The sequence below is a fragment of the Geotrypetes seraphini genome, chromosome 5 (assembly GCF_902459505.1).
Source record: "Geotrypetes seraphini chromosome 5, aGeoSer1.1, whole genome shotgun sequence".
Classification (NCBI taxonomy): Eukaryota; Metazoa; Chordata; class Amphibia; order Gymnophiona; family Dermophiidae; genus Geotrypetes; species Geotrypetes seraphini.
In genome coordinates, this window is record NC_047088.1 from 264,283,253 (window position 1) to 264,355,341 (window position 72,089).

Consider the following 72,089-nt stretch of genomic DNA (forward strand, 5'->3'; position numbering starts at 1 on the left):
CCGGTGCTTAAAAAGGCACCTGCATCACGGCTACAAAGGCGCTTTATGATGCCTAAGGCCATTGTAGGCGTGGCGTGGTAAAGCACCTCCGTAGCCGCAGTTCGCATGACAGGTAGGCGCCAGAAACGCAGACTTTGAAAACCCAGGCCTACATTTCCAGCACCTGCCTTTCACAAAGGCGCAGTTCTATAAATGGCAGCATTTTGTTATTGATGCACATAGTAACATACTAACATAGCAGATGACGGCAGATAAAGACCCGAATGGTCCATCCAGTCTGCCCAACCTGATTCAATTTTTTTTTTTTTTTCTTCTTAGCTATTTCTGGGCAAGAATCCAAAGCTTTACCCTGTACTGTGCTTGGGTTCCAACTGCCGAAATCTCAGTTAAGACTTACTCCAGCCCATTTACACCCTCCCAGCCATTGAAGCCCTCCCCCGCCCATCCTCCACCAAACGGCCATACACAGACACAGACCGTGCAAGTCTGCCCAGTAACTGGCCTTAGTTCAATTTTTAATATTATTTTCTGATTCTAGATCCTTTGTGTTCATCCCACGCTTCTTTGAACTCTGTCACCGTTTTCTTCTCCACCACCTCTCTCGGGAGCGCATTCCAGGCATCCACCACCCTCTCCGTAAAGTAGAATTTCCTAACATTGCCCCTGAATCTACCACCCCTCAACCTCAAATTATGTCCTCTGGTTTTACCAGATGCACGATGGCAGCCATTTCTTAGGCAGCCAATGATGACAGCACCATATACAGAATCCAGGCCTTAGCATGCACGAATGCAAATGCCCGAGCTGTTCTCCACCCATAATACATCGCCTCGCCCACAATACAAAAATGAAAGTACAGGATGGAGGCATTATATCATTCCTCTCAGGCCCGGCTAAAGACAGGTGACCCAAAATATTTTTAGGTCAAGAACAGTATAGTAGACCACAGATGGAGCACGGGTCAGGGGTCAAAGCTTTTTTTGGACCCGCCTGTGTCAGGGTCAAAGTGATGTTAACGCACTTCTTGTCTGAGTTCCACAATAACAGTGTTACAAAATCGTTACTCAAGCGAGCATCACGACGATTTGTTATGTCGTTCACTTGAGTGAGAAGGGGGAGAGAGTGGCGCAGGGGTTAAAGCTCCAGCCTCAGCACCCTCAGGTTGTGGGTCCAAACCCACACTGCTCCTTGTGACCCTGGGTAAGTCACTTAATCCCCCCCATTGCTCCAGGTACATTAGATAGATTGGAAGCTTACCTGGACAGACAGGGAAAATGCTTGAGTTTCGTTCTGAGCTCCCCTGGGAGAATGGTATAGAAAATTGAATGCATATGTGAAAAGTTTCAACCTCTGGTAACCAGAGCTGGTATTGTGACATCATAATGACTCATTCCACCAATGAGAGCCAACCTCATCAGTGATGTCACAATGGTTGGATTGCCCTATACGTGGCTCACTTTTTATACATTTTGATTTCTAGAGTGGTGCAGTGTTAAAGCTACAACCTCAGCACCCTGACGTTGTGGGTTCAAACCTATGCTGCTCCTTGTGACCCTGGGCAAGTCACTTAATCCCCCCCCATTGCTCCAGATACATTAGATAGATTGGGAGCTTACCTGGACAGACAGGGAAAAATGTTTGAGTACCTGAATAAATTCATGTAAACCGGTCTGAGCTCCCCTGGGAGAATAGTGTAGAAAATTGAATGAATCAATAAAAAATTTGTACTGGTTCCTGGCTTTTGTAACATTGCTAGTGTTAAACAGGAAGCGCTTGCCTTTGACTTCATATTACTCTGACCCCCTGATGCAGGCACTGGCCGAAACACAGGCTGTGTTGGGTCCAATAAAAGCAGTTTCCTCCCATTTGTGGCTCTGCTTGTTTCTTTCAAATATTCAGTTCTGTTGCCGTTTCCCTCTTGTCTGTTTTCTCTAAACATACTTTTTTTAAATACCTAATGCATTTTCCCTTGCTAACTCCGCCTGTTATCAAGCCACACTGCTGAATAATGTGAGCTAAATGCTGAGTCACCCATAGGAACAGACTGGGAAGCCCAGCATTTAGCTCGTCCTGCTTGATAAAAGAGGTGGGGGAGGGGGCGATTACTGTGCTTTAGGTACTAAAAAGACTCCCTTTGTCTCCCTCATCTTTCCCTTTTTATCTGCCTCTCTGCGCTCTTCTTCTCTATCACAATGCGGTCTGTTCTTTTTTTTTTTTCTCTGCCCTCCCCTCATCCTTACCTTCTTTCCTTGCAATTTTGGGTTCTGTTCATGTAACCCGGAGAGTGTACACAGCACTTTACACAGCCAACATCACATATAGATGAAAATAATTAGCACAAGTCAGACAAGTACAACTAATAAAGGAGGTCTCTGCCCCCACCGAGCGTACATGCTTAACACTTTCCAGTATGGCCACACCCCTCACACCTGTCTGAAGGAATCTGAACATCTGGATAAGGGCCTTTCAACACCTGGATTGTCTTTCGTACGCCTGTAGGTTTTATGATGATTTTGTTTGAGGTGTGATTGGTTTGTTTTTATTTTGTAAGAGCGAACAGCAGATTGTGAGGAATAATTGGAGGGTGTTAAATGATGTCTTGACTTTTCTGCTCTTGTTCCCACTGGGGTCCTGTGATAGGAGCCTATGTCACCAAAGAACGCAGGTGCCCAGGTTCCACTGTAGTATCCGATGTCCATGCTTGTGCCAGTCATATTGCTGGAATAAGTCATTTCCTGTGTGCTGTAATTTGCCCATGTAAGTGGGAATCACACCTAGTCCCGCCCATTCTCCACCCCCGGGTACATCCCCTTTGCAAATATACACTATTAACATGAGTAACGCACAGATCTATGTGAGTGCCTAGATGAGAGAATCACCCTTCACTTTCTCATTTTCATTAACTCCAGTCCTGTTTATGCGCTGAGATGTTAATCTTTACATGTAGCCTCAAGAAACTTTCCAGGAGCTGCTGAGTTTCAGAACTGGCTGGCTGGTCACAGGTGAGAAGCAGAATGACAGGAACCAGAAGGCCAACCAAGAAAGTTGACCCAATGAATCCACAGAAAGATGACAGTCCAAAGCAAAAGGAACAGTGGAGACAGATGTTCCTGATGTGGACTTTATTGATGGTGTAGTCAAATAATCTGCATAGATGACAAATGGGGAGGACCCAACCAAAACCGTCTTCCTCAGGGGGCTCAATAAAATCCTATCTAAACCGTGTGCATTAAAACATAGAAACATAGAATTTGACGGCAGAAAAGGGCCGACGGCCCAACAAGTCTGCCCAATCATGATCCCTTCCACCCTTGAGAAACTATCCTCTACCATACCTCTGTAGCGACCCCACATGTTTATCCCATCGTCTCTTGAAGTCGAGCGTGCTACTAGCCTCGACTACCTGACGTGGAAGACCATCCCATCTATCAATCACCCTCTCCTGGTGTCCCCATGAAATCTTCCTCCCCTAAGTTTTAGCGGATGTCCTCTTGTCACCGTGGGACCCGTAAGAGTGAAGATTTCCTCCTCCTCCTCGATGCGGCCCGTTATGTACTTGAAAGTTTCTATCATATCCCCCCTTTCTGCACTCCTCGAGCGAGTATAAGCGCATTGTATGGCTAAAGTCCTTCCACGCTGGTTGCTCCCTCACAAAAAGTGCTTTTTGTGAGGGAACAATCAGCGTTCACAGCCTTTACCCATAAAATCCACATGTTTTAGATCAGTGATTCCCAACCCTGTCCTGGAGGAACACCAGGCCAATCGGGTTTTCAGGCTAGCCCTAATGAATATGCATGAGAGAGATTTGCATATGATAGAAGTGATAGGCATGCAAATTTGCTTCATGCATATTCATTAGGGCTAGCCTGAAAACCCGATTGGCCTGGTGTTCCTCCAGGACAGGGTTGGGAACCACTGTTTTAGATAGGATTTTATTGGGACCCCTAAGGAAGACATTTTGGTCGAAACACAGACAGTGTTGGGTCCTCCCCATTTGTCATCTATGCAGATTATTTGACTACACCATCAGGAACCAGAATGTACCATGGAGTGGATCATGTTAGCTATCTCAAGATCTTTAAAATAGAAGATGGTATGTAGAGAAAAAGGGGAGGTAGGATTGCACAAGCTTGAGAAGAAAATGAGACATAAAGACTGGGGAGTGGAATTAGTAACGATACATTGCCCCCACATCAGAATTACAATGAGGTCAATTAGTAAGGACACCCATGAACCATACAAGGTACTTTCCAAGGGCCTGGTGAACTGGCGCACTGCTGGACCACACCCCAGAGATATCCCCCATCCCACCAATGGTCTTTAATGGTAGTGACTGGTCATGTTACTGATTGTGTTCATGTGAGATGCAGCCACAGTACTGAAGGGGGCAGCGGGCTGCAGCCCATGGCTAGGGTATAGGGCAGGAGTGGATCCTGGCCAATAGGAGAAGCTAGTTGGAGAAACCCCAGAGGTCATGAGATTCAGTTTGGGCATACTAGGGAAAGGCAGTGGTGCCAGATTTCCTTGGAATTTGTAGAGAGCATGTTCGGCAGCGGTGGCTGGCTGGCACACCTGTGCCAGGCCATGGAAGTCAAACTTGTAGGCATAGCGCTTGCCATGCACCTTGGTCATGATGTTTTTGTCGTAATAGTAACGCAGAGCACGGCTCAGCTTATCATAGTTCATGTTAGGCTTGCTCTTTCGCTCGCCCCAACGCCGGGCCACCTCATCTGGGTCAATGAGTTTAAATTCGCCATTGGTGCCCTCCCAGGTAATGCAGTTCATGTTGGAGCGGTCAGAGAGGAGTTCCAGAAGAAACTGCCAGAGTTGGATCTGCCCACTTCCTAGGAGAGAGCAATCAATGCACATCCATCAGTCAGCACCAGAAAATAAGACCCATTGCATCCATCAACAACAGAAATGAATACACAACATGTCTATCAATACCAGAAACCAACACACAGTGTGTTCGTTTATTCCAGCAATCAATATATAGGACTAGATTCAATAAATGGTATTCATAAATCAGTACCCGATAAAAATCTGTGCTCAATGCTGCTCGTATAATATAGTAACATAGTAACATAGTAGATGACGGCAGATAAAGACCCGAATGGTCCATCCAGTCTGCCCAACCTGATTCAATTTAAATTTTTTAATTTTTTCTTCTTAGCTATTTCTGGGCAAAAATCCAAAGCTTTACCCAGTACTGTGCTTGGGTTCCAACTGCCGAAATCTCTATTAAGACTTACTCCAGCCCATCTACACCCTCCCGGCCATTGAAGCCCTCCCCTGCCCATCCTCCTCCAAACGGCCATACACAGACACAGACCGTACAAGTCTGCCCAGTAACTGGCCTAGTTCAATCTTTAATATTATTTTCTGATTCTAGATCCTCTGTGTTCATCCCATGCTTCTTTGAACTCTGTCACCGTTTTCCTCTCCACCTCTCTCTCTCTCTCTTTCTTTCTTTCTTTGTCTTTCTCTCTCTTTTTCTCTCTTTCTCTTTCTCTCTCTTTTTCTTTCCCTTTCTCTCTCTCTTTCTCACTCTCTCTTTCTCTGTCTTTCTTTCTCTTTTTCTTTTTCTCTCTCATAGTAACATATAGTAGATGATGGCAGATAAAGACCCGAACGGTCCATCCAGTCTGCCCAACCTGATTCAATTTAAATTTTTTAATTTTTTCTTCTTAGCTATTTCTGGGCAAGAATCCAAAGCTTTACCCGGTACTGTGCTTGGGTTCCAACTGGGCACTAAGAGATGATTTTTGGGCCCTATTTGGGCGTCAGGATTTTTGCCTGCTAAAACCAAGTGTAATTCCTGGTGCCCAATTTGAGCGCACATCCCCAGCATTCTATAAAAGTATGCGCAAGTTTTAGAAGCTCCCCTGACCTGACTCACCCCTCCCATGGCTGCACCCCCTTTGGGGTCGCACATTATAGGATTTGGGAGCATACTGTTATACAATAGCCTGTAGCAAGATGTGCATCCAAATTCAAATTGCTGCTGGTTACTACCCAATTACCAGCACTAATCGTCTCGTATCTCGTATCAGTGTTCAATGTTGGGTGCCCTAGATAGATTCTGGGAGTTGGGCTAGCATCGGTATCAGAAATCCATTCCCAGCACATCCATCAACAGCAGGCGAAGGATTATTTCAAGACCACACCTGAAAGATGGACCAATGAGCTTTCGTGCAAATTCTTTGCTGGCCTAATTAAAAGTATCAAAACCTGCAGAGTATTCCTTTTTTAATACAGCCCCCAAAAGCTGCATCTGCCTCCTCAATGATCCGTAGCAAAAAAAGATCATTTTTCTCTTAAGGAGACATGGTTGATGCTAGCACTCATTTTGTCCCCGATTTCTCACCCGCAGATTAGCATCTTCAAACGCTATGTCTCAGTCTCTCAAAGATTCTGCTAATTCTCTTCTTAGCATTTGCATTGCGTGAATCTCCTTTTTATAAAGTGTGAAATGTACAGGCTAAATATGTTGAGTGTCTGTCAATCCGTGATTTCTGTTGGTCTAGATGAAAAGAGGATGGGGTGAAAGAGGTGTTTCTAATTCCTTCTGTAATCCTAATGAATATATATGAGATTTGTGAGCATAAATGATCTCTCTTGTACATATGCATTACAGTAATCCTGAAAAACTGACCTTTCTGTTGCCCTTCGGAAGGAAGACCAAGGTTCTAGAGTGTAAGCAATGAAAGATCTACTTATCAAATATGCATCAATAAAAGCAGAAGCATTGCCAAAGATCCTTCCAACAGTGGCCAATCTGGGTCACACGTACCTGGCAAGATCCCAAAGAGTAAAACATATTTTATGCTGCTTTTGCTTGGAATAATCAGTGGATTTCCCAACTTCATCTTAATAATGGCTTATGAACTTTTCTTTTAGGAAGTTAGCCAAACCTTTTTTAAACCCTGCTAAGCTAACTTCTTTCATCACATTCTCTGGCAACAAATTCTAGAGTTTAATTACACGCTGAATGAAATGGTGTGGTGGCCATGTTAGTCCACTTTTGAAGGTAATATTTAGAAATAAGGCGGAAACATGATGGAAGATAAAGGCCAAATAGCCCATCCAGTCTGCCTATCCACAGTAACCATTATCTCTTCCTCTGTCTAAGAGACCCCATGTGCCTATCCCAGGCTTTCTTGAAATCAGACACAGCCTCTGTCTCCACCACCTCTACTGGGAGACTGTTTCACGCATCTATCAACCTTTCTGTAAAAAAGCATTTCCTTAGATTACTCCTGAGCCTGTCACCTCTTAACTTCATCCTATGCGCTCGCATTGCAGAGCTTCCTTTCAAATGAAAGAGACTCGACTCATGCGCATTTACATTACGTAGGTTTTTAAACATCTCTATCATATCCCCCCTCTCCCGCCTTTCCTTCAAAGTACACAGATTGAGACCTTTAAGTCTGTCCCCATACACCTTATCACAAAGACCACACAGCATTTTAGTAGCCTTCCTCTGGACCGACTCCATCCTTTTTAAGCATGCTAAAATGGCCAGCCCACCATAGCAAAAGGACCCCCTATTGTGGAACCTAGCATCAAGTAACAGTAATTTGGGTTATTCTTCCCTCTTTACATCCTTGTACTCATGGGACAATTGTGCATAAGTGTGCAATGCAGAATCCTGCATCGAAACTAGCATTGGCAATTCTCCTCAACCCCTCTTCCTCCTGCCCTACCCTGATCGTGCAGCATGAAGACGGGAGGGACAGTGGTTGCATCCACCTCCTCTGCTATTCCCTTGAACTGCATGGCCGTATAGATGTGGTTCAAATGAACAGTTGGGCCTACTTAGCAGAGGAAGAGGATGTGACCTCTGCAGTCTGCACCCTGTCTTCTTCAGGCTGCAAGATCTCTGCAGGGGATGGGGGGGGGGGGGGGAAAGGTGAAGAACAGATCAAATTCAAATGGTTAAGTAGCATGAGGTGAGGATTATTGGAGCAGGCTTGATGATACCAAGTTGTGAGGGTGGGAAGGGAACAGAGCGAGATTTAGTGTGTGCCATGGGGATGGCAGGGAGCGCTGCGAGACTGAGTGTGTCATGAGTGAGATTCAAGTTTGATTCGTGGGGGTGCCATGAGGGAGAGTGGTTGGAGGAAAATAATGAAAGCTGGGAAGAAGAGAAAAAAGTGAGAGTTGGGGGTATACATGGGGGAGGGGGAGAGAAATGATGGCGCTGGGGACAGGAGTAGAAAAAATGAGAGGTGAGGGGTTGTGCCTTTGAAGAGAAAGAAAGGGATATTAGGTAAAGGGGAAGACTTTGTGGCAAACAGACTTTCTGGGCTCCTGCCTGGCATTAGAGGGAGAAAGAAAGAAAACAAATCCTTCAATCTAATCTAATCTTTATTTTATAGACCAAATCTACTCCCTAAGGAGCTCGACTCGGTTTACAGTTTGTTAAAAAATGAAACATAATAAGTAAAACCAGAAATTGGTTAGATTGGATGGATGGAAAAAGGTAGAAACAAGTATGTTGAATTGCTAAAATCAAATTAACTATTGTGAAAAGAACCAGGTTTTTAAACTTTTTTGTCATTGAAATAATTGATTTAGAGAATCTGGAAGTGCATTCAATGGACCTGACCTCGGAACACCTGAGCCTGACAACCTTAATACCCATCCGTGACTCTGATTCTTAGTCACATTCTCTATAAGTTCTATAGCTTTGATCCTAGAGCATGTTATATCTCTGTTCATGTATCCTTGTAACCCGTTCTGGGCTCCTGGGGAGGACGGACTATGAAAAGGAATAAATGAACCATGACGAATTTTAAAATACTATGCACAGAATTTTCCATTTGCACTTTATGGGCCATTTGGCCTTTATCTGCCCTCATGTTTCTTTGTGTACATTAAATTTATTTTTATTTATTCAAATTTTTATACCGTTCTCCCAGGAGAGGTCAGAATGGTTTCCATGAATTAATTTAGGTCCTCAAGCATTTTTCCCTGTCTGTCCCGGCGGTCTCACAATCTGTCTCATATTCCTGGGGCATTGGTGGACCCAGTGACCTTTCTAAGGTCCCACAACCTCATTTGCCATCGGTCTCCCAGTCTCCAGGGCCTTCCTGCAGTTCCTCAAAACTGTGTTGCATTCTATGGTTGATGAGGACTTCTTGGGGTTTGATTAGTGACATATTACGCAATATTGTGAATGTACTTTAATTGAGTATTATTTCATAATAAGCATTGGTTTTGCTTTCTTGTAAACCTCCTGGGGTGGTTTATAAGCACCAGAATAGAATAGATTAGCCACGTAGCTTTATTCCCGTGTAAAGCCTCCCATGGAAGCCAGAAAAGTTTCTTATAAAAGTGTGCATGTTGGCATTTCCCAGGGCACAGTTTGGGCAAAGCTGGGGTGAAGTCCATATGCATATGTATTTTAAAGATTACATGTTCACCTCCTTCTAAATAGGTGTAAAATTTGTACTATGGGCCTGAATTGTAAATCCTATCATAAGAACATACGAATTGCCGCTGCTGAGTCAGACCACTGGTCCATTGTGCCCAGCAGTCAGTCCGCTCATGCGGCGGCCCTTAGGTCAAAGACCAGTGCCCTGAGTCTAGCCTTACCTGCGAATGTTCCGGTTCAGCAGAAACTTGTCTAACCTTGTCTTGAGTCCCAGGAGGGTGTTTTCCCCTATAACAGCCTCCGGAAGAGCGTTCCAGCTTTCTACCACTCTCTGGGTGAAGAAGAACGTCCTTACATTTGTACGGAATCGATCCCCTTTTATCTTCAGAGAGTGCCCTCTTGTTCTCCCTACCTTGGTTGCCTTAAAAGGATGTTACCACTAGTTTAGTTCTTGGGCCTGTTCTTTTTAACATTTTTATAAGCGATGTTGCTGAAGGGTTGTCGGGTAAGATTTGCCTCTTTGCGGATGATACCAAAATCTGCAATAGAATAGATATCCCTGATATTGTGGAAAACATGAGGAAGGACCGAGTGAAGCCTGAAGAATGGTCTGAAATTTGGCAGCTCAAATTTAATGCTAAGAAATGCAAGGTCATGCATTTGGGCTGCAAAAACCCGAGGGAACGGTACAGTTTAAGAGATGAAGAACTTATGTGCACGACAGAAGAGCAGGACTTGGGTGTGATTGTATGTGATGATCTTAAGGTGGCCAAACAGGTTGAAAAGGTGACAGCGAAAGCTAGAAGGATGATAGGGTGGATTGGAAGAGTTATGGCCAGTAGGAAAAAGGAGGTAAGACTTTGGTGAGACCTGATTTAGAATATTGTGTACAATTCTGGAGGCCAAACCTTCAAAAAGATATAAAAAGGATGGATTTGGTCCAGAGGAAGGCTACTAAAATAGTGTGTGGTCTTTGTCATAAGGTGTATGGGGACAGAGTTAAAGATCTCAATCTGTATACTTTGGAGGAAAGACGGGAGAGGGGGGATATGATAGAGACATTTAAATACCTACATGGCGTAAATGCGCATGAGTCGAGTCTCTTTCATTTGAAAGGAAGCTCTGGAATGAGAGGGCAGAGGATAGAGGTGAAAGGGGAGATACTTGTTCATGGAAAGGGTGGTGAATCTGTGAAATGATCTGTCAGTGGAAGTGGTGGAGACATAGACTGTATCCAAATTCAAGACAGGTTGGGAGGAATACATTGAGGGCTCCTTTTACAAAGGTGCACTAGAGTTTTTATCGCACGCTAGCTGAGGCGGTGGCGGGCAATTTAGCGTCTGCTATTCTGTACGTTAAGGCCCAAGGAGTCCTGAATCTCTAGGGAAGAAGAGCAGATGGCATGGATAGGCCACATGATCTTTAGTGGGTGAGCTTTCCGCCATTGGGGTCCAGGTCGCCCCCCTCTCGCTCCTTCCCAGCTGTGCAAAGCCGCCTCCTTCTTTCCAAAAGTCCAACAGAAAACCTAAGCTAACCCTACTGACCCTAAGATTTGCTGGATAAGGAAGCCTGAACCCCAAAGCAGCGTTCAGAGTCGGAACTAGAAGGGACAACTTCTCTAAAGATCCTTGGACAGTTGGCTGATTTTGGATGATTTTGACTCTCTGCGGTAGCAGTTGATTCATTGATTCTTGCCCCAGCTAATATCAAAATTTGAGCCAGTAGACTGAGTGTGAGGGACGGATTATTGCAATATCCAGTAGCCTCTATAAAGCCCTGGCTGTCAGCATTTTCCTAGTCCCTCACACAAATATCTATTTCAACTCTGCTTGGTGTTTAAAATGCCTCCGGGTGGAACTAATCCACTTCCCTCCATTTCAGGGCAAGGAATTCTCTGGAAAACCTTTGCGGACAAAAGTTATGTCACTTTTCCTTCGACCGGAGGGAAAATTTTACCCTTCCAAGTCACCTCTAGTGTGGCTGGTACATCTTTCGCATCGTTCCAAGGGAGGAAGGAAATAGAAACGTTGAAATCTATCTTGAAATCAACCTTAGCAAAGGTCTAAATTAAGGTTCGTTTGTAACGAGAAAACCTGTAATTAAATACATTCATTAACGGCTTATACCAGGAGGTGCTGAAAAGTTCTCAGCCCGAGCAGCCAGCTTCCTAAATTCTGAGCGTTATTTTGTCCCCGTAGCTGAAACGAGAGTTATCGTCTTTCGTTAAATGCCAAACATTGTTTCAGATCATTGCCTGAACCATATCCGCGTCATTCTCCTCTTAGCTGGGCTGAGAACTTTTCAGCAGCTTCTCTCCTATTGTATTCGGGTCTTACCAAATTCTAAAAACTTAAAATGCTATAAAATATTTTAAACACACCCACAACTGAATGTGTGTATGTTAAAAAAAAGAAGAATAAGAAAAAACCAGATAGGGAGATACAGACATAGTTATGTTTCCCATTTCTACTTCCCTCTCTCAGATCAGCCACACAATCGTTGAGATTTTCCAAGATAATTGAGCAATGGATGGCTGAATTTCAATTAAAGCTTCATTCGAAAAAAGACTAAATTCTTCTATGCTTCCCCTCGTCAGAATTGTATTGAGACATCCATACCTTTAAATAATACAATCTATCCCATCCAATCTACTATTAAGATATTGGGAGTAATTTGGGATCAGAATTTGTCTAGGAAGAATCAGGTTGATGCTTTGGTGCGAAGAGGTTTCCACTCCATTAGAGCATATTTTCATCCTTGGTTCTGAGTCAACTTGAGTAGTCTAACATTCTCCATTCGAAAAAAAATCTTCACAGACTGCGCATTATTCAGAACGCAGCTTGTCCGAATGCTCTTGACCATGTTGGCTGCCGGTTGAGGACCGTGTGAAGACCTTGGTTGCTTTCGCTTCAAAGTGTTCACAGGTCTTATCCCAAACTATCTGGTGGATTCCTTTACATTGGTTGGGTCAAAACATTTGAAACATTCACATGCTATATTTACTTTTCCATCGGTCAAAGGTGGTAAATTTAAAAGATGTCATCAACACCTTCTACCTATCAAGCGGCGACTTGGTACATGGATTTGAATCTTTCAATTTTGCCCTCAGTTCAGACGACATTTAAAACTATATTTGTTCACTCGATCCTTTGGGTAATTGAAATATTCCATCGATTCTTTCTTTTGTAAACCGCATAGAACTTAATGATACTGTGGTTTAGAAGTGAGTTTTATGTTATGTTATGTAATGGTTAATATTAACGCATTCAGAGACTGGAACCACAAAATAGGCATTTCAGGTCCTGAAAACCCAGCACATAAAAGCTAAAATTCCTTCTGGCGGGAACAAAGAACGATTAAAAAAAAAAAAATCACTAACAGATTTATGGATGTATCTGAGAATAAAGAGTGTTAAACAATCTCTGAGAACAAACCTGTTAGTTATTTTTATCCGACAACCAGGAAGAAAAGTGAATTTTTTTCTCTGTTTCTCAAGGTATTTATTTTTCAAATGTGTTGGTTGTTTTTCTGAATAAAAGGGAATTTTAAAGAAGCCGAAATACAGCCTGAAGTCTCCATCAGACATTTGTTTGTCCCGCTGTGGTTCCCCCCACCCCCATATAATTTCCCCTCTTTCCCCCCCAACTTACCTTTCTGTGCTCCGGGGCTGATGGAGCCCCAGGGCTGTGACTTCCCTTCCTTCAGCAAAGTCTCCCCAACTGGATCTAAGACACCCCCATAGTCCGAACAGAAAAAGATAACCATATAAATCAGTCAGATTACAGAACAATTTGATGCCTTCAATAACTAGATCAAAATTATTCAGAACATTAGAAAATCACCACAAGAGAAGATAAGTGTACAATAACAAGGGGAATTAAAACAATAACTCTGAAATACAAGAAAAAGACAGATATATTGAAACCCAAACAATTAAAACTTATAAGAAAAAAAGAAAAGGATTTGGGCATTTGGGAATGGAAGCCATTCTCTTCCCCTTATGTTTCTGCTCCATCTCTCCTTTCTGGGCTTCCGCTGGGTGATTATTGATATTTTTAAACGTATTTTGAGGGCTCTGGATTTGGAAGTCAGGAAACGCGTTCAGGAAAAAGGAAATCCGACTTCCGAGGGAGAGGGATCTTTAAATAGGAAGAAAAATCCGTCTGAGCCAGAGGGAGATCGAGAGACGAAAGAGAAGAGAGAAAGGAGCGAGGGGCAATGGGGAAATCAAGGAGAGAGAGAACAAAATTAGACAAAAAAAATGAAGAACAAAGACAAGCTAAGAAAGAAAGAGGAAACGGGGGTAGGAAAGAGATGAGGAAAAAGATTTTTTTTTCCCCATACAAATTCGTAATCAGAGACAACAAGCTACAGGGAAGGAGTGACTGAGGGGAAAGAAAAGAGAGAACTGAGAAGAGAAGAATTGATGGGGAAAGGGGAAGAGTGGAAAGGGGAAGGTGAGAGAAGAGGGAAAGAGAAGGGATGAGGAAAAGAGTGGAAAGGGGAAGAAAGGGGAAGGCAAGAGCAGAGGGAAAGAGAAGGGATGAGGGGAAGAGTGGAAAGGGGAAGGTGAGAGCAGAGGGAAAGAGAAGGGATGAGGGGAAGAGTGGAAAGGGGAAGCTAGAGCAGAGGGAAAGAGAAGGGATGAGGGGAAAAGGGGAAAGGGGAAAGCTAGAGCAGAGGGAAAGAGAAGAGATGAGGGGAAGAGTGGAAAGAGAAAGAAAGGGGAAGGCGAGAACAGAGGGAAAGAGAAGGGATGAGGGGAAGAGTGGAAAGGGGAAGGCGAGAGCAGAAGGAAAGAGAAGGGATGAGGGGAAGAGTAGAAAGGGGAAGAAAGGGAAAGGTGAGAGCAGAGGGAAAGAGAAGGGATGAGGGGAAGAGTGGAAAGGGGAAGGCGAGAGCAGAGGGAAAGAGAAGGGATGAGGGGAAGAGTGGAAAGGGGAAGGCGAGAGAAGAGGGAAAGAGAAGGGATAAGGAGAAGAGTGGAAAGGGGAAGAAAGGGGAAAGCTAGAGCAGAGGGAAAGAGAAGAGATGAGGGGAAGAGTGGAAAGAGAAAGAAAGGGGAAGGCGAGAGCAGAGGGAAAGAGAAGGGATGAGGGGAAGAGTGGAAAGGGGAAGGCGAGAGCAGAGGGAAAGAGAAGGGATGAGGGGAAGAGTAGAAAGGGGAAGAAAGGGAAAGGTGAGAGCAGAGGGAAAGAGAAGGGATGAGGGGAAGAGTGGAAAGGGGAAGGCGAGAGCAGAGGGAAAGAGAAGGGATGAGGGGAAGAGTGGAAAGGGGAAGGCGAGAGCAGAGGGAAAGAGAAGGGATGAGGGGAAGAGTGGAAAGGGGAAGGCGAGAGATGAGGGAAAGAGAAGGGATGAGGGGAAGCAAGGCACGAGCTGCCCCGCAGATCTCAGGCTTTTCCTGGCACCCCCTTCCTCCCCCTCCCCCCGTGAGCATCCCGAAGGGCACTGGGAGCTCTACCTGGTAGGTACATGTTGAGCAGGAGCTGCGATCCACAAGTCTGTCTCATTTCAGCTCCTAAGGGACTGAGCAAGGAGAGCGCTGGGATCTCATTTTCTGGAGCCCGTTTCATGATTCCGAACGGTGGTTATTATTATGAAAGTTGGACGGGGGAGGTGGGGAGGGGGCCCCCAGTTTCCAAGCAACTCGAGGAGCTGTCAGGAGGGGGACCTGGCCCCAGCCCGTAATTTCCTCTCGCTTTAATTAAAGTCCCTATCTGACTGTCATCCTGCTCAATAAAAGCCCGGCTGGCGGGTCCTCGCTCCGCTCCCCCTTATCAGGGCTCGATCAAAGTTTAATAAAGTTTCTTCGTTAAGATCGAGGTTTCTATGGAGAGATGGAGGGCTGCCTTGGCTCCCCAGGTCTGTCAACGAGCCCATTTCACGCCTTTTTAACTCTTTGCAAACACCTCGGAGCAGGAACACATAATATTGATCTTCGGGTCTTTAAATTCTGCTCCAGTGGGTCCGGGAAAACAAACGCCTGTGATAAGGGAGCTTTTAAAAAGACGTCAGCTGGGGATTAGATGCGCCTGGCTTCAGTTTTTACAGCCGGGAGCAAAGAATATGCCGGGACAGAGCAAAAGGCTCCTGAAAGACTACAGCAGAGTTTAGGTTGCTTTGCCAAGATCAGCCTTTTTCTTTTAGGAAATTGGCTATACGTTTTAGAAACCCTGCTAAGCTAACTGCTTTTACTACATTCTCTGTTTTAAAATGTATTATTGAGTAGCTTCATCAAATGCCCCCTAGTCCTAGTATTTTTTTGTTGTTGTTGAAAGAGTAAACCAACGATTCACATCTACCCTTTCCACTCCACTCAATGTTTTATAGACCTCCATTAAATCTTCCGTGATCCGTTAAACCTTCCTCATAGGGATGGCATCCCATTTCCTTGATGATTTTTGCCACCCTTCTCGTTACCTTTTTCTAAATCCTCTATGTCTTGGCTCTTAAATCTGGGCCATCAATGGCCCTTCCAGGTCTGAGAATTAAGAAGGAGATCTTCATTCCTTAAAGTCACAATCCCGTCAAACTCATCAGAAAAAACATGGCAGTAACCTTGGCTTCAATCATATTCCTATGCCTCCCTCCCCCCCCCCTCCCCCGCCCATATCTCAAACAGAAATCTGCCTTCAAATAAAAGGTTTCAGAGGACACAGCAGCTCAAATCTAGGACATTGCATTTAGCTAAAGACATTTTACATTCAGGTGTGATGACCTGGGAAGTCTGTTATAGATGGGGCTTTCTTTTATTTTTTTTCTAGATTACCCCTCCCCAAAATCATGCATCTAGCAAATGCTGAATCCTCCTCACCCCCCCACCCCCCCACTCCCCCAAGTAAATATTTTGGCTTTTCATATGGAATGTCTTGCGATACAGAAATATCCCATCTAAAGAAAACAAATACAGCATAAGAATATATGAGTTGCCCTACTGGGTCAGACTAGTGGTCCAGTATCCTGCTTCCAGCAGTGGCCAGTACAGGTCACAAGTACCTAGCAGCGTCCATTGCAATATTCTAAACTGCCAACCCCAGGAATAAGCAGTGACTTCCTCCTGGAATTCTTAAGAAAGTTTTATTGACTTTTCCTCCAGGAACTTGTCCAAACTTTTTTTTTTTTTAAAACCCAGCTACATTAATCGCTGTTACCACGTTTTCTAACAATGAGTTCTACATTCAGGGACTGATTCTAAAAACGGTACCTATATCAGCCAGCGCCTACATAAAAGACACCAGCCGCAGGTCAACCACACTTAGAATTGTGGCTAGTAGCACCTATGTAAAAAAATGAAGGTGCCTGAAATGTAGGTGACGGTTTTAAAGGCCTACATTTCCGATGCCAAAGTTTTTGGAGAATCAGGCTTAGCGGCGCCAAAGTCACGCTCTGCCCATAGAAATGCCCACTTAGGCTTTAGGCACCATAAGAGCCATGTGATTGGCACCTACTGCCCAATTAAATGTTTCTTTAAACAATTATTGCTTAACTTTTGGTGCTCTTTGCGGAATCAGCCCCTGAGTGAAACAATATTTTCTCCTAAAACGAAGCTCTGGAATGAGAGGGAAGAGGATGAAGTTAAGAGGTGACGAGCTCCAGAGTCATCTGAGGAAATACTTTTTTAAAGAAAGGGTAGTAGAAGCGTGGAACAGTCTACCGGAAGAGGTGGTGGAGACATAGAAACATGACGGCAGATAAAGGCCAAATGGCCCATCCAGTCTGCCCAACCGCAGTAACCATTATTTCTTTCTCTCTCTGAGAGATCGAACATGCCTATTCCAAGGCCTCTTGAATTCCATCCCCTCTTCCGGGAGACCGTTCTACGCATCTACCACCCTTTCCGTAAAAAAAGTATTTGCTCAGATTACTCCTGAGCCCATCACCTCTTAACTTCATCCTTTGCCCTCTCATTCCAGAGCTTCCTTTCAAATGAAAGAGACTCGACTCATGCGCATTTACATCACACAGGTATTTAAATGTCTCTATCATATCTCCCTTCTCCCACCTTTCCTCCAAAGTCTACAGATTGAGATCTTTAACTCTGTCCCCATACGCCTTATCACGAAGACCACACACCATTTTAGTAGCCTTTCTCTGGACCGACTCCATCCTTTTTATATCTTTTTGAAGGTTTGGCCTCCAGAATTGCACACAATATTCTAAATGAGGTCTCACCAGAGTCTTATACAGGGGCATCAAATACTTCCTTTTTCCTACTGGCCATAACTCTTCCTATCCACCCTAGCATCCTTCTAGCTTTCGCCGTCACCTTTTCAACCTGTTTGACCACCTTAAGATCATCACGTACAATCACACCCAAGTCCTGCTCTTCTGTCGTGCACATAAGCTCTTCACTCCCCAATCTGTACCATACCCTTGGGTTTTTGTAGCCCAAAACCTTGCATTTCTTAGCATTAAATTTTAGCTGCTAAATTTCAGACCATTCATCAAGCTTCGCCAGGTCTTTCTTCATGTTATTGACATCATCTGGTGTGTCTACCCTATTGCAGATTTTGGTATCATCCGTAAAGAGGCAAATCTTACCCGACAACCCTTCAGCAATATCTTTATAAAAATGTTAAAAAGAATAGGCCCAAGAACAGAACCTTGAGGCACACCACTGGTAACATCCCTTTCTTCAGAGTGATCTCCATTGATCGTTACCCTGTGTCTGAATTCAAGAAAGCCTGGGATAAGCACATGGGATCTCATAGGGAGAGGAGGAATTAGTGGATGCTGTGGATGGGCCATTTGGCCTTTATCTGCAATCATGTTTCTATGTTTCTATAAAATAAAAGTGGAATTGACCCAATCAGAAAGGTACGCACTCAAAAAAAGTGTCCTTCAACTCATCTGATAAATCCAAATGCCTTTATTCATCCAAAGCCTCAGAAAATTCATCCAATGACTCAATGACTCATATGACTCGACATGCTCATGTTTCGGCCCAACCGGCCTGCATCAGGAGTCTACAAATACATACATGGAGATAAACAAATTTAAAACATACAATGTTTAATTAATGTATAAATATATAAATATACACATAATAACAATTAAGGATTCATCATAAGTTCCAATGACTCACGTGTGAATTCGTAAAATCAAGATTAGCAAATTCATAATTATCTTATATAGCATAAACCAGCTCATTCAATAGTATTTAAAATAACATAAAGCTCTAAGGCCTCACAATGCAGGTGTAAAGAGCCTTAGCCTATAGGAAGAGGAGATGCAAATGATAAGAGCCTTAGCCAATAGGGAGAGGAGGAAATAGTGGATGCTGCGGATGGGCCATTTGCCCTTTATCTGCCATCATGTTTCTATGTTCCTATAACCATAAAGTTCTGTGACCTCACAATGCAGGTGTAAAGAGCCTTAGCCTATAGGAAGAGGAGATGCAAATGATAAGAGCCTTAGCCAATAGGGAGAGGAGGAGATAGTGGATGCTGCGGATGGGCCATTTTGGCCTTTATCTGCCATCATGTTTCTAGAACCATAAAGCTCTATGACCTCACAATGCAGGTGTAAAGATCCTTAGCCTATAGGAAGAGGATATGCAAATGCTAAGAGCCTTAGCCAATAGGGAGAGGAGGAGATAGTGGATGCTCAGATGGACCATTTGGCCATTATCTGCCGTCATGTTTCTGTTTCCTATTTGTTGTAAATGTAGACCTGTGTAACTTCATGGAGTGTCCCCTAGATTTGTGCTTCTTGATAATTGATTCAGGTTTACCCATTTCTTCCCCGTTCAATGTGTTATCCCGATCATATCCCTCTTCAGTTGTCTTCTCCAAGTCTTTCCTCATTGGAAAGTTGTTCCATCCTTTACAGTTGGGACAAATATACCATGAAGCTCAGTTCTTCAATTAACAGGGCCTATAGTTAGGTCCTCTAAAATAAGTGCTAAGGGGACAGGGAAAGGGATCGGGACTTATGTACTTCCGTTTTGCAGCTTTACAACCACACTTGTACATAATCAAAAACTTCATATCACTCTAATCTAACTTACATATATGAGGGTGTTTTGAAAAGTTTGGCAAATTTCCTTGAGATGGCGCCACAGACCATTAAGTCATCAATGCCATCAATGAGTATTTTGCAGAGTTTGGTAAAACCTATTTTTCCCACAATATGAAAAAAAAAAACCTGGAAACTCGCTGGACTAAGTGTAATAGCCCTCAATGGAGACTAAGAACCTAAGAATAGCCTTACTGGGTCAGACCAATGGTCAATCAAGCCCAGTAGCCTGTTCTCACAGTGGCCATCCAGGTCACTAGTACCTGGCCAAAACCCAAGGAGTAGCAACATTCCATACAGAATCTCAAAGAATAGCAAGATTCCGGAATCCCAGACAGTAACAAGATTCTAGAACCCCAAAGAGTAGCAACACTCCATGCTACCGATCCAGGGCAAGCAGTGACTTCCCCCATGCCTTTCTTAATAACAGACTATGGACTTTTCCTCCAGGAACTTGTCCAAACCTTTCTTAAAACCAGCTAGGCTATCCGCTCTTACCACAACCTCTGGCAACGCATTCCAGAGCTTAACTATTCTCTGAGTGAAAAAAAAATTTCTCCTATTGGCTTTAAAAGTATTTTCCTGCAATTTCATCATGTCCCTGTTGTTTAACTTGCTTTTTTACCAAACTTTTCAAATCACCTTTGTACTACTTAATTCAAAGTTTCAACCGGATCTTCAAATATGTCAGTAGCACAGACAAACCAATCTTTAATGCCTTCTTGAATTGCGAGAAGGATGTCCTGGGAAAGCATTCCACTTGAGAGAAAGCGCTGGCCTGCTCCCTCTTCCTCTCCCTGAAATGCTTCTATATACTATTTGTGAACATTTGCTTAGTTCTGTTTTGAAGAAGGGTTACCTTCGAAAGCTCATCGTAAAATGCCTTGAGTCAGTACAAAAAAAAAAGGAATCACCTTATTTCCTTTGTTTAAATTCTTTATATTCCCTGACACACTTGCCACAACCAAGCAATTATTGGGATAGAGGAGGGTTAAGTGGCTTGCCCAGGGACACGAGGAGGTGCGATGGGAAATGAACAGGCTTCCCACTTTTTCCTAAATTCTCCCTAGCACGACAGCTGCCGTAAGTCCAGTGAGATGAGATTCCATAGTTCAGGGTCCACACAAGTAAATGTGGCTGCATCAGCTGATTTTAATCTCATCTTTTCTGGTGTTTTCAGTAGCTCTTGTTGAGCTGAGTGTAACTTCTCAATGGCACATCCATTTTCAAATGCTCTAGGGCAGTGGTCCCCAACCCTGTCCTGGAGGACCACTAGGCCAATCGGGTTTTCAGGCTAGCCCTAATGAATATGCATGAGAGAGATTGGCATATAATGGAAGTGATAAGCATGCAAATCTGCTCCATGCATATTCATTAGGAAAACCCGATTGCCCTGGCGGTCCTCCAGGATAGGGTTGGGAACCACTGCTCTAGGGCAAGGGTAGGCAATTCCGGTCCTCGAGAACCGGAGCCAGGTCAGGTTTTCAGGATATCCACAATAAATATGCATGAGATAGATTTGCATGTCAAGGAGGCAGTGCATGCAAATCCATCTCATACATATGTATGGTGGAGATCCTGCAAAACCTGACCTGGCTCCAGCTCGCGAGGACCAGAATTGCCTACCCCTGCTCTAGGGTTACCATATGACTCCAGGAAAAGGAGGATGGATTGAAACATCCGAGTTTTACTTCCATTATGAGCAAAGGAAGTACAGCCCGGATGTGTCTATCCATCCTTCTTTTTCTGGAGCCATATGGTAACCCCAATCTAAGAGTAAGTAAACAGAAAACATAATATCATTACTCATTGTTCAGTCAGGAGCCAATTTAATTCCTTTAGAATAGGTAAAATGCGGCCTGGATCCATTTGTCCATTATAATTCTGAATGAGCTGTAATGGCTTCAGTTGATACTACAATGCATTACCATAATCACTAACCCCAGTTACAAACCCCTCACTCAGCCGGGAGCTAGAAATATACTTAGCTGTACATGTATCCTCTTGCCTTGAACCCAGTGTCACGGGATGAGGCATTTAAATGTATTCCCTGCTGCTGCCCCTAGGGGTGGAGGACAGGAAAGACTGGATCAGATTGAATGTATTATATACCTTTGGCTCCATCCAAAGTGTTGTCATCTTAAGACCACCTGGGGCAGCTGTTTCTTTTGTACATATGGAAAGCAGCTCTGGGATGACTAGGAAAGGGTGCTGTGGGGCTCTTTATTGTCCATGTGATTTATATTTTTTAATTAGGTTTGCATTTTAGATTTGCAGAGCATTAATTTGTACTATCAGTATGACAGGACACCGAGTATTTCCACAGAAAAGCATAATGTGGTGTTCCACTCCAGGACGTTCTCATGTACTTTAATTTCTGGCTCGTGGAGCTGGATTTTCTGAGAATGTTAAGTGCAACCATGCCCAGCCTTTCGGTTTCATGCTGTTCCACCTCTCTCAGAAGCCACAAGAAGTGACAGTCTGTAGTTTATTCAGTGAATGCCTACCTGGTCCCGGAGAGACTTCCTGTGGCAGTCAGGAGGTTTTGAGCTGGTTAAACTGAATCACTTTGAAACATGAAAGCAAATCAGTTAAAGGGTCAAATGGGTGGTACAACTAAAGTGGTATACATACTTTTTCTGTCCCTACTGGGCTCACATCCAAAGTTAAGTGACTTGCCCAGAATCACAAGGAACTGAGGTGGGAATCGAACCCAAATCCCAGGTCTCAGGCCACTGCTCTAATCATTCGTTCAGATTGGTTTAACTATCCTGAATTCAGATATACAAACAGAATTAGACATGGGGTTTCTCAGCAAAAAACAAAGCGTGTTACAACTATTTCCTCTTTAAATTAAAGCTAATCTGACCCAGGTGAAAACGAACCCTTTGTATATGAACAAAGGCCAGGACATTGCCTTAGAGACGAGCAGCTTTAAAGGTGTCTCTGCCTCATCCTCTGAGTTTTGTTGTTTTAAACAGAGAACAACACAGGGATAAATTTTTCTCCGTCCCTGCGGGAAGTCATTTTTTTTGTCCCCACGAGTTTTTGTCCTGTTCCTGCCCCATTCCTGCAAGCTCCGTCCTCATCCGCAGAAGCCTCAAACACTTTCAAATCCTAAGTAGCAACATTCTAGAGCTCAGATTGTGATGTCATAATGCCTCATTCCACCAATGCCTAAGCTCCGTCCTCATCTGCAGAAGCCTCAAACACTTTCAAATCCTAAGTAGTGACATTCTAGAGCTGAGATTGTGATGTCATAATGCCTCATTCCACCAATGCCTAAGCTCCGTCCTCATCCGCAGAAGCCTCAAACACTTTCAAATCCTAAGTAGCAACATTCTAGAGCTCAGATTGTGATGTCATAATGCCTCATTCCACCAATGCCTAAGCTCCGTCCTCATCTGCAGAAGCCTCAAACACTTTCAAATCCTAAGTAGTGACATTCTAGAGCTGAGATTGTGATGTCATAATGCCTCATTCCACCAATGCCTAAGCTCCGTCCTCATCTGCAGAAGCCTCAGACGCTTTAAAATCCTAAGTAGCAACATTCTAGAGCTCAGATTGTGATGTCATAATGCCTCATTCTACCAATGCCTAAGCTCCGTCCTCATCTGCAGAAGCCTCAAACACTTTCAAATCCTAAGTAGCAACATTCTAGAGCTCAGATTGTGATGTCATAATGCCTCATTCCACCAATGCCTAAGCTCCGTCCTCATCTGCAGAAGCCTCAAACACTTTCAAATCCTAAGTAGTGACATTCTAGAGCTGAGATTGTGATGTCATAATGCCTCATTCCACCAATGCCTAAGCTCCGTCCTCATCTGCAGAAGCCTCAGACGCTTTAAAATCCTAAGTAGCAACATTCTAGAGCTCAGATTGTGATGTCATAATGCCTCATTCTACCAATGCCTAAGCTCCGTCCTCATCTGCAGAAGCCTCAAACACTTTCAAATCCTAAGTAGTGACATTCTAGAGCTGAGATTGTGATGTCATAATGCCTCATTCCACCAATGCCTAAGCTCCGTCCTCATCTGCAGAAGCCTCAGACGCTTTAAAATCCTAAGTAGCAACATTCTAGAGCTCAGATTGTGATGTCATAATGCCTCATTCTACCAATGCCTAAGCTCCGTCCTCATCTGCAGAAGCCTCAAACACTTTCAAATCCTAAGTAGCAACATTCTAGAGCTCAGATTGTGATGTCATAATGCCTCATTCCACCAATGCCTAAGCTCCGTCCTCATCTGCAGAAGCCTCAAACACTTTCAAATCCTAAGTAGTGACATTCTAGAGCTGAGATTGTGATGTCATAATGCCTCATTCCACCAATGCCTAAGCTCTGTCCTCATCTGCAGAAGCCTCAGACGCTTTCAAATCCTAAGTGCTCGAGGCTTGTACGGTTAAAGCAGAGATTATAGGAATGGGACAGCGACAGTGACAAAACTCACAGGGACAGGACGGAGGAAATTGAGTTCCTGTGTTATTCTCTACTTTAGACTTCTAAAAAATTATAAAAATCTAACAAACTAATTAATACCTAATTCAAAAAAATACTTAAGCATCAATGTATGTATCCAATAGATATGTTTTCAATAAACATTCCCCTGAACATGTTTAATAATGGGAGATTATATAAAGAAGAAGCAAATCATTTTTCAGATTTAAGATTTCTGGAATGGGGAAATGCACGTGCATGTAATCATGAGATCTCCGTCATGTAATTTGCCATGGCGGTGCTTGTGTTTTGCTTACTACATCCGGGAGCACTTTTTTCACCAGGCACACTAGGACACTCCCTGGTCTGAGCTTTAGTGCAGAGCCTAAGGAAGAGAGTTAGGCAGGAGGCAACTTGGGCTGCCCAGGTCTCAGGTTTTTCGTGCTGGCTGTCTGTCATGTACGACTCAGCAGCAGTACAGGTAAGTTTTTAAAACTGGCATTAAAACAGAGTGTGCATTCACAAAGCAGATTCTTAATCTGATAGAACAGCTCTCACATAGGCTGTGCCAGAATTTGCCTAGGCCAGGTTAGGCAATTCCGGTCCTCGAGAGCCGGAGCCAGGTCAGGTTTTCAGAATCTCCACAATGAATGCACTGCCTCCTTGAGATGCAAATCTATCTCATGCATATTTATTGTGGAGATCCTGAAAACCTGACCTGGCTTCGGCTCTCGAGGACCGGAATTTCCTACCCCTGGCCTAGAGAATGCAAAACAATTGAAAAAAAATTAAACAGAATGAAACACAAGCCAGCCAGGTTGTATCATGGTATTCATGACCTGGAAATAAACTTGTTAGAGGGGGGAAAGGTAAAGTCAAGAGAAAGAGGGAGAAACTTGAATTTATTGACTGGGTCTTTATGGTTTGCTGCGGAGATTCCTTTGTATGCTCTCAGGTCAGGGAGAGATGTGAACATGACAGGTTGAGGGTTTTTTGGGGTTTTTTTTTGCTGAGAATGCTAAAGTAGAGTATTAGGAAGCCACAAAGGATTCAGACACTGACAATTCATTTTATGTAGCTCATGCAGGAGGAAAAAAAGAAACAAGAAACTGCAGACTGATATGTACAAGATACAGGCAATGTTTATTTTACCCAACATGCAGGAGGAGATATTTCTGAAAAGGTTTCGGCATACTCTTTAATAAGTAGATCTTCAGTACTGCCTATAGAGGGCGCACTCAGACAAAACACAGCTGAAATAGAGCTGAAAATATTTCAACAATGTGAATTAGAGAATAAGACTTGCCAACCTTGGGTAGGCCAACAGTCCATCAAGACCAGGCACTGTTAGGGTTCAATGCTGTGCAGATGTGGTCTGGCACCCCCAGTTGTAATCCCAACTCAAGGAAAGGGAAAGGGGCTGGGATTTCATATTCTGCATTTCTATGGGTTAAGTAATTTGCCCAGAGTCTCAGGGAGCTGCCGTTTATCTGGATCTCAGTGGACTGCTCTAGGCATTAAGGCTACTCCACTCCACTTGGCTGAATTTATCATTTAGTGGCAAATTAATAAGACCCCTTTTCCATTTTTAACCTTCATTTTTTAAAATTTTAACATTTTGGGCTTTTTTGAGAAATAGATAATTTTATTGTATGTTGTATAAATTTTGTGAACCACTCTGTTATTGTATAAGGAAGTGCTGTATATTAAATAAATATTTTTCTCCCCCTATGATTTAGAAACAGGATTTTGAATGAAATGCCTTTCAGTGACCAGGATAGAACAACTTATTTAGAAAAGAAAATTTTGACCAAATGTACGATTTCAGAATCAGGGAGACTGTCGAACTAGAGGACATGAAATGAAGCTGGGGAGGACTGAAAAGCAGCATCAGGAAATGCATCTTTCGTTCTTTCTTTCATTGAATTTTTACATTAGTTAAAAGTAAAATATTTGTTAAGAAAGTGGCAGAATCCAAAGTAAACCCTAAGGAAAGAAAATTACATACATAAAGAAAGAGAAGAGTAGGATGCCCATACAGGGGTTAGAGCTCCAGCCCCAGCACCCCGAGGTTGTGGGTTCAAATCCCACACTCCTCATTGCCCAGGTACATTAGATAGATTGTGAGCCCACCAGGACAGACAGGAAAAATGCTTGGGTACCTGAATAAATTCATGTAACCATTCTGAGCTCCCCTGATAACCAGAGCTGGTATTGTGAGGGGAGACATGCTGCACGGAGGACCAAGAGAGGGGACAGATGTTGTTGGAAGGCAAGGGGGAGAGGTGCTGCATGGAGGGTGGGAGAAGGCAAAAGTGGGAGAGATGCTGTGGGAGGAAAAGAGCAAGAGTAGAGAGAGATGTTGCAGGGGGAGGAAAAGATGTTGAACCTAGGATGCAAGGGAGAAGGGGAAAAGAGAGAGATGTGGACAATGGGATAGAGGGAGGAGGGAAAAGTATTGGATATGGCAGTGGAGGAGACAAAGGGTGCGAGAGAGAAAGAGATGGGGGGCAGGGGAGAAAGATAGAAATGTTGGATCTAGGGATAGAAAAGTTTGAAGGAGAGTTATAGAAACAGAGAAACATGATGGCCCATCCAGTCTGCCCAGCCATCATCTCTCCCTCTCTCTCTCTCAGACTTTCTTGAATTCAGACAGTCTCTGGCAATGGGAGAGAGGGAGAAATGCTGGACTACTGCTATTAATACTACTTATCTCTATAGCTTGCTAGACGTACACAGCACTGTACATTAAACATGTAAGAGACAATCCCTGCTCAATAGAACTTACAATCTAATTAAAACAGACAAACAGGACAAATAGGGATTAGGAAAGGAGGCAGGGGGAAAAAGAAAAGGACAGGAAGATGCTGGGGGTGGAATGAAAGGAATAGGGAGGGGAGAAAAAGGAAACAGATGTGACCTTGAAGGATGGAAGAAAAAGATGCTCGATATAGTGGAACCATGTGGAAGAGGCTGGGGGGGGGGGGAAGAGGAGGAGAGAGAAGACGGAAGGAAGGAATGAGAAGGGGATAGTGATTACAAGGGGTAGAAGTAGATTAAAGATGGAATGGAAGAGCTAATAGTTGAGAACAGGAGATAGAATTTGATAGGTAGTTGAAAAGGATGAAGAAGGGTGAAAAAGAGGGTAAAATTTTTTAATGCTGTTGAAAGACAGCATTAAGGAAAACAAGAAGGAAAGACCAGTATGTCAGAAGCAGGTGAAGTGAGGGAATAGAAGAAGACAGGAGAGAGGAGAAAAGACAAATGGACAGCAACCGCTTGAAGTAGAATTAACAGAGGAAAGACAGGCAAGCAGAAAAGAGAAACTGGAGCCAACATGATGGAAAAATCAAATGTCCAGACAACAAAGGTAGAAAAAAAAGCATTTTATTTTTAATTTATTACCTGAAATATGTTAGTTTTGGGAAATGGCAAAAAAATATTGAAAAATATAAGATCAATATAAAATAATATGAATAAATCAAAAGATTTAAACAATAAAAATATGCAATCGATCTGCTAAAGAGATTATTTGGGAACCATCATAACCCTTCTATGTCCCCATGCAAAAAAGTATGTCAACAATATAAAGCTGGAGCTGGGCACTTGAAGACCCCAACTTGAATTGAAGATCCATTCTCAAAGCGGCTTAGCAGAAGATCATCAACGAGATGCCTTTGGATTGTGTTTCCTGGAAAAGGAAATGCGTTTCCCTTTCAATTTCTCCACTGCTTCAGTTCCTGCTGTTCAACGTCTTGGGCTTCCCAGTTCAATTTTTGGCTCTATTTTATTTCTAATTTGTGATCCCTTGTTCTGTATTTGGTGAGGTTTGTTGGTTTGATTGTAATGGCAGGAGAGAGACCAGAGAGAAGACAGGGAGGAGAGGGGATCCAGGAGACCCCATCCTTTATCTTCTAACCTGGGCTCTACCACCGGACCTGACCCTTGCTGTACTGTAGCTGGTGATCCCCAAGCTTCACTATCTCAAGACCTCACCAGGCTCTGGTGGCAGCTTCCTTAAACCACCGGGTGATGTGTTGGCATCGGTAGCTCATGGTCATTTCTGTTATCTACAAAATCAAGAGAATTCAACTTATCTTAAATAATGACCAAACACCTTGTGATACCGCTAGCAAGCCAGGGTTAACGGTGTTACCTTACATCATAGCGCAATGCCCTCCCTGCCTCCTCAAACCAGATATTCCTGAACAGACCTTCAAACAAGAGAAAATCAGAAAACAAGTCACTTATCTTAGTTGTTCCTTATCAGCGTCATGGAGGAATTGCAGGGTGCCATGGCACAGTCCAGCAGCTAGCGATTGATATCAAAATGTTCCCAATCCCATATGTGTAAACACCCAAAATCCACAAATCAAAATACAAAAAACAAAATGCAAAAATTAGGCCATAAAATCACACAAACATTATCTTCATCAATCAGATGCCTTCCATTAATTCCACTTCCCCGACACAGAAGAGGAAACATATTATTTCAAACTGGTCACAGTGAAAAATCATAAAATCAAAATCAAAAAAAGCAATCAGTAAGTACTCTTGGCTCTCTTACCGGATCAGGAGCAAGATCCGAGTGTAGATTACAAGAGCAACACAAAGGCCACCGGGCAAGACAAAGTGACCCATTCAGAACGTAGGGTCTTTAAATAGGGTATTTCTGCTATCTGCCAAATTGGGAGTTCTGGCTACCTTTAGGAAAGTACGGAGAAGGGTGGATGGAGGCTGAGATGAAATTTTGTGCCCCCCCCCCCACTTTGAGTTCAGGTCCAGCCAAAATTGCCTGTGTGGCTAAGCCACTGCTATCAAAGTGATTTACATATTATGTACAGGTAGTTATTTTGTGTCTGGGGCAATAAAGGGTTAAGTGACTTACCCTGAGTCACAAGCAACTGCAGTGGGAATTGAATCCCTTAACCTTTAGGCTTCTCCTCATAAAGGACGTCTATGGTTGGAATTTTTTTTCTGAGGTTAGAGACGTCATATAAACTGCACATAATAAATTGATGAATGCAACCAGCCCAGAGTACTGCAATCCAGGTGGAAGATCTTAAGGTAGATAAACAGGTTGAAAAGGTGACGGTGAAAGCTAGAAGGATGCTAGGGTGCATAGGGAGAGGTATGGCCAGTAGGAAAAAGGAGGTATTGATGCCTCTGTTTAAGACTCTGGTGAGACCTCATTTAGAATATTGTGTACAATTCTGGAGGCCAAACCTTCAAAAAGATATAAAAAGGATGGAGTCATTCCAGAAGAAGGCTACTAAAATGGTGTGTGGTCTTCGTGATAAGGAGACAGACTTAAAGATCTCAATCTGTATACTTTGGAGGAAAGACGGGAGAGGAGAGATATGATAGAGACGTTTAAATCCTACGTAATGTAAATGCGCATGAGTCGAGTCTCTTTCATTTGAAAGGAAGCTCTGGAATGAGAGGGCAAAGGATGAAGTTAAGAGGTGATGGGCTCAGGAGTCATCTGAGCAAATACTTTTTTACAGAAAGGGTGGTAGATGCGTGGAACAGTCTCCCGGTAGAGGTGGTGGAGACAAAGAATGTGTCTGAATTCAAGAGGGCCTGGGATAGGCATGTGGGATCTCTTGGAGAGAGGAAGAGATAGTGGATGCTGTGGATGGGCAGACTGAATGAGCCATTTGGCTTTATCTGCCATCATGTTTTTATGTTTCTAAGATATTAACGTCATAAGGAAAGAACTCAGTGTGTGATAGGAGCTGGAGAAATGGAAGGACAGAGGAGCACTTGCTCTAGAAAGATCTGGTGCTTTGACACAGAGCAGCGGGAAGGGGTAAAACACGGACCTGACAGACCTCACGGATCTAAAACCGCACATCCTTAAAAATCTGAGGTCCGTGCCACTTGTAGTTTCTGGCTCTGACAGACCTCTATGGCATTTTAGCGCTGACGGATCCTAATACTTTTCCCTCCCTATGCTGAGACGGATCCGTCAGAGCTAAATTGTCATCGAGGTCTGCCAGAGCCAGAAACTACAAGTGGCACGGACCTCAGATTTTTAAGGATGTGCGGTTTTAGATCCGCAAGGTCCGTATTTTACCCCTTCCCCAGAGCAGCCAGTCCAAGTGGAAATGGACAGCCTTTTCCCCTTCTGCTGTAAATACTGGTTTCTTGCAATAAATAGGCAGAACTCAGTGCACAGCGCCTCCTTCAGGCAAGCATCTGCAATGAACCCGGTCAAATGCAGATCATTCTCTCGCTTTACAGACTGGAACTGCCAGATGTATTTATGTAAGAAGTAGCTGGAGTTGCAGGTGTAAATATTATAATCGAGATGCAGGGTAAAGCAGCTCACATAAGGGGTTTTGAGTTTTAAAGATGAAGATAATAATTTAAATCAGAAGACAGAAAAAGGTTGTCTAAGCACTAACCTTTGTTAAAAGAGCCCCTGAAACTCCCAGAAGCAAAAATGTCTTTGATATTGTAATGATCAGCATTTGATAGGAGTTAATCAAAGGAAGAGAAAGGGGATGTTGGGAAGACAACAAAAAAGGAAAGGGTCGGAGGTGAAATGTTCCTGTTCTGGAAATGAGTCTCTAAAATGTTCCTAAAAAAACTGGACTGAACTAGATGTAAGTTAAGCAGCCAAACAAAGGAGCCAGGTGGCCGCCACGGAGGATGTCTCCCTCAGCCACTTATCAGTGCTGTCTGCTTTTCTTCTTTCCAAGGATGTGAAAAGGAAGGTCGGGGAGAGGGTGCAGGGGGGTGTATGTGCTCTGATCTATATCGCCAGCCTCCTCTCCCCTGGCACCAATGAGGCACAGGGGCGTGTGGGCAGCATTTTAACTGCTTGCAGCTGAGAAAAAGACATAAGAAAAATCCCAAAGTCCACCCATGTGCTCTGATCTCTCCACGTTCCTCTGGGCCAGCTTTGCTTTTTGGGTTCTTCTCAGGTTGGGAAAACAATTTTCAAAGGAGCCTGGTGGAAAATCTCCTTTCAATACAATTGTGAGAATACGCTCACAGAGGTTGGTTTAAGTCACAAGAGGAAACAATGAACCCACTGCAGCTCCTTGTGACTGGGAAAGTCACTTAACCCTCCAGGTACAAAAGAAGCGCCCGTGTATAGTATGTAAACTGCTTTGATTGTAACCACAGAAAGATGGTACGTCAAATCCGGGAAGGGGTAAAACGCGGACCTCACGGACCTGGCGGATCTAAACCCATACGGCCTTTAAAAATCTGAGGTCCATGTCAGTCCGTGTCCCTGCCGCTTGTAGTTTCTGTCGCTGACAGACCTTGATGAGATTTTTGCACTGACGGATCCGTCTCAGCATAGGGAGGAAAAAGTGTTAGGATCCCTCAGCGCTAAAAATCTCTTCGAGGTCTGTCAGAGCCAGAGACTAGTGCTGGAGCGGCAGAGCAGAAGCCAAGAGAGCGGGGACATAGGTTTTGGATGTGCGTTATGGAAAAGAAGTCTCCAAACTCCAACACTAGTCTCTGGCTCTGACAGACCTGGAAGAGATTTTTAGGGCTGACGGATCCTAACACTTTTCCCTCCCTATGCTGAGACGGATCCGTCAGCGCTCAAATCTCATCAAGGTCTGTCAGCGACAGAAACTATAAGCGGCAGGGACACGGACCAACACGGACCTCAGATTTTTAAGGCCGTACGGGTTTAGATCTGCCAGGTCCGTCAGGTCCGTGAGATCCGCGTTTTACCCCTTCCCGTCAAATCCCAACCCCCTCCCGTTCCTTTAGTCAGATATCCAGTAGACGCTGTCCGAATTTCACTTTTGGTGCCAAAACTGATCTGAAATTCTAATTCAGTCCTTTTTTTGGTTTCAGCCACAAGTACAACTGCAGCCCCTGTTCCCTCCCTCCCCCTCCCATCAAAATGGCAATTTTGAGCCAATCAAGGCCTTTGACCCCTCCCACTGCATCCCGAGATGCAGTGGGAGGGGGAAGCCCCGTCATTTGCAGCATGCGGCCCTGTAGGCAGGAGGGAGGGGGGTCTGGGGATGTGGGAGGGGAGCCCAGGAATGTTGGGGTGATGTGGAAGGGGGACCCAGGAATGTTGGGGGTGATGTAGGGGGGGGCAGAGATGTTGGGGGAGTCAGGATCTTAGATGTTCAGGGAGGAAAAACACATATTGCGGTCCCAAATATCTAACAACACATTTACAGGGGTATGCTAACAAAAAGGTACAGTAGCTCCTAATGTTCTTGTTTCTTCTCTTCATCTCTCCTGGGTTAATTTTGTTACATTTGGGTGTCTCCATATTCTTTGACCACAAAAAGGAGTTGCACCTTTTTAAATTCTCATAACAGAGGCGAGGTCTGGTTCAAACACAAAATTCACTATCAAAGTAGCTCGCACGGGTTACCAGATTTTACTATTGAACATAGGGAGAGGGGAGACATGATTGAGCCATTTAAGAATACCACTGGTCGTACTGAGGTGGAAGATGATATTTTCTTTCTCAAGGGTCCCTCAGCCACAAGAGGGCATATGCTTAAACTCAGGGGCTGGAAGTTTCATGGCGACACCAGGAAGTATTTCTTCACAGAAAGAGTGGTTGACCATTGGAACGAGCTCCCAGTGCAGGTGATCGCGGCCAGCAGCGATGCCATCAGAGTGTGTCCTCTAGGAGGGTAGTTGGGGGGAGGGTTAATAGAGTGGGCAGACTTGATGGGCTATGGCCCTTTTCTGCCGTCATTTTCTAGGTTTCTATGTTAATCCGGACCCATGGCCACGCCCCTTCAACCTGCTCGGAGCCACGTCGAGAAGGCATCTGCGCATGCACATTTGAGATGCAATGACATCACACACGTGTGCATGCACGTGACATCACCGCATGGCATCCATGCATGCGCAGATTTATTGATTTATATCCTAAGAGGTTTATCCTATTTCCCTATCTGTCCCGGTGGGCTCAAGCTCTATCTAGTGTACCTGGGGCAATGAGGGGATTAAGTGACTTGCCCAGGGTCATAAGGAGCAGCGAGGGATTTGAACCCACAACCTCAGGGGGCTGAGACTGTAGCTATAACCACTCCTGATGCAGTCCCGTGCTGGAAGCTTTTCAAAACCTGGACCAAGTGCCGTGTTTTGAAAACTCATCCAAAGGCCCGGACATGTCTGGTAACCCTACTCCAGTGTGTCCACTCTGTTGCTAATCTTGGTGCCATCTGCCAAAAGACACACTTTACCTTTGAAACCTTCAGAAATATCACTCACAAATTTATTAAAGAGAACAGGCCCCAGTACTGATCCCTGAGGCATGCCACTATTCCCCTTTCTTTCCTCTGAGCAAATTTCATTCACTGCCACTCTCTGTCATCTGTCCATCAACCAGTTTCTAACCCAGGTTACCACTTTGGGTCCTAACTTCAGCCTGTTAAGTTTATGATCAGCCTCCTAATATTAATAATATTCAAAGGAAGGATTTTCATAGGCATAGTTCCTCTGAAAATTACCCTCCTGTATCCCTTCTTGACTTACTTTAGTCTGGTCATTGCAGTAATAGACCTCAATGGGAAGCTGCATGCCAGATCTCCTTCCTGAACCCTATGACCACTAGATGTCACCATCGCCTCAGCAGGAAGCCACATGCCAGGGCTCCTTCCATAACTCTGCATCAACCAGATGTCTCCAACCATTCTGTGATGGAGAGTTTGTAGTGGGAATTCACATGCCAGAAGCCAGCAGCCATTGTGCAGTGACTAAGGCTTCTCTTGCTCTGGGCTGTGCTAAATGTCTTTTGGAAATTCTACACAACAAGGACTAACATTTACTTGCTATTATGCATAGATACACATAGATACATTGATGCCAAAATTATTCTGTACAATGTGCATATCTTACACAGTATGTATTTTCAGCTAGGCAGAACCTAAGGGTCTCCGAATAACATAACATAAAGATGAATTTCTGTATCGCAAAACCTTACTGTTTGATGTAATGTACAAAATAAGAAATGGAACAATATCAGTGAATTACAATTTCATTACATTTCAAATATATTAACAATTCACAACTAGTTTAAGTATATTTAGAAAACAAATGAACCTTTAAATCTTTTCTAAAACATTATTCATATTTGCCTGAAGTGATTTATATTCGACTATGAATAATCAGGGGCTCTGCTGTGCTAAATCCTACTGAGAGAACACTTCATCTCTGACTTCATGTTTTCTTTTATTATTTGTTATGTTAAAGCTCTGTTTCATACATAGGTAACTTATAGATTATAATAAGTTACATGTGTATCTCCAACATTCAGGTGCAAGCAGTTACGTATTCCACCTGTTTGGCTGCTTGTGATGTCATCACATTGACGTCTGCGCATGAGCAGAGGCCCTGCAGACGTGGCTATGAGTGCCCTCCGGGCACCTGCTCAGTCTTCTAGAAAGAGACAGAGATGGCTGCTGTATGTCAGCTCTCTGGTTGCTGTTACATTCCAGATCCAGCATACAAGAGGCCGCTGAAAAGTTCTCAGCCCAACCAACATCAAGGGCTTTACACGTAGTCCAGCAATTTTCCACTTTTTTCATTCCATATTTCTCCAATTGCCCCCAACTTTGTTGGTTAGGCTGAAAACTTTTCAGTGGCCCCTCATAATGTCAAAATAGATCTAGCTTACTTCCTGGACAATACAGTGCTAACTTTCTGTGTGACCTTGGAGTGAATATCTTCCTGTGCCTCAGTTCTAATCCCAATTCAGGTCACAAGTACCTGATAAGATCTCAAAAAACTAAAACAGATTTTATGCTGCTTATCCTAGGAATATGCAGCAGATTCTCCCCAACCCATTTTAATAATAGCTTATGGACTTCTAGGAAATTATCAAAACCTTTTTTTAAACCCTGCTATGCTAACTGCTTTCACCATATTTTCTGACAACGAATTCTAATTTTACCTTGCATGAAGAAATATTTTCTCTGGTTTGTTTTAAATTTTCTAATTAGTACCTTCATGTCAAAGTACCTCCTTGTCAAAGTAGTTTTGGAAAGAGTAAATGTGATTCATATCCACCTATTCCACTCAGTATTTTATAGACCTCTATATCTCTCCCCAACCTCTCTTCTCCAAGCTGAAGAGCCCTAGCCACTTTAGCCTTTTCTCATAGGCAAGTCATCTCAACCCTTTTATCATTTTTGCTGCCCTTCTCTGTACCTTTTCTAATTTTCCTCTGTCTTTTTTGAGATGTGACGACTAGAATTGCACACAATATTTTAAGTACAGTCACATCATGGAACTATACAAAGGCATTATAATAATCTCATTTTTATTTTCCATTCCTTTCCTGATAATTCCTAACATTTCATTTACTTTTTTAGCTGTTGCTACACAATGAGCTGAGGTTTTCAATGTAGCATCAAAGACAATACCTAGATCTTTTTCCTAGGTTGTGACTGCTATTGTGGAACCTTGCATCAAGTAGGTATAGTTTGGGTTCCTCTTTCCCATATTGTTTTGGCCAATCAGGGACTTCCTTAGGTAAATTTAGTGATCTGGGCCTTAATCGTTCACTGTCCCAGATAGACTGTGAGTCCACTGGGACAGACAGGGAAAATGCTTGAAGTACCTGTATGTAAACCACTTTGAGTGTGGTTGTACAACTTGAAAAGGTGGTATTCAAGTCCCAATCCCTTTCCCATTTAGTGGGCTATAAGCTCACAAATAATATAACATGACATTACATATTACTAACAATAGCTCTGCAAGTTCATTTTTCAGTTTTTTCAATACTCTAGGATGTATACCATCTGGTCCAGGCAATTTGCTATTCTTTAATTTATCAAATTGCCTCATTACATCTTCCAGATTTACAAAGATTTGTTTCAGTTTCTCTGACTCTTCAGCATTGAACACCATTTCTGGCACTGGTATCTCCCCTGCATCTTCCTTGGTGAAGACCAAAGCAAAGATTTTATCTAATCTCTCTACCATGGCTTTTGAATTATATGTATATTTTATTTGTATTTTATAATAATAATAACAATTTATATACCGCAGGACCATGAAGTTCTATGCGGTTTACAATGATTAGAAATGTTACAGATTGAATGGAATAAACAAAGTATAGACTTAGAGATCGTTTGTTGAGGACTAAGATTGTTTAGGTTGGTTTCCTAAGTATTTCAGGAACAGATGTGTTTTTAGGCGTTTCCTGAATTCACCATAGGTGGTAGGCATGAGCAATTGTTCTAGGTCTTTACCCCCTAGTGCTGCTTGATGTGAGAAAAGATGTTGGTGATGAGTTTTAAATTTACAACCTCTAACCGGTGGGGAAACAAAGTTTGGGTGAGAGCTTCTCCTAAGTCTGTTGGTTGTGAAAGAGAAAAGGTCTGTTATATATTTAGTGGCTAAGCCGTAAAGTACCTTGAAGCAAAAACAACCAAACTTGAATTTCACAGGTGCCTCCGTCGGCAGCCAGTGCAGAAGTCGATAGGAAGGTGTTTCGTGTATTTGTATTTTCAAAGCTGAAAGACAAGACGTTAAAATAAATAACTTTTTATTCTTTCTGATAAAAGAAAATTGTGGGTCCTCAATATTATACTCATTATGCTTTAATGAATACATTTGTCTTGGTTTTATCCCCTTAATCACTTTGGCAATCCTTCTTTGTAACTTTTCTAATTCTACGATATGTTTTTTGAGAGGCAGCGTCCAAAATTGAGGTTGTATCATGGAGCAATACTCTATCCCTTTCCTAATAATTTCTAGCATTCTACTTGCTTTTTTGGCCACTACTGCACACTGAGCAGAAGATTTTACTGTATTGTCTACTATGACCCCCCCTAACAAGGAACCTAGCATCATGCACCCAGTGGTGTAGCGAGGGGGTGAGGCGCCTAGGGCAATGGTGCCCCTCATCTCTGTTCCCTGATCCCTCCCTGATCCCCCTTCTGCACGCACATCCCTTGCCCCGTACCTCTAGCTGTTCACCTCCACGAGTGACAAGAACTTCAACATGCTCCCCATGACCCCGTCGTCTCTCCCACTAATGTCACTTCCTATATGCGGCACTCGGAAGTGACGTCAGCGGGAGAGATGGCGCGGTCGCGAGGGGCACGTTGAAGCTGTTGCTCGCCGTGGCAAACAATTAGAGGTAGAGGGGAAGGGGGCACACGCATGGCGAGGGAAGGACTGGGAAGGGGTGACAGTGCCCCTCCAACATGGGGCCCAGGCGGACCCCCCACCCCACCCCCGTCCTTACAAGATCATGAAGGGCATAGAGAGAGTAGAGAGGGACAGATTCTTCAAACTTTCAAAAAATAAAAGAACAAAGAGGGCATTCGGAAAAGTTGAAAAGGGACAGATTCAAAATGAATGCTAGGAAGTTTTTCTTTACACAACGTGTGGTGGACATCTGGAATGCACTTCCAGAAGACGTTATAGGGCAGAGTATGGTACTGGGGTTTAAGAAAGGATTGGACAATTTCCTGCTGGAAAAGGGGATAGAGGGATATAGATAGAGGTTTACTGCACAGGTCCTGGACCTGTTGGGCCGCCGCGTGAGAGGACTGCTGGGCGCGATGGACCTCAGGTCTGACCCAGCGGAGGCATTGCTTATGTTCTTATGTAACTTTATTCTTGTATACCGCCAGACCACAAACGGTTCTTAGCTGTTCACAGCAAAGTAAGAGCTGAACAATCAGCGAATGTGAACAAAGTCGTAGAAAATATATTTGTTTCTACAAATATAGGAAATACATAATATAAAAACATTCGGAAGCTTAAGTTATGAATTTGTCAAATGGCTGTGTCTTTACTGATTTTCTAAAAGAATAATCAGATGAGACTCCTGGCACAATTTTACCAAACCAATCATTCATTTTGGCTGCCTGAAAAGAGAGAGTTCTCTCAGGAAACCACTTAAAACCACACGCATTTGTGGTAGGGTATGCAAATAAGTGAACTCTGCGAGTGGGTTTGTTAGAGGAGTTTAAAGAAAAGTGGGAGACATGCCAAAGACTGATTTCAAACTCTGGTCTCCATTGGCAACCAATGTAGTTTGGGTAATAGGAACTGATGTGCTCCCATTTTTTTCAGGCCGAATATCAGTTGTGCTGCAATATTTTGCACCACTCTGAATTTTTTAAAGATTTTCTCATAGGCACCCAAGTAGATTAAATTAAGTAAACAAGGATACTTAATATAGACGACTGGACAACAAAGCGGAATAATACTTCATCGAAATATTTCTTAAAGGTTCAGAGTTTCCAAAGAACCGAGAAACATTTCCTAAGTAACAGATCTGTATGTTGTTCCAAAGTAAGGTGCCGATCTATTGTCATTCCCAGTATTTTTATGGACTGATCAATAGGATAGTCAAAACCATTCCGATGTATCATTGTTTTTTTTTATCTTATCATTGGGGCTCGCAAGAAAAAATTTAGTTTATTTGGGGTTCAATTTTAGTTTGAAGGCCATCATCCAAAGTTCAATTTGATTCAATTTGGCTATGTAATTTATTATCTCAACTGTCAGACATGTTAACGGAATAACTATGGTGATATCAGCATAGATATAAAATCGGAATTTCAAACTTTGCAAGAGGTTTCCCAGTGATGCAAAGTAGGAGATAAAGGTGAACCTTGGGGAACCCCACAAACATTTACCCATTGATAAGAAAATCTGTCATCAATAAACACTTGGTACGATCTGTTACACAGAAATCCCTGAAACTAGTTCAGGACATTACACGAAATGCCAATAGATTCCAGGCAGTCAATTAAAATAGTGTGATCAACCAGATCAAAAGCGCTACGTAAGTCTCATTGCAAAATCAAAGCGCTTGTATCTTGACTAAATAGTCTGTCAAGACAATCTTGCAAAGAGGCCATAACTGTTTCAGAACTGAAGCCTGGCCGAAAACCAGATTGGTTATCTTGTAATATGGTCAATTCAGAGTTAACCAGACCCTCCAACATTTTAATAAACAAAGGAATGCCAGCAATGGGTCTGTAATTAGAGTTTTTTAATAATCGGTGTAATCAGAATCTGACTACGCCACTGCAAAGTCTTCCCAAGGTGCATCGCTTTGCATTTGTCCACATTAAAAAGTTCATCTGCCATTTCAACGCCCAGCCTTTCCGCTTCCTAAGGTCTTCCTGCAATTTTTCACAGTCCATGTTTTAAAAAGCTTCACCGTTTGCACCTCGCCTGAGTGAGATGACCCATGCCAGGGAAAATGTGGAGCTTCCCAAACCCAATTCAGGAACTCTTTTTCATACAAATAACCCTTTAATTTTATCTGCACAATGAGTAACTTCATCCTCTGAACGTTCTAGAAATCTGGAGAGATCAAATTGTGCCCAGCTTTCAAGTCGTCTCGTGCCTTACCCGCTGCTGCGTCATTAATCTTTCTAACAGGCAAATAAAACAATCTTGAGACAGACACATTCTCAGCATTGGGTAGCGACAACACATCCTTAAGATAGTTTGTAGACAATATCTCAGGAGAGAGTAATCAACTGTAGGGAAGCATATCTCCAATCTTGTAAAGAAATCTTTTTTCATTTTGAAACAGCTACACGTAATTCATTCACTCTTGGACTGTGGAGCGTTACTCCACCTCCTTCTCTTTCTGGGGCTCAATCACTGTAGCTTGTTGCTCCAAGGTTTGAAAATTCCTAAGCTGGAATTCTGTGCGACACCACACCTAGCTGCCCGGTTGGTAATGGATGGGGAGTGAAAACTAATGTCAATAAGACAGAAATGATGTTGGTAGGGAAAATGGATCGGGATAGGTGGCCAAAGGAATTAAGGATAATGGATGGAGTTTTCCCAGTGAGAGAATCAATAACAATTTTAGGAGTTAAACTTGATTCAGGCCTTAAAATGAATTGTCAAGTGCACAAATGAATCTATTGTATCGAGTGAAGCCAATGTTGGCATCCTTTGATTTCCGCCCTGTCGAGGCTTGACTATTGCAATGCCCTGTATCTTGGGGTGACCAAGGCAAGGTACAGGGCGTTTCAAATGGTGCAGCCAGATTGATCACAGGAACATCAAAATATGCCCATATTACACCAGTGGCTTTTAGAGTACAATATAAGATTGTGATGATCTGTCATCGGTTTTTGTACGGTGCAATTCCAGAGTAGTTCAAGAGTAAGATGACCACTTATCAGCCCAAAAGAGTGTTGCGCTCTGAAAACGCTGTTTTGTTAAAGGCCAATGCTAATCCAAAATACGTAGAAACCTGTGCGAAGACTTTCTGTTGATGGAATTCGATGGTAGGTCAGCGAAGGAACTTTCAGAAAACTCCTCAAAACACAATTGTGCTTTAATGCTTTTTTTTATAGGGTCTGACTTGTTTTGATTGAGGATTAACTGTGAACCTAATTTTTGATGATTTGCCCCTCTTTTGTACTGTTTTAAAGTATTGTGTGTGTGGATCTACTAATATGAACCAGAGAACAAATTCATATCAAGTTTATATTAAACTAGTCGTTAAGCCCGTTACATTAACGGGTGCTAGAATATATGTGTGTCTGTCTGTCTGTGTTTCTTTATCTCTCTCTCCTTGGCCGCTGTCTGTGTCCTTCTGTCTCCCCCCCCACCCCCTGAGCAAAGCTGTCTGCCTCCAGCACACCCCTCCCCCCAAAGCAGCCCCCTTTCCCTCTTCCTCTGGCCCCCTGTATTGATTCTCCTGCTTACCCTCCCTGCATCCCGGCGTCTTCTGGCCTGTTCCAGGCCGCGATCGTGGTGGCTGGCCCCAGCGAACCTCACAGGCCGCTCCCCAACCTGGAAGCACGCTCCCTCCCGACGCGATCCCGTGCGTCAGAGGGAACGTGCCACTGAGGCCAGAAAGCGGCCTGCAAGGCCCTCCAAAGCCGGCCACGATCACAGGCTGCCCCGAAGAGACGAATCAGCGGCAGCAGCAGCGGTGAGCGAGGGCGGGAGGTGAGGTGCTTGCTTCCGGTTGGTGAGGAGCTTGCTTCGGGTTGGTGAGTGAGGAGGGGAGTGGCCAGAGTGATCCCTGGCCGCGTTCTAAAATGGAACGCGGCCACGGATCAGAAAACACGGCGCCAGGGATAATGATTTTTCAAGAGCGCATGCACGCTCTAGGGTTTTATTATATAGGATTACCAGACCTCAAATACCCACGGCACTGCTTAAATAATCTTTCGTGCCCTTACTGGGGTGGTAAATTCATCATTGGTCTTGGTATATAAAGTGCATTGGGTGCTAAAGGAACTTTTATCCTTCATTGTAGTTCCTTTCCTCTTAATTCTGTAAACCGTGCCGAGCTCTGTGCTTGCGGAGATGGCGCGGTATACAAACCTAAGGTTTAGTTTAGTTTAGTTTAGATATGAATTTGTTCTCTAGTTCATATTAGTTTCTGTTTTGAACAAATTTCCATTTTCTTCAATCTTATTTGTGTGGATCTACTGTAAACCACCTAGGAAGTAGATGGTATAGAAATTTTTTAAATAAATAATACATTTTTGTGCCCTCTCAGAAGCTCCAATTGATTCACAGTACATCTGTTAAATTCCTCTTTGGAGTCGGGAAATGTGACTTTCATCTTCAAGGCCTTTGGCCTCTCCCTTTACATGCTGGTCCTCAGCTAGGGAGGCAAGGAGCCAATAACTTCCCCTGATTATAATTCTGAACTGGGGAGTACTCCTTCTCGCTAGGCACCAGCAGCACTCCCTCTAAGGATTGGCCAGGTGCGTGCAAATATTTTCCCACGTGAGCAACAACTTCTAAAAACCAAGAATTTTCCAGATTTGCAAGGATTTTTGTGAGCGACCTTGGGAAATCTGTGAGCGATGCCCCGAGAATGCGTGAGCAATTGCTCACATGCTCAGCTTAGAGCAGTGATCTCAAACTCGCTACCCAGGGGCCACATGCGGCCTGCCAGGTGCTATTTTGAGACCCTCGGTATGTTTTATCATAATCACAAAAGTAATTTCATGATCATCTGTCTCTTTAGCTATAAATTTCAATATTATTATTAAGACTTAGCCAAAAGGAAAGATTTATCAACTATAAAGAGTTTTACCTTTAACTATTTTTTTCCTGAGGCCCTCCAAGTACCTACAAATCCAAAATGTGGCCCTGCAAAGGGTTTGAGTTGGAGACCACTGGCTTAGAGGGAACATAGCCCACCAGTGATACCATAAATATATGTTTCTAGTCCAGCCTGTAGGTGTCACTGTGAGCACCCCTTAAAGGAGGCCCTAGGGACTCGACCCATCCATTGATGCACTCAGCCCTTCCCTCCGTACTGTCTACAGCTTTCCCTCCTTCAACTGGTACAATAAGAACCTTTCATTCTGGCTTTAGAAAATAGCACAGAGCAGATTACATTAGGTTAATAAGAATCAGAAAAGACAAAACACGTGTGATAACAGAATAGATTCTCCAACAAATTCAATATTATACAGAAAACGCAATAAAAGAAGTTGGCTTCCCTGGCCAGCGTCTAAAGATCTGTAATTTTAGATATGGAAAACCTTTACAAAATTAAGCCCACCAAGCATATATAATCTTCCTGTCTGCCGCAAGTCTGTCCTAACTATTTTTCCTGGTCTATACATGTTTTAGCAGAAGGCAAAAAATGTGGAACCGATGCTCTTGTTCAATAACACAAAAGCACAGCACATACATGTGGCCTTGACCCGACACGGGTTGATTAGTGACTACGCTTGTTGTGCGCAGTATTTTGCTACGTTGTCTCACATTTTCAAGCTTGTGACTCATAGCAGGACTACACCCGAAAGAAGGTCATTTTCACGACCGAGTGTCGGGTCTAGGCCACATTTATGAACAAGAGCATCGGTTCCACATTTGTGGCGGAACTATTTCAGTGAAGTATTTTATACATAAAGTTCTGGGGAGCGTTCTTTCTAGATATCAGGCCCATCGTATTTGTGAAATTGCTGTTCAAAATACCTCCTAGCAAACCGTGATGCATTGGCTCATGATTTCCAGACTTGCTTTAGCTGCCTGAGTTCTGCTAATTGTCCACAGGCAACTTAAAACAAGCCAAGAACCCAAGAGAGTCAAAAGATATCCCGGGACGAGCTGTGAATCTGAGAAGCCTTTGAATGGCCTGGTAACTCCTGGAGGCTGTGGGAGCTTCAAGAAAAATCAATGAACTGACCTCAAGACTAACTCCTCACTGCTGCTAATCTCCCACCTACTTTTACAGGGCTGATAGTCGGTGAACTTTGAGAAGTAACCAGATAAATTGCCGGGTTTAAATTTCCCTGACTGCAATTTTAACTGGCTAAATAGAGGAGAGGGGAGATATAATAAGGTTGAAATAATACCCCTCCTAAAGTTAAGCAGGTGGGGTTTCTGCGTAACTCGGAAGGAGCGTAGAGTGGTGGTCATCGGAGACTCCATGCTAAGAGGCACCGAAGGACCAATTTGCAGACCAGATTTGCAGTCGAGGGAGGTCTGCTGTCTCCCTGGAGCCAGGATCCGCGACATCACCACCAGTATAGACAAACTTCTGAAACCCACTGACCATTTCCCTATGTTTCTCATTCATGTAGGTACCAACGATACTGCCAAAAGCACATCAGACAGCATCCCTAAAGACTTCGAGGCCCTGGGAAGGAAACTAAAGCAGACAGGAGCACAGGTGGTCTTCTCATCAATTCTCCCGGTAAGAGACAAAGGCAGAGACAGGGAAGAGCGCATCCATAGGACCAACGAGTGGCTTCGAGAATGGTGTTTAGAGACGAACTTTGGATTCCTAGACCACGGAGCGGCGCTACAAGGACTACAGGGACCTGACGGACTTCACCTAACAAAGAGAGGCAAGAAAGTTTTTGGACATCGACTAGCACATCTACTTCGGAAGGCTTTAAACTAGGTAAGTTGGGGGAGGGCTCACACATACATACCAGAGAAGTAAGGATCCATCCTGGAGAAACAAATAAAACCCACACTTCTGAGCCTAAGGTAAGTACCCATAGCATACACAAAAAAACAAGTGCCACACTAACGGGGATAGGCATATCATCACAAATTTGGAGAGCAATGTATGTTAATGCACACAGCTTGGGCAACAAAATCCTGGAACTAGAAACAGAAATAAGGGATGCTGACCTTGACATAGTAGCAATATCCGAGACCTGGTTCACAGACTCACATGGGTGGGATATGGTTATACCAGGATACAATCTACTTCGTCGGGACAGAGAGGGCAAATTAGGAGGGGGGGTAGCACTATACACTAAGGATAATATCAAAACTACCAGGATCACAGAGGTTAGATACACAGGGGAATCACTTTGGGTAAACCTTGCCAGAGAGAACGAAAAATGCCTTTACCTCGGTGTGGTGTACAGGCCTCCGAGACAAAAGGAAGACAAAGACAAAGAATTGATTGAGGACATAGAGAACATCACTTTGCGTGGTGACACAGTACTGTTAGGCGACTTCAACATGCCAGATGCTGACTGGAACACCCTCTCAGCAACTACGAGCGGTAGCAAAAGAATAGTAACCTCCATTAAGGGTGCACAACTAAAACAAATGGTATTAGAGCCCACCAGAGAAAAAGCAATACTGGACCTGGTACTCACAAATGGAGACAGTGTCTCGGAAGTATCAGTGGGAGACACGCTGGCCTCCAGTGACCACAACATGGTATGGCTCAACCTCAGAAAAGGCTTCTCTAAATCAAACACAGCAACGAGGGTCCTCAACTTTAGGGAGGCAGATTTCAACCACATGAGAGACTTTGTCCATCAAGAGCTACAAAACCATGCAGAAACTGACAATCCGGAAACTATGTGGTCAAATCTAAAATCCATCCTGAACGAAGCATCTAGCCGCTACGTAAAAACAGTAAGCAAACGCCGGAGAAACAAAAAACCACAATGGTTCAACAAGGAAATTTCGGACCTCATTAAAATGAAAAAAGAAACATTTATCAACTACAAACATCTTGGGAAAAGGGAGGCAAAAGAAGACTATCTGGCCAGATCTAAGGCTGTCAAAAAGGCAGTCAGGGAAGCCAAACTTCAAACAGAGGAAGATCTAGCACGGAACATTAAAAGAGGGGACAAATCCTTCTTTAGGTACATTAGCGACAGGAAGAGAAACAAAAATGGAATAGAACGCCTTAGGCAATCAGATGGAAACTACGCAGAATCTGATACTACCAAGGCAGAACTGCTAAACGAATACTTCTGCTCAGTATTCACCTGTGAAGCGCCAGGAGATGGTCCACAACTACAAATAAGAGACAGCCAAAATGACCTGTTTCGCGATTACGAATTTACACCTAGTAGCGTCTACCACGAACTTTCAAGACTCAAAGTTGACAAAGCCATGGGGCCAGACAATCTACACCCCAGGGTACTCAGAGAGCTGAGTGAAGTTCTGGCTGAACCACTATCTGTACTCTTCAATCTTTCCATGCGCACGGGAAAAGTACCCCTAGACTGGAAAACAGCTAACGTAATTCCACTCCACAAAAAGGGATGCAGAACAGAGACAGGAAATTACAGACCGGTGAGTCTTACATCCATAGTGTGCAAACTCATGGAAACACTGATCAAACAGGAACTTGACAAAATTCTAGATGAAGAAAGTTTACGTGATCCACATCAACACAGATTTACCAGGGGAAGGTCCTGCCAATCTAATCTGATTGACTTCTTTGATTGGGTGACCAGACATCTGGATGCCGGTGAGTCCCTTGACGTGATATATTTGGACTTCAGCAAAGCTTTTGATAGCGTCCCACACCGCAGGCTGTTGAACAAACTAAAATCAATGGGATTAGGGGATACATTCACTACATGGGTAAAGGATTGGCTAGATGGTAGGCTTCAAAGGGTGATGGTAAACGGTACCCCCTCCAAAACGTCAGCAGTGATGAGTGGAGTACCTCAGGGCTCCGTCTTAGGGCCGATTCTATTTAATTTATTCATAGGAGATTTAACCCAAGGACTTAGAGGAAAAGTATCACTGTTTGCCGACGATGCCAAACTATGCAACATAGTTGGCAAAAGCAGTGTGCCTGACTTTATGACGCAGGGCCTAAGACAGCTCGAGCAGTGGTCATCAACTTGGCAGCTAGGCTTCAATGCTAAAAAATGTAAAATAATGCATCTAGGCAAAAAAAATCCACACAGAACTTACACACTAAATGGTGAAACCTTGTCCAGGACCACGATGGAACGTGATTTAGGAGTGATCATTAGCGACGATATGAAGGCTGCCAATCAAGTAGAGAAGGCTTCGTCCAAGGCAAGACAAATGATGGGCTGTATCCGCAGAAAACCTGAAGTAATAATGCCACTGTACAGATCCATGGTGAGACCTCATCTCGAGTATTGTGTTCAATTCTGGAGACCACACTACCGAAAAGATGTGTTGAGAATTGAGTCGGTTCAGCGAATGGCTACCAGGATGGTTTTGGGGCTCAGGGATCTCACGTATGAAGAAAGATTAAAAAAACTGCGGATGTACTCATTGGAGGAGCGAAGACAGAGAGGAGACATGATTGAAACCTTCAAGTATATTACTGGGCGTATAGTGGTGAAAGATGATATCTTCAGTCTTACGGGGCCCTCGGTAACCAGAGGACATTCGCTGAAAATCAGAGGAGGGAAATTTCAGGGTGATGCTAGGAAGTACTTCTTCACCGAAAGGGTGGTCGATCATTGGAACGAGCTGCCTCAGCGGGTGATTGAGGCCAGCAGCGTGTTAGATTTCAAGAGGAAATGGGATATTCATGTGGGATCTCTAGGAGAGTAAGAATCAGGGAGTGGGTCACTGGTATGGGCAGACTCGATGGGCTATGGCCCTTTTCTGCCGTCAATTTCTATGTTTCTATGTTTCTATGTTTCTACTTAAAAAGAATGAAATTTGGAAGTTGTAAGGTTTTAAATTTTGTTTCATAATTGTATTTTTACTGATTTTCACCATGTAGAAACATAGAAACATAGAAGATGACGGCAGAAAAGGGCTACAGCCCATCAAGTCTGCCCATTCTACTTACCCACCCCCTGTCTATGCCCTAATGACCCAATTTCCTTATCTTGACCCTCGTAGGGATCCCACATGGGTATCCCATTTATTCTTAAAGTCTGGCACGCTGTCTGCCTCGATCACCTGCACTGGAAGATTGTTCCAATGATCAACCACTCTCTCTGTGAAGAAATACTTTCTGGTGTCGCCATGAAATTTTCCGCCCCTGAGTTTGTGGCCGAGGGTCCCTTGAGAAAGAAAATATCATCTTCCACTTCGACACGTCCCGTGAGGTACTTAAATGTTTCGATCATGTCTCCCCTCTCCCTACGTTCCTCGAGAGTGTAGAGCTGCAATTTGTTCAGTCTCTCTTCGTACGAGAGACCCTTGAGCCCCGAGATCATCCTGGTGGCCGTCCGCTGTAGGATGCTTAGGAACTGTCTTGGAAGCAGGTTTGATATGGAATTAATGGCTGTAAGTCCACTTGAAAGAAGACAACTAGCCAGAAAAGGACTTACACAAAATATCTGTGACCCCAACAACACTATTGCTATCCTGGAGCTCTCAGACACCTGCGCTGTCAAATCATGAACGATTGTTCCAACAGGTCTCTTTCATGGAGCTCATTGTGTTTAAGTTGAGTTGGTGCAAAACATTAATGTGCTTCTATGCTATTAAGATTAGAAAACCACTTAACTTTCTCGTTGTGAGAATATCGAATGTGCTCAGTGCCCTACGGGACCCATTTCGCCGTATTGGAGGCTTCCTCAGGGGTCTAAGAGTAGACTTTAAATTGGACAGCTTTGCTCGCGTTAGCTAAGACAATTGAATGTTCTGTGGCTTTTAAATCTTCAGCACTGGTCAGTGTCTGAAGAACAGGCTTAAACTAAACCAATCTGGATATTTAACGCTGCCGTGGCGCTGACTATCTGTATTAAGCTTAGTGCCAGTGTTTAAACTAAACTAAAGCTTAAGTTTATATACCGCATCATCTCCACGGATGTTGTGGAGCTCAGCACGGTTTACAAGTACAGTGGTACCTTGGATTACGAGCATAATCCGTTCCAGGAGCTCGTAATCCAAATGCTCGTATATCAAAGCAAGTTTCCCCATAGGAAGTAAGGGAAACTTGCTTTGATATGTTTCCACCCCCCACCTTCCCCCCCCCTCGAGGCCAGCAGCGCTGCTCCCTCCCCCCCCATGAGAACCGGCATTGCTCCCCCCGAAGGCCCCCCCACGAACCGGCACCCTCCCCCTACGCGATCCGGCATCCCTCGCCGCCATCGGGCACCCCTCCCGCCGCCGCCGCCGCCATCATCGGGCACCTCCCCGCTGCGACCTGAGGTCTCCCCAACCCACCCGAACTCTCTTCATACTTTTCTGTAGCCTCCGCAGCGGCATCGGCACCAGCATGTCCTGTGCGTGGTGCCGGTGCCTGAAGATCTGCTTCCTGTGCTGGGCCTTGAGAGTTCACGTTCGACATGAGAGTTCACGTTCGACGTGAACTCTCAGGCCTTGCACAGGAAGCAGATCTTCAGGCACCGGCACCACACACAGGACATGCTGGTGCCGATGCCGCTGCGGAGGCTACAGAAAAGTAAGAAGAGGGTTCGGGTGGGTTGGGGGGACCTAAGGTTGCGGCGGGGGGGGGATGCCGGATTGTGTGGGGGAGGGTGCTGGTTCGCAGGGGGGGCACTCGCAAATCGAAGCTTGCTTGGTTTCCGAGGTGCCGATTTTGCAAATGTTTTGCTCGTCTTGCAAAACACTCGCAAACCGGTGCACTCGTAAACCGAGGTACCACTGTACTTAAAATATAGGAAGAGAAGGGGAAAAAAAAAAGGTTTACATGAACTTATATATAGAAGAGAAGAATAAGGGGGGATAGAATTACATTTTAGTGAAAAGCCAGGTTTTCAGTTGCTTGCGGAATAATTGGAGGGAGCCCAGGTTCCGCAGCGGGGTAGTAAGGTCGTTCCAAAGACCTGTGATTCTGAAGATAACACAAGTTTAACACAAGCGAATCACAGTGAAGGCTCAAAATCCACCACAGTGTAGTTGAAAAAGGCAAGCAATCAGATTTAACCCCCCCCCCTCCTCCCTTTTACAAAGCCACGTGGCAAATGCTCCGACACCCTGTAAGGGCCAGATTCTCAAAACAAAAATCTGCCTTTAATGTGCTCGCTAAATAGGTTCCAGCTGATTTAGCGTACACGTATTTTAGTGGCGGATTATCAAAACGGCTCAGAGAGGTCTTTTCCGAGTTTTCTAGCAGTCTCCAAGTGATTCTCTAACCTGGTTGTGCCACATTTGCATCCAAAGTTTACCAAAAGGTCTGAGCTGTCATTGCCTTACTTTCTGATCAGTGCCTGAGACTGATTGGACCAGGTTGTTTAAGGCCCCTCCTATGGGCGGGGCCTTATGCATCTGGGTCAGTCTTAGCCCCTCCCCGGAACATCCCTACAGTCAGCCATCTAACCAAGGTAAGGGGGAGGGAGCAGGGGTCATCAGAGGCACAGGGAGTGTTGCATAGTGGTCGGGCATCTCCACAGCTGCCGAGGGAGGTTGGGGGGTGGGGGTGTAATCTTGGCAATCTAAACAGTCCCAGAATCCACCTCTCTGAAGTGACTTCCTGCGTTGATGAGATGCTCCAGAGAGGCACTGTTTGGGGCATGCTGACGGCAGCAGACTCACCTCATTGCTGCTGCCGGTGGTCTGAAGATTCCATTTCAGAGGAGCAGGAGGAGGAAAGGTCAGACAGGTTAGGGCTGAAGCAGCATGACACTTTCTCCCCAGACAGGAGAGAAAGCTGTCTGGACACCTTGTCAGTCCTCTAGAAACAGGACACGTCCTGGTAACCCTACAGAAGCTGCTTCTCTGCAGTGACTTCCTGTTCCCGGGTAGGCGGGACCTGCAGAGAAGCGGCTTCCGGTGAAGGCCGGCGGCCGCAGGCTCACATTGTTGCCGGCGGCCTAAAGAAAATGAATGGCAGCGCCGAGGTGGTAAGAAGGGTGCGCCACTGGATTCTGTGCCAAACCCAGACAGAGTCCCCCAATTTTTTTTGAAAACCTGTCTGGACACCTGGACAGTGCTCTAAAAAGACGATTATAGGTAACCCTAACGTTTCCTCCACACACGTCTAGTGCCACTGCTACACTAGCCTGTGTTAAGTTTAACAATTGTGTATTAATATATCGCTATATGAGGACATACAAGTCTTAAAGGCAGAGAAGGTATTTTCTAAATTCTGGTCAAAAGCCAGCCCCTTATACGGGAATTTGGCTTACACAAAGCAATCACATGAAAACATAAGAATTGCCGCTGCTGGGTCAGACCAGTGGTCCATCGTGTCCAGCAGTCCGCTCACGCGGCGGCCCTTAGGACAAAGACCAGTGCCATGCGTACGTTCTGGTTCAGCAGGAACTTGTCTAACTTTGTCTTGAATCCCTGGAGAGTGTTTTCCCCTATGACAGACTCCGGAAGAGCGTTCCAGTTTTCCACCACTCTCTTGGTGAAGAAGAACTTCCTTATGTTCATATGGAATCTATCCTCTTTTAATTGTCTGCCTATCCAAGTTAGATTGTAAGCTCTTCTGAATAGGGACCGTCTATAAATGTCAGCCCACCTTTTTGAGAGTGCTTTTGACTCCTAACTCCTCTCACCTCGGGTTCTGTATCCCCCAACCCTATATGTCATGTCTGCCTGTCCAAGTTAGATTGTAAGCTCTTCTGAGCAGGGACCGTCTATAAATGTCAAAATGTACAGCGCTGCGTACACCTTTCAACGCTATATAAGTGATAAGTAGTATGTGTGCATATGTATTTTAAAAGAGGTGCTGCATTTGGAAAGGTCTGTGCATGTTCTCCATTCCCCTTTCTAAGATCCATCCCAAAAAAGCCTTGGTCAAAAAGGCAGTGTCAGAGCTGGGATTAGAGCTCAGGCACAGGGAGATAAAATAGTTCCTCTAGGGTCATGCAAGCATCAGTGGCAGAGCAGGGATTAGCATCCTATGCTCCTCTGTGTCTCCTTGGCTGAAGCCTAAATTCTGTTGCCCAGAGAACAATGAATTGAGGTTTGCCAGTGCTTTAGAATTACAATAACACAGTCACGAGAGAAGCAAACCTGTCACATTCCTAGGTGGCAAGCAAACGGTACCATGGGAAGAGTGTGTACTTAGCATATACCCTTCTATCAGGAAGTCCACCAGGAAATCCACATCCTGCCCCTGCTGTTCCAGTAGTGAGACCCCACCCACAGTCCTGTTCTCTATTACCCCCTGCTATTTCACTGCTGAAATGTCAGGCACAGCTCTTCCGAAGCACCTCACTCCTGCCCTGCAGGTCCTTTGTTGTTTCAGGGCTGAAATCCCAGCACATACTCCGCCAAAGCACCTCACTCCTGCACTGCAGGGCCTGTTATTTCAGGTCAGAATTCCCAGCACACCCTCTGCTAACGCACCTCACTCCTGCCCTGCAGGTCCTCTGTTATTTCAGGTCTGAAATCCCAGCATACCCTCTGCTAATGCACCTCAATCCTGCCCCGCAGCACTCTACTATTTTAGCACCGAGACCCCACGAATAGTCTTGCCAATGCACCCGAGTCCTGTCTTCTGTTACCCCCTACTGGTCCAGTTCTGAAATGTCAGACATTGCTCTGCCAATGCACCTCACTCCTGCCCTGCAGGTTCTCTGTTATTTCAGGTCTGAAATCCCAGTGTACACTCTGCTAATGCACCTCACTCCTGCCCCGTAGCACTCTGTTTCAGCTCTGAGGCTCCACACACTGCCCTGCCAACACACCTCACTCCTGCCCTGCAGGTCCTCTGTTATTTCAGGTCTGAAATGACAGCACACCCTCTGCTAATGCACCTCACTCCTGCCTTGCAGCACTCTACTATTTCAGCACCGAGACCCCACATACCGTCTTGCCAATGCACCTGAGTCCTGTCTTCTGTTACCCCCTACTGGTCCAGTTCTGAAATGTCAGACATTGCTCTGCCAATGCACCTCACTCCTGCCCTACACGTCCTCTGTTATTTCAGGTCTGAAATCCCAGCACACCCTCTGCTAAAGCACCTCACTCCTGCCCTGCAGGTCCTCTGTTATTTCAGGTCTGAAATCCCAGCACACCCGCTGCTAATGCACCTCACTCCTGCCCCGTAGCACTCTCTTTCAGCACTGAGGCTCCACACACTGCCCTGCCAACACACCTCACTCCTGCCCTGCAGGTCCTCTGTTATTTCAGGTCTGAAATGCCAGCACACCCTCTGCTAACGCACCTCACTCCTGCCCTGCAGGTCCTCTGTTATTTCAGGTCTGAAATCTCAGCATACACTCTGCTAATGCACCTCACTCCTGCCCCGCAGCACTCTACTATTTCAGCACCAAGACCCCACATACAGTCTTGCCAATGCACCCGAGTCCTGTCTTCTTTTACCCCCTACTGGTCCACTTCTGAAATGCCAGCACACCCTCTGCCAACGCACCTCACTCCTGCCTTGCAGGTCCTCTGTTATTTCAGGTCTGAAATCCCAGCATACACTCTGCTAATGCACCTCACTCCTGCCCCGCAGCACTCTACTATTTCAGCACCGAGACCCCACATACAGTCTTGCCAATGCACCCGAGTCCTGTCTTCTTTTACCCCCTACTGGTCCACTTCTGAAATGTCAGACACTGCTCTGCCAACGCACCTCACTCCTGCCCTACAGGTCCTCTGTTATTTCAGGTCTGAAATCCCAGCACACCATCTGCTAACGCACCTCACTCCTGCCCTGCAGCACGCTCTATTAATTCAGTTATGAAACTCCAGCACACTGCTCTGGAGATGTACCTGACCTTGCTATTCTCATCCTTTGCCACCTCGTCCTGTACTAAAATCTGAGCAGAGCTTCTCTGGGAAAGTCCGTTTTTAAAGCTAAATGTGTCCGAGGAACCCAAAACCAGATCCCTGTCTCTGCTCTGCCCTCCTTATGTCTGAATACTGGAGGCACTGGTGGCCGAGCCCAGCCCCTCCCGAAATTCAGAGAGATCCCAGCATAGAGACCCCCTACTCACCCTGCGGGAGCAGCAGGCCTTTGTTAAGAAGGAAAGCAAATGTCCAGCCGGGCTGCGCTGGTGCTCAGGTGTGCTGCTCTGCCTGCATCATGTGCTCCATTGCAGACGTGGCCAGGACACTGGGCACCTTCTACGCTGAAGAGCTGTGTGCTAAGGAATGTGTTTGCAGAAGGGGAGAGGCCTTGGGCGCCCACTGAAAGGCGGGAGGAGGGAAGCTAAGAGCAGAGAGGAGTTGCAGAGGAAGAAAACAGGTTCACCGTGGAGATAACATCCTAGATCAGGTGCCATGAGAGAGTCCAGAGTTTTACCTGGTTTCTAACAATTCCCTTCACTAGAACAGGTGACATGTACGTTGCGTACGCGAGAGTCTGTCAATGTTATGAGCATCTGTGTGCGTGAGGATACAACCGCCCAGACAAGCCTCATTCTTTGACGTGATTGGTCCTTGAAAACGAACAGCAAGGAATTTGACTTTTTGATCCTAACTTGAGCAACAAAGCGATCGAGGCTTCGCTACTATTGAGATCTTCTTAGCTCTGCGAACTTGGATTTTCAGCTCTGACAGAAATTAAATTGGAAAAAAGAGAACGACAGCAGATGGTGGATGATGAAATGTGTGTTTGCTTGTTGACTATCGTGCCACGTTTTGAGTTAATCTGCCCTCAAAAACAAGCTCATCCATCGCATTGATTAGCAATTCTACTCTATCTACTTTAGTTCCATCGTTGTTGCAATTACCCTTACGTAGTTTAAAGAACTTTAAATAAATAACTCCCAAATTAAATTTTTTATTGGTTTTGCAATTTTATCATTTCAATTACATAGTAACATAGTAGATGACGGCAGATAAAGACCCGAATGGTCCATCCAGTCTGCCCAACCTGATTCAATTTAAATTTTTTTTTTTTCTTCTTAGCTATTTCTGGGCGAGAATCCAAAGCTTTACCCTGTGCTGTGTTTGGGTTCCAACTGCCAAAATCTCTGTTAAGACTTACTCCAGCCCATCTACACCCTCCCAGCCATTGAAGCCCTCCCCAGCCCATCCTCCACCAAACAACCATACACAGACACAGACAATGCAAGTCTGCCCAGTACTGGCCTTGGTTCAATATTTACTATTATTTTCTGATTCTAAATCTTCTGTGTTCATCCCACGCTTCTTTGAACTCAGTCACAGTTTTACTCTCCACCACCTCTCTCTCTCTTTCTTTGTCTTTCTCTCTTTTTTTCTCTCTTTCTCTCTCTTTTTCTTTCCCTTTCTCTCTCTCTTTCTTTGTCTTTCTCTCTCTTTCTTTCTCTCACTATCACTCTCTCTTTTTTTGTCTTTCTCTCTCTCTCTCTTTCTCTCTCTTTTTCTTTCCCTTTCTCTCTCTCTCTCTTTCTTTGTCTTTCTCTCTCTTTCTTTCTCTCACTATCACTCTCTCTTTTTTTGTCTTTCTCTCTCTCTCTCTTTCTCTCTCTTTTTCTTTCCCTTTCTCTCTCTCTCTTTCTTTGTCTTTCTCTCTCTTTCTTTCTTTCATCCCACGCTTCTTTGAACTCCATCACCGTTTTCCTCTCCACCACCTCTCTCGGGAACGCATTCCAGGCATCCACCACCCTTTCCTAACATTGCCCCTGAATCTACCACCCCTCAACCTCAAATTATGTCCTCTGGTTTTACCATTTTACGCCACGTAAAGCATTTACTTCATTTAGTGTACCGAGCTTAAAAAGTCCTAGCTGTCACTTTATAATAGTGAGAGGTACCTGAGGTTATACTGCATCTATTAACGCCTGGGACTGATGGTTGATTTCATGTTAAGAAAATGGTTTCTCTTCAGCCAGAATATTTTCATATCGTGTTGTATTTGGTGGGGGGGGGGGGGGTTCATTTTGTCATCATGGGCTAGGGTCACCAAATTTCTTCATGGGCAAAAAAGAGGACATGTGACCCCTCCCTATTCTGCCCCAGCCACGCCCCCATCCAAACCTCATCTCTTCGTCCCCGAGTCCAGGCCACTTTAAGCCTGCGTGGATGTGACAAGATGATGTCATATGTGACCCCGAGGCTGGGGTCGTGCAAAACCCAGACAAACTGCCGGGTTTTGAAAATCCATCCAGGCATCAGACGGTCCTCTATAAAGAGGACATGTCCGGGTTTTTCCGGGCATCTGGTAACCCTGTCATAGGCACAATGTCTTTAAGTGTGCACTATTCTTTAGAGATGGGCATTTGTTTGAGCACACAAAATGCGCTTATACTGTACGCTCTCCTAAAACACTGCACGCTATGTGCACATAGGGTATGCTTTTTCCTGACAGGGCATCTAAGCAGATGCACTGTCATGGACAACAGAACAGGGAGAGGCTGCAGGGGCCATGGCCTCCCCAAAAATTCACAGAGGAATTAACAGTCAATTATCTAATATAATAAAACCCTAAGCGCGCATGCGCACTCCCACCTGCATGCTCCCGTTTTCCATGCGCTGTAGAGACCCGCAGGTAGGAGTGCGCATGCGCGCGGTGGCGCAGAGCCTGTCGGCCGCAGCGGCTCTTGCCGTCTGAAGGATGTGAACTAGACAGGGCGAGGTCAGCAAGGGCCAGAACAGACTTTAATTCCTGCCTCCCAGGCTTCTCCTCCTGCTCCGGCTGGGCACATGTAAAAAAAACTAAAACCTTTTAGAGCTCGCTTCAGGTCTGGCAAGGGCTGCGGGTCCTGAAACCTTCCGATTCAAGTAGCGTCTGCAGCACTCTACACACGCTGCTTCGGGGCCTTCTACTGCCCTGATTTGCTGGGCAGTAGAAGGCCCCGAAGCAGCAGTGTGTAAAGTGCTGCAGACGCTGCTGGAATCGGAAGGATTGTCGGGACCACGGGAAGGGAAGGGGGGGGGGGGCGGTAAGGGACTAAGGGAGCCGGCCAGACCTGTGGGAAGGGAAAGGGGGGGGTAGGGGAAATGCTGCTGCTGCACATGGAAGTGGTGTGGGGGGAGGGAAATGGAGGGGGAGGGAATGCTGCTGTGGCTGCTGCACAGGGAAGTGGTGGGAGAGAAATGTTACTGCATAGGAGGCAGGGAGAGAGACAGATAGATAGAAAGAAAAGAAGAAAGACACAGGGGCAGGGAGAGACACAGAAAGACAGACAGACAAAGGGGGCCAGGGAGAGAGACAGACAGCGGAAGGGAGAGAGAGACAGAAATAAAGACACACAGACATATATTCTAGCACCCGTTAATGCAACGGGCTAAAATACTAGTTAGCTATAAAAGACCTTAATTGCCATCATGTAGCAATTATGCGCAAAACTGCCCTTAGTTATTATCTATATATATAAAATCGGAGGTATGTATGTGTGTATGTATGTGTGTGTGTATGTGCCGCGATCACGCAAAAACGGCTTGACCGATTTGAACGAAACTTGGTATGCAGATCCCTCACTACCTGGGGTGATATGTTCTGGGGGTCTCGCGGCCCACCTGCACACGTGGGCGGAGCTACAAACAGAAAATCAGATTTCACCCATTCATGTCAATGGAAAAAATGTAAAAAGCTGCCATTCTCACAGTAATTCCAACTATAAAACACTTTCTATGACACTATAATCGCAGATCCCTCACTACCTGGGTTGATATGTTCTGGGGGTCTCGCGGCCCACCTGCACACGAGGGCGGAGCTACAAACAGAAAATCAGATTTCACCCATTCATGTCAATGGAAAAAATGTAAAAAGCTGCCCGCCGCTTGACCGATTTGAACAAAACTTGGTATGCAGATCCCTCACTATCTGGAGTGATATGTTCTGGGGGTCTCGCGGCCCACCTGCACACGTGGGCGGAGCTACAAACAGAAAATCAGATTTCACCCATTCATGTCAATGGAAAAAATGTAAAAAGCTGCCATTCTCACAGTAATTCAAAAACGGCTTGACCGATTTGAGCGAAACTTTGTATGCAGGTCCCTCACTACCTGGGCTGATATGTTCTGGGGGTCTCTCGGCCCACAACTCTATGTTGCTTGCTCAAGGGTGGGTTCACCCAACAATTTATATGTTCTTGCTCCAGGAGGTGAAACTAAAAATGTTGTTTATAATCACGTTTTGCGTTAGTTGTATTGTATTCATTTTGTCAAATATTTCACATTATAATTTGAATATTGTACTTTTTATTAAGCTGTAAAACATTAATTTCATTCACCACTATAAAGTATCTTTATTTGAATCCATTTACAGTGTTATTGCTATAATTAAAAACCCGTGCAACGCCGGGGCATCAGCTAGTATTCTATAAGTTGTGCACTCAACTTCAAGGGGAAGTGGATCTGGTAGGGTCATGGTCGGGTCTGAGGCCTTTGAGCAGGGATTAGCACTCACGCCTAACATTATGCATGGAGTTATGATCTCACGCTAGTATTCTATAACAGCGGCTCCGTACCGTATTGCCATTATACTCATAAAATGAAAAACATAAGAATAGCCTTACTGAGTCAGACCAATGGTCCGTCAAGCCTAGTAGCCTGTTCTCATGGTGGCCAATCCAGGTCCCTAGTACCTGGCCAAAACCCAAGGAGTAGCAACATTCCATGCTACCGATTCAGGGCAAGCAATGGCTTCCCCCATGTCTTTCTCAATAACCGACTATGGACTTTTCCTCCAGGAACTTGCCCAAACCTTTCTTCAAAGCAGCTACGCTATCTGCTCTTTACATCTCTGGCATTTTTTAATTTAGTTCCAAGGTTGTGGAAGAGTCTGCCCATAGAATTAAGAAAGTAAGAATCGTATATCAATTTTAAAAGATATTTGAAAGCATATTTCTTTCAATTGGCCTTCTTAAATTGAAGGAATAAGTCTGGGTCTACAGTCTGTCTGTATTTTGCTTATTTTTATTAAAATTTTTAATTTGTGCTAATTAACTAATGTTATTATTGTTAAATTGATTGTTTTGAAGATTATGGATTTAGGGGGGAAAAACTTTTCGTTTCTTTCCTTTTCTATTTTGAATGGAGTTCTTTTCGAATTTGTTTTGAATTCTATATATTGTAAACCGCTTGGATCCTGTGTGCAATTCTGGAGGCCACATTACCGTAGAAACATAGAAACATAGAAGATGACGGCAGAAAAGGGCCACAGCCCATCAAGTCTGCCCACTCCAACAACCCTACCCCCTTGAATTTACCCCCCTAGAGATCCCACATGTGTATCCCATTTCCTTTTAAAATCCTTCACGCTGCTGGCCTGAATCACCTGAGGTGGAAGTTCATTCCAACGATCGACCACCCTTTCGGTGAAGAAGAACTTCCTGGTGTCGCCATGAAATTTCCCACCCCTGATTTTCAGCGAATGGCCTCTTGTGGCAGAGGGGCCTTTAAAAAAGAAGATATCATCCTCCACCTCAATACGGCCGGTGATATATTTAAACGTCTCTATCATGTCTCCTCTCTCTCTACGTTCTTCAAGTGAATATAGCTGCAATTTATTCAGCCTTTCTTCATACGGGAGGTCTTTGAGTCCCGAGACCATTTTGGTGGCCATTCTTTGAACTGACTCAACTCTCAGCACATCCTTTTGGTAATGTGGCCTCCAGAATTGTACAGGATGTGCTGAGGCTGGAATCGGTCCAGAGAATGGCCACCCGGATGGTCTCGGGACTGAAGGATCTCCCGTACGAAGAACGGTTAGATAAATTACAGCTATACTCGCTCGAGGAGCGCAGAGAGAGGGGAGACATGATCAAGACGTTCAAGTATCTCACGGGCCGCATCGATGCAGAGGAGGATATCTTCTTTTTCAAGGGTCCCACGGCAACAAGAGGACATCCGTGGAAAATCAGAGGCGGGAAACTGCACGGTGACACCAGGAAATTCTTTTTCACCGAAAGGGTGGTTGATCGCTGGAATAGTCTTCCACTTCAGGTGATTGAGGCCAGCAGTGTGCCTGATTTTAAGGCCAAATGGGATCAACACGTGGGATCTATTCGCAGGGTAAAGGCAGGGGAGGGTCATTAGGGTGGGCAGACTGGATGGGCCGTGGCCCTTATCTGCCGTCAATTTCTATGTTTCTATAAAGTTTTTAAGAAACATAAACAATGCGTTCCAGAGCTTAACTATTTTCTGAGTGAAAAAATATTTCCTCCTATTGATTTTAAAAGTATTTCCACAAGACAGCAATGCAGGGAATGTTTTCTTGATTGGGAAGAAACCTTACCAGATTTTAAAATAAGAGCAGATCTAGCTAGGACAGGGGTTGGCAACCTGCGGCTCTTCTTGCATGTAGCTCCGGCTCTCCAGGCCCTGACCCTTTAATCTCCCTCCCAACACCAAGATGTCCTCCTACCCCCCTCCCCAGGCCTTACGAAGTACTTGGTGGTCCAGTGGGGGTCTTTGTGGCAGCAGCACGGTCCTCTTGCTCCTGCCTCTTCACAGCTGCCTTCTAAAACAGCTGCCGTGACCTCTCGCAGCTTTTCCTGTAGTACTGTGAGCTGCCATGAGAGGTTGCGGCAGCCAGTTGAGAAGGCAGCTGCGAGGAGGCGGGAGTGAGAAAGCCGCACTCCTGCCACCATGACTCCCGCTGGACCACCAGGTACCTCAGTAGGCCCAGGGGGAAGAAATTGTGGGGTTGGGAGAGCGATAAAAGGGTCGGGGTCTGGAGAGGGGAGAGAATCTTGGATAGGGGAGGGAGGGTTCAGAAGGGCAGAGATCCGTGATGGGTTGGAGAGGAGAGAAGGTACCCTTTGGGGCTCTTTGTAAATATGGGGTCAAACATTTTGGATAAATTGGCTCTTGATGACCCCTGAGTAAGGAGAAGAGTGGTTGTGACCCCAGATGCACTCAAAATGGTGCCTGTGGGCTGATTTTGGGGCAGATTTCTATACGGTGATCGAGTTTTGCGGAAGGCAGCCAAAATCCCATCCAATCACTCACTTAGAAACCAGCTCTCATACAAGCACAGAGCCGGCAGGGGAAGCCCCAAAGCAGCCTCCTGCCATTTGGATGTTTTGAGCCTTTTCCTTTTCTTTTAATGGCACAATATCTGCCCCATTAAAAAAAAGTCAAGCCACCCCCCCCATATGATGCCCTCCTGACACCCCCCACCCCCCCTCCGACCAAGCCTATCTGCCTCCCCCCCAGCCAGGACCCCTACTCCCCATACTTTACCAAAAATCAGCAGGAGGGATGCCCACTCTCTCCTGCCACTGGATGCCCCCCTGGCCCCTCTGAACCACTCCTATACCTCTATGTGAAGAAGACAGCAGGGGGGATGCCCAGTCTCTCTTGCTCACAGGCATGCCACTCTAAAATGATGGGCCTTCTGCTTCCTGGTGCATCCTGGCCTAAGACCCGTCTAACTTTGTCTTGAATCCCTGGAGGGTGTTTTCCCCTATAACAGAGCGTTCCAGTTTTCTACCACTCTCTGGGTGAAGAAGAACTTCCTTACGTTTGCACGGAATCTATCCCCTTTCAACTTTAGAGAGTGAACCTCTCGTTCTCCCTACCTTGGAGAGGGTGAACAACCTGTCTTTATCTACTAAGTCTATTCCCTTCAGTACCTTGAATGTTTCGATCATGTCCCCTCTGTCTCCTCTTTTCAAGGGAGGAAAGGCCCAGCTTCCCTAATCTCTCACTGTACGGCAATTCCTCCAACCTTTTAACCATTTTAGTCCCTCTTCTCTGGACCCTTTCCAGTAGTACCGTGTCCTTCTTCATGTGGTCTGGGCTGGGACTGCTGCTTTTAAACCTATTTATCAATGATCTAGAAATGAGAATAACTAGTGAGAAATTAATCCCCCCCCCCACCTTTGAGAGAGCTGCACTAGTGGCTGCTGCTGAAGTAAGTGCTCCAAAGCTTTGGGGCTTTGCTTTGTAAAGCGAGGGGGGGAGGGGGTGGAATTTGCTGATGACACAAAGTTGTTCAAAATTGCAAGAGGACCTTGTGAGACTGGAAGACTGGGAGTCAAAATGGCAGATAACGTTTAATGTGAGTAAGTGTAAAATGATGCACGTGGGAAAGAGGAACCCGAACTATAGCTACGTGATGTTGGTTTCTGTGTTAGGAGTCACTGCCCAGGAAAAGGATCTAAGTGTCATCGTTGAGGATATGTTGAAACCCTGGGCTCAATCTGCGGCGGGAGAATCTTAGGAATTATCAGGCATGGAATGGAAACTAAAGATGAAAATGTTCGCTCTACGGTACGGCCCCACCTCAAATGCTATGTGCAATTCTGGTCTTTGGAATTAGAAACGGTACAGAGAAGGGCGACAAAAATGGTAACGGGGTTAAAATTTTGAAAGGTTTTAGCCATTAGGTATTTTTTAAGACTGTTATTGTCCACTCTTTGTGCTCATGAAGGGATTTTTACAAGTCAGGCATCAAGGGCCTCCCCCAGCCAAATATTTTTCACCCCTGGGACATGAGGCCACCCACACAAACTATAAAAATTATTGGGGGTGGGGGGGGGATGCCACCTTTCGACTGTGGAAAAGGTTTCAGCAGATCTGGGGGTGGGGTATATCGTGATTCTTGGTCTTCTAGAGCCGTAATATAGCTTTAGCTCTTGGTTAGGAGCTTAACACTCTTTGCTGCATCTCTGGGCGGGGGGATGTGAAAGGGGGTTGCTATGGGGGGGGGGGGAGATGGAATTGGCTATTTGGCAATGTCCAATGGAATAAGGAACCAATTCCTGGACACTGGAGTGTGGCAAAGGGATGGGGTGGAGACACAGTATTCTTTGGAGGGTTTCTGTACCTTGTGGATTTTATTGTGTTTTGGGGGACGGGGTTCATTTGTATCGTAAAATGTATGGCTTTTGCTGTTGGATGGTTGAATTGAACGGCCGTAATCTTTTTTTTCCTGTTGCCATCAATAAAAATTATTAGAATTTATGTTTAAGTTATAGGTATGAAAAGATGAATGTGGCTATGCTGGGGCATACTAAGAGATTCAAGTTCATTTGGGGCCCATTGACGTCTTTTATGGATTCATTATAGTTGTCTTTTCCTTTATTTCTGTTGGTATAATACACACACACCCAGGGGGAGGGAGGGAAGGGGGTATTTCTTTTGTATGGTACTATTCCCTTATGAAAATGTTGGTTGGGTGAGTTCTTTTTAATGTTGCACGGATTCTGATTGATTATAAGTGCATATATGATTACTATTATTTGTATAGATATTGTATTGCATTTTTGTTAGCTTTAGAAACTCAATAAAGATTTTTTTTTTAAATTATTATATATAAAAATCCTACAATTCTAAAAGCCAATACAACACCTTTGAATAAATAATGTCTACTGTTCCCTAGAGAAGCGCCATCAGTTCAGGAGTTGAACTGGTATTTGTAAAGTGAAAGAGAATGGCCAATTTCTTTCGCTGTGGATGGAGGCTTTCGGCATTGACGTCCTCGGAGAACCTCCTGGTCTGAGGTTAGTGAGACTCTTGCAGAGGGAGGGGGAGGGGAGGACAGTTAAACACGTCCAGGATGTTCAGATCCTGCCAGGGGAGGGGCAGCTCCCATCCAGCTCTGCCCTCTGCCATATCCACATCCTTGTACCTGTACATAAGGGTGTATCCAGAGCTGCTGTTTGAGAAGGGAGGGGCAGAACCTGTGGGGGGAGAGGGAGGGAGAGGAAGAATGAAATATGTCTTATGGAGTGTCAGTTGAAACCGAGAAGGCTGTTGATCTGATAATGACACAAACTCTTTGCACTGCCAAACACTACGTACTATAGAACACAAAAAAAGCACCCTCCACGCCCACATAACAAACCTGTCCTGGCAGAAAAGCAGTAACTGCCAGAATTCAATGAAAACACAACCTATGAAAAGACGGCACTTCGAATATTACCCCGAGCTCTAGAACACCAGGGCACCCAGCACTAGAAGACAGGACAGCAGAAGCCCACCGTCACCCCAGTACACTGGGCCCCCTGCCCCGCCCCACCCCACCCTGCGCCCAGGCGGAAACAGGAAGCTGCGTCAGAGGGAAGCTTTAGGCAAGCAGCACCGCTTGTACAATTACAGTTCCCGTTGCCTTTCTTACCCGCGTTGCTTGCTTGTCTTACTTTCCGTCGATGTGGGGGGGGGGGGGGCTGCGTTGCCGATCGATGCTGGAGGGGCCCATCACCGTTTGGAAAAAACAATGTTGATGCCCTCCTTCATCGGGCCCCCCTGACCATTTCGGGTCCTAGGCACATGCCTACTTGGCCTATTGGCTAATCCTGCCCTGCTCACCCCGGATCCAGGCAACAGACCCTCCCTAGACACCTGGGGTGCCCTGAGAGGTGATATCTCTACAACATCACCAAAATTCACCCCTTCCTCTCGTAACCTCACACTTAGATTGCTGCAATCTACTTCTAACTCAGCGGTCTCCAACTCAAACCCTGTGCAGGGCCCCATTTTGGATTTGAAGGTACTCGGAGGGCCTCAGAAAAAAAGAGTTAATGTCTTATTAAAGAAATGACAATTTTGCATGAGGTAAAACTATTTAGAGTTTTTAAATCTTTCCTTTTGGCTAAGTCTTAATAATAATATTGTCATTTATAGCTAAAGAGAAATGATCAAGAAACGGTTTTATTTTACTTTTGTGATTATGAAATGACCATTTTGCATGAGGTAAAACTATTTAGAGTTTTTAAATCTTTCCTTTTGGCTAAGTCTTAATAATAATATTGTCATTTATAGCTAAAGAGAAATGACCAAGAAACGGTTTTATTTTACTTTTGTGATTATGATAAACAGACCGAGGGCCTCCAAATAGGACCTGGCGGGCGCGAGTTTGAGACCACTGTCCAGTGTCACCTCTCCCCCTTGCGATCTGTGCAAAACTCTGCTGCACAACTCATCTTCTACCAACCTCGCTACGCTCATGCCACCCCTCTCCTTAAGTCATTTCACTGGCTAGGGTTACCAGACTTCTTTTGAGGACATGTCTGGGGGGTCCGGACGGCTTTTCAAAACCCAGCACTTTGTCCAGATCATCAGGCATGAGGGCACGCACACATGCACGGATGCCCTCCTGCCTGACGAGAGCAGGCAGGGTGGGATTGGGGACAGGACAGGGGCGTAATGGGATGGGGGATGGGTGGAACTGGGTGGGCCTGGGGGGTGGGTCTAGGGGTCCAGATTTTCAAAACAGAAAATCCGGTAACCCTATCACTGGCTCCCTATCCACCAACGCCATTACACTTCAAGCTCCTACGGCTGACCTACAAGTGGGTTCATTCTGCTGCCCCTCAATATCTCTCCTTAGAACTCCGTTCCTCAGATAAGTCGCTCTTAGCGTTACCCTTCTCCTCCACTGCCAATTCCTTTCATCTAGCTGCCCCCTATGCCTGGAATAAATTACCTGAGTTTGTCCGCCAAGCCCCTTCCCTTCCCTTGTTTAAAAGCAGACTGAAAACCCACCTTTTTGATATAGCCTTCAATCCATAACCCTACTCCCCACTGCTCAGCACCCTAGCCACATTCCCCCTAGCTGTATTCCCTACCCTGCCATCCTGTTTGTCTTGTCTTTTTAGATTGTAAGCTCTTTGGAGCAGGGACTGTCTTCTTTGTGACTCTATACAGCGCTGTGTACGTCTGGTAGCACTATAGAAATAATTCATAGCAGTAGTAGTAGAGTGAAGAGTTTCAGTCTTTGGGAAGCAGATCTGAGATTGTGATGTCATAATGCCTCATTCCACCAATAAGAGCCAACCTCCTCAGTGATGTCACAATGGTTTATTGTCCTGTACTCCCCTCTGCCCTTCAATCTAGCCAGCTGATTAACCCTTCCCCTTAACTGTATCCATGACACCCTGTTTGTCTGTCTTGCCTGTTTAGATTGTAAGCTCTTTGGAGCAGGGACTGTCTTCTTTGTGACTCTATACAGTGCTGTGTACGTCTAGTAGCACTATAGAAATAATTCATAGTAGCAGTAAGGGTGAGGGAGTTGGGGGCCCATCCTTTTACAGGGAATCAAGGATTGGGTGTATGTCATGGACTTCTTTACAAGAAATTGGTCTCAAGATGGTGCCCAGTATCTCTGCCTGGCTGGGGCTGGGGATGTGCAGTGTTTCTAGTTTCACTGCAGGAGTCAGCAGCCTGCGTTACTGAGCCTCACAGTAAATGTTCTTTCACTAAATTAGTGCCCAAAGATCGAGAAGTCTTCCTGGCAAAACTGTAGGGCTACCCTATGGCTGCAGAAAAAGGACGACGGATTGAAACATCCGGGTTTTACTTCCATCGCTTTGACTAGAAGTAAAACCTGGATGTCTCAATCCATCCTCCTTTTCCTGGAGCCTTATGTTAATCCTATAATTGCACCCTATGTAATGTGTCCATTGATTGCCCCCCCCCTTCCCATCATTGAGAGGGATAGTGGGTTGGCAGCAACTTTTAAGAGCCTCCATATCAGAGACCTTGCTACAGCACTCTGAAACTTTTTAAAGATGAGTAATTAAAATCCCCTGGAACCTCTGACAAAGGGCCCCGAATGCTCCACTATCTTGAGTCTCACAAGCTGATGAGCTCCGTCCTATGTCTGACCATACCAATGTTCCACCACACTACATCATACTGGTCACCACGGTCCTCCTAAACCATACTCTACGCTAGTGTTTCTCAACCCATGGTAAGTGTACCCTAGGGGGTACACAGTCCACCTGTTGGGGGTACGCGGCCTGGCTTCCAATTCCCGCCAATTTCTACCTGTCCATCCACCGCTTCTGCCACCGCCACAACCCGGGATCTCGCATTCCTGCACACACCCCCACTGCTCCCGCGACAACTTTCACTCCTTCAGTCTTCAGCCTTCGGCAGCGCTCCTTGCTGTGGGCAGTGCACGCAGCGATTCAGACGCTGCACGTAAGTGGCTGACCCAGAAGCCTTCTCTCCGACGTCAGAGTTGACGTCGAAGAGAAGGCTTCTGGATCAGCCACATGCAGCGTGTGGATTGCAGCATGCGCCATCCATTGCGGGAGTGCTGCTGGGGGCTGAGGACCGAAGGAGGAGCGAGTGCAATTCAGACAAGGGGGACATGATGTTTTGACTTAGGCCTACTAGAAACAGAGCTTTGTGTTACATTGCAGCTGAACTGGTTTGCATATTTATATTACATATAGGTCCTTCCGTTGTCGTTAGTGGACTTTCAATCCAAGTTTTATATTTGGAGGGTTAAGTGCCTTGCCCAAAGTCACAAGGAGCCACAGTGGAAATCAAACCTGGTTTCTGCTGTGGCTTAAGTGCCTTTTGCGTTAGAGAGCATGGCATGGGTGGATAATTTGACAAAAAATTCCACAGATTAATTGTTGATTGAGTCGGATATGGTGGTGAAGAGGGAACAGAGGGACAGATTGAAGGGGATGCAAGGTGGAAGAATATTGGCATTACAATTAGTACTATTATTATGGGGGTGGAGTCAGGGGCAGAGCTTGGGCGGGGGTACTTGGTTGGCATTTGTTAGGCTTAGGGGGTAGTTGGCTTGAAAAGGTTGAGATTTACCACACTGTGTCTGCCACACTGGCTGCCATTCCACGTCTCCCATGCTATGTCTGTCATGCACGCTTGCCGTACCATTTTGCCAAGTCACGTCATACTATATGAACCATGCTTTGTAAAACTGTTTGCCAAGCTATGTCTCACTGTTTCATGTTTTACCATCTATCTGTCACCTTACTATGTCTGAAAATGCAGCAGCGTGGTTAGAGCTACAGCCTAGGCACCCTGAGGCCACGCTGCTCCTTCTGACCCAGGCAGGTCACCTGCTTCCCCATTGCCCTAGGACAGGGGTCTGCAACCTTTAAGACATAAAGAGCCACTTGGACCCGTTTTCGAAAAGAAAAAAAAACTTGGAGCCGCAAAACCATTATAAAACAAATCTAACACTGCATATATTGTTTCTTATCTTAATGCTATATACAGGATCATGCAGTTAGCTGTCAATCTGAAGAAAAAAAGGACTTTTTCACTTAACAATGTAAAATATATTTTTGCACATTAATAGCTAATTTTTGCTCCTGAACCTCAGTGCACAGTGTCTGCACATCAGGGCTGTAAGACGTCACCTTCATTTTCACACAGGCTTGCAAGCTGTCATCTGTGAGGCGTGATCGATGTTTGTTTTTAATATAGTTCATGTTGGAGAAGACCTGCTCACATACATATGTGGGGCCAAAGATCGACAGCACTCCAAATGCATACTTTTTCATGTTTATATAAGTGTTGGGGATGGCATTCCATGTTTCGAATACAAGTTTGTCCAGTTTGGGAAGGTTTTCAATATCAGTCCATTTATGATTCTGAGCCATAATGGCCTTCTGATGGGCAACATCCTCAAGAGTAGCGGTCAAGCATTACCTGCAACTTTTGTGAAAATTGTTTGGCGTTTCTGCCGCAATACCACTGTACTGCTAAAAATCACAGATCACCACCATTACTGGGCCAATAAGCACCTCCTCTTCATGTCCCCTCTGTATCTCTATCCTTATTCAGTAGGTCCTGCTTACCCTTTCTCTTCTTTGTGCCACTATCTCCATTTTCAGCTTTCCCCCCCCTTTTCCTTTGTTACTGCACCCTGTAGCTAGAATCTTTCCACCCTCCCTCCACTCCGGCCCAGCCCAGTATGAAATATTTCCTTTTGTTTCCCTCCCCTCTCTCTTTCTCTCTCTCTTCTCCTCCCTCACCAACGAGTCCTGCATCTGGCCCTCTCCCTTCTACCTGCACCTGGCAACACCCCCCTGCTCCGCGGCTCTCTTCAGCAACTCATCAGCAGCGGTGATCAAGACAAGCTGCCGACATCGAGGCCTTCCCTCTACGAGTCTCGCCCCCCCCCCCCCGAAATGACAAAAACAGCCTAATGCCCGGCGTTGGCGTCTTTGACGTCGGGGAGAGGAAGACTGATAGGCCCGGTAGATCGGGACAGCAACACGAGTCTATCACGGAGCCCGGGATGAGCTCTGTGATCGACTCACGTTGCCTTCCTGAACTACCGGTTGATCGCAATAGACGTGTTGGGCACCCCTGACTTAGAGCCATAGCGCATGAGAGAGACTCCCACGGGGATGAAAACAGCCTACCTAAATTCTGGCGATGCAGGCATGCAGCTTACAAGTCCAGCGTCGCGGCGGGAAATAGCGGGGCCGCCGGACCAATCAGCAAGCAAGGCTTTCATCTGTGTACGTGCTGAGCTCACTGCTCAGCATGGCTATTTCCCGCCGCGACGCCGGACTTGTAAGCTGCATGCCTGCATCGCCTGAATTTAGGTAGGCTGTTTTCATCCCCGTGGGAGTCCCGTGGGCCAGGGGGCGTCCCCGTGCAGACCTCTATCACACGTCATCCTCCACGCCTCCCATTCTTCAGGAGCGCGCCGCAGCCACTGAAAGACTCCGGCCCGCGTGACACACTACCGGAGCCGCGGCAAAGGTGAAAAAGAGCCGCATGCGGCTCTGGAGCCGCGGGTTGCCGACCCCCGCCCTAGGTACATTAGATAGATTGTGAGCCCACTGGGACAGACGGAATTATGCTTGAGTACCTGAATAAATTCATGTAAACCTTTCTCAGCTCCTCTGAATGAATGAATGAATAAAAATCAACTGAACTGGAATCTACCAAGAAACCAGACTTGACGTAGCTGCATTCTGGGCCTTTGCCAATCAAGCTGAATAGCAGGAGGTCTCTTATGAACTGTGCACGATAGCATCTGACTCTGAAGGGAAATATAAAATCCTAAATACATGGGAGGAGTCAAGTCTTCTTCCCTGAGAGGTGGTCCAGTAAAGGAGACTATAGAGGAGCAGAAGGTGGAGGAACTCCACCCAGGGGCCCACAGACTCTGAATTCCCTGTCCTAGGAACCAAGGGGAAGGAAGAGAGGCTTCTGGCTTTAAAACCTGTGCTCTTATTGAAAGTCACGTAGGAAGCAAGGCGTCTGAGGTCTGCAGCTTATCTTTCGTATTTATCTACTTCACAAGACTTAAGCTCAATTTGTTGGGCAAGGAGAGAACAGATCCCAGGGACCCACAGCTGTCTCTCTGAGGTTCCAAGTGCCCTAAGGAAGAAGATCTGGTCCCTGAACCACAATCAGGAACACAGAGCGAAGCTGGCAACAGTCCCAGACTTGGAAGCAGTGGAGCTAGTAAGTGCTTAGCATCCTTTAATAGCAGAGGGTAATCCACCCACCCAGGTACTTATCCTAAACCTGTCCAAGGCACCTGTCCATGGTACACTCATACCAAAGAGAGTTATCTGCAGAAACCTTGCTGCCACCCACTAGGAGATAAGGAGAACTACAGGGCTTAACCTTTGCCCCAACATACACGCCAACTTACTGAGGAGAAAGAAGGCTACAGGATAGCATCTGGAGAGAAACCAAAGGCACCAGCCCAATAGTGGCCCAAGACAATCTGCTGCCTGAGGCGATTGATGAGAGGACACCCCTCCCCTCCCCTCCCTTGGTTGGCAATTCACACACGCTGCCCGATTGGGGCTGGCCTAATATCTTCTCTATACTGCGGCCCATTCTGTTTGACATAACTTCCTGTTTCCACTGGGGTGGGCCGCAGTAGATAGAAGACGTCGGGCCGGCCTCAGATGGCTTTGCAACAATTAAAGGTAGAATTTTTGGGGGAGGGGGGGTTGAGGAAAGAGGAGAGGAGATACCTGCTGAGGGGGAGGGAATGTAAGGAGAGATGCTGGGGAAGGATTACGGCAGAGGTAACATAAGAACAAGAATTGCCGCTGCTGGGTCAGACCAGTGGTCCACTTGCACGGTGGCCCTTAGGTCAAATACCAGTGCCCTATTTGAGTCTAGCCTTACCTGCGTACGTTCTGGTTCAGCAGGAACTTATCTAACCTTTTCTTGAATCCCTGGAGGGTGCTTTCCCCTATAAAAGCCTCTGGAAGAGCAGGAAGGCTGGCGGGCGGCAGGATGCCGATCCCAGAAGCATGCCGCCTGAGGCCTCCGCCTCAGTTGGCCGCATTACACGGCCTCCCCTGCACCAGCCGCAGGAGTAATGAGCATGTGGCAGCTCAATTCCGTATGTGAGCAAGCACCATATTGCAGCTGGAAGAGGAAGAACTATGCCAAGGACTTGAAATGCCAACCCAACGAAGCCTGATCAGCTGTGCAACTATTTTACAACTTTTCTGGATACTTTTAGGAGCATTTTCAAAACACAAAGACATCCCAAAAATGTCATAAATCGGTTCTTGGATGTCTTAATTGCCAGGACGTTGAAATGCCAATTTTCAAAACTGTCTTTCTGGATGTCTTGCGAGGCGTTCTACAGCTGCGTGTCCCAAACTAAAAGGTGGGTTGTTGGAGGCGTGTTCCTTGGAGATCTTGCTAGGCTTCTTAGCCGCTGTGCGTCCAGAGTTCGAGAGGGTGTGTTGGGCGGCCTTAGCACTTGGACATCTGAAACTAGACCTCTTCTAAAAGTGTCTAAGTGCCAAAAAGGCACCCGAACTCATCATTTGACCATTGGAGGGATCAAGTTATGACTCCTCCCCCACACACTCCCCCCATGATCACTAAACCCCTCCTACCCCCACAAAGATCTCAATGAAAGAGTACACAGCAGCACAGGTGTCTTAAGTAGCCGGGTGGCTGGGCTAGTGAGCCATAGAGAAGGGGGCACAGGCCCATAAGCCACTCTACCTTATTATACTGCCATATATGTGTCACCTGCAGCCATATGGGCTATTGGGGTGGTACGTGGATAGAGTAAGTTGGGGGGGGGGGGTTTGAAGGGTTCAGCTAAGGCCATGTAACCCCCTTCCTCACTGGTCTGGGGGGGAGAGAGAGTTGGAGAGATGCTGAACCCTTAGCAAAAGAGGAAGCGAGAGAGAGAGAGACTTTGGGGGGAGAGAGGTGGAGGGTGGACGAGACTAAAGCGCGCCAGACAATTGCACACGGACAAAGGAGCTCAGACAAATGCGCGCAGGACGTCAGTGCACCGGATTAAAAGTTAAATTTAAAGTGCTCCGAGGGTGTGTGGGGGGGGGAAAGGGAACCCCCCCCCTCCCTTTCTGCCCCTCTCGGACTCTTAGATCAGCAGATCAGAACCTACTGTCTGTTCCCTCTATTAAAGAATTTTATTACACTAGGAAATCCAATTTCTCTGTTACCTCCCCAACTTTGCCACGAAAATCTCCTAGATAAATTCAAGATTAAATTAAAAACGTTTTTTTCCGGATGCATTCCACAGCTCCTAAACTTCTTATTGCCAAGTCTGCCAACCGCTTTTAAGAAGCGACCCAATCCCTAATGTGTTAAGAACATAAGAAGTTGCCACCACTGGGTCAGACCAGAGGTCCATCACGCCCAGCGGTCCGCTCCCGCGGCGGCCCATCAGGTCTATGACCTGTGATGTGGTTCCTGTCCATTTCTGTAACCTACCTCTTCTTTTTATCTGTAACCCTCAATCCCCTTATCTTTTAGGAACTTATCTAAACCTTCCTTGAAACCCTGCAATGTGCTCTGGGCTATCACAACCTCCGGAAGCGCGTTCCATGTGGGTAAAAAAGAACTTCCTAGCATTTGTTCTAAACCTGTCCCCTCTCAATTTCTCCGAGCGACCCCTTGTATTTGTGGTTCCCCACAGTCTGAAAAATCTGTCCCTGTCCCTCTCTCTTCTTTTAACCCTAGTTGTTTTTTTTTTTTTTTTTCTTTTTTCTCTTTAACAATGTAACTTTACCCCCACCTTTCTTCTTCAATCCCCACTCTCATGTATGTCTTTGTAAAACGTCTACAATGTTCACTTTTCCCCCTTTTATAAGCATTATTTTAATTCTTCATTTTATCATAGCGTTGTAAACCGGCTAGATATTTGTTGATGGTCGGTATATTAAAAATAATAAAACTTGAAACTAATTTTTCTCTAAAACAGGGAAAAATTACACTTTCCTCTGTAATGGGTGGGAGGGGGTCCCCCCCCCCGAACCTCCCAACAGCACCGCCAAGACTTCTAAGTAAACTGAGGGGCATTTGTCCATGTGCACTTTCATCTATGTACCAAGGTGGAGAGATACTGGCAGCCTCAGATTTGCCCTGAATTGCCTTAGGCCTGCCCAGGCTTCTTCACAGCTTCAACCTGTGATAATGCTGCTATAGGTCTCTGGTGAGGCCCCATTTGGAACACTCTGTGCAATTTTGGAGACCCCACCTTCAAAAAGATATAAAGAGGATGGAGTCGATTCAGAGGTTAGTGGTCTTTGTCATAAAGTGTATATGGGAACAGACTTATACACCTCAATATGTATATGCTGGAAAAAAGGTGGGAGGGGTAGATATGATAGAGATGTTTACATTTCTCTGTGA

General features: G+C 45.1%; 1 protein-coding gene across 4 annotated transcripts; it reads right to left on the bottom strand.

Moving 5' to 3' along the window:
• Positions 1–4,163: 4,163 nt before the first annotated feature.
• Positions 4,164–52,970, bottom strand: FEV (FEV transcription factor, ETS family member). Of its 4 annotated transcripts, XR_004539573.1 has the most exons (5): positions 52,829–52,970; positions 36,201–36,301; positions 18,208–18,348; positions 13,030–13,104; positions 4,789–4,844 (listed from the first exon to the last, which is right to left on the bottom strand). XR_004539573.1 is itself a non-coding variant. In XM_033945752.1 (4 exons), exon 4 carries the CDS (start codon positions 4,783–4,785, stop codon positions 4,321–4,323), a length of 465 nt encoding a protein of 154 aa, XP_033801643.1. In that variant the 5' UTR covers positions 4,786–4,844; positions 13,030–13,104; positions 36,201–36,301; positions 52,829–52,845; the 3' UTR covers positions 4,164–4,320. The 4 variants fall into 4 exon arrangements, 1 of the variants encoding a protein (XP_033801643.1); XM_033945752.1 differs by lacking the exon at positions 18,208–18,348 and having other exon boundaries at positions 4,164–4,844; positions 52,829–52,845; XR_004539571.1 differs by lacking the exons at positions 4,789–4,844; positions 13,030–13,104; positions 18,208–18,348 and adding an exon at positions 24,579–27,904.
• Positions 52,971–72,089: the final 19,119 nt, after the last annotated feature.

Bases quoted from the DNA above. Each gene is read 5' to 3' on its own strand.
- FEV (XM_033945752.1), bottom strand. From the start codon at position 4,785: ATGAACTGCATTACCTGGGAGGGCACCAATGGCGAATTTAAACTCATT.